This window comes from Engystomops pustulosus, chromosome 6 (genome assembly GCF_040894005.1).
Source record: "Engystomops pustulosus chromosome 6, aEngPut4.maternal, whole genome shotgun sequence".
Lineage (NCBI taxonomy): Eukaryota > Metazoa > Chordata > Amphibia > Anura > Leptodactylidae > Engystomops > Engystomops pustulosus.
In genome coordinates, this window is record NC_092416.1 from 51,954,869 (window position 1) to 52,023,241 (window position 68,373).

General features: G+C 44.3%; 1 protein-coding gene across 1 annotated transcript; it reads left to right on the forward strand.

Moving 5' to 3' along the window:
• Positions 1 to 24,149: 24,149 nt before the first annotated feature.
• LOC140135069 (L-amino-acid oxidase-like) lies at positions 24,150 to 46,510 on the forward strand. Its single transcript, XM_072156087.1, has 7 exons — positions 24,150 to 24,225; positions 28,479 to 28,699; positions 29,176 to 29,285; positions 30,480 to 30,681; positions 31,292 to 31,357; positions 36,848 to 36,975; positions 44,691 to 46,510. The coding sequence occupies exons 1-7, from the start codon at positions 24,213 to 24,215 to the stop codon at positions 45,472 to 45,474; spliced, it is 1,524 nt and encodes a 507-aa protein (XP_072012188.1). The 5' UTR covers positions 24,150 to 24,212; the 3' UTR covers positions 45,475 to 46,510.
• Positions 46,511 to 68,373: the final 21,863 nt, after the last annotated feature.

Below are 68,373 nucleotides of genomic sequence, written 5' to 3' on the forward strand. Positions count from 1 at the left end.
CCTTGGTGTCACTGTCTTGAACTGCATCACAGCACCCCGCTACCACGGTCTCTACTGGGCCAAATCCCCACATATGGTGCTTCGGATTGCGGGCAGTTCAAAAAAGACACACACCTGAAAGGCTCGCTACATCCTGCAACATTGCATGGCCTGGGTGAAAGCAGCAGGCAAATTGCAGGATAAAGCCAAGATGGAGGACTTTATTAAAGCCATGCTCCAGCGGCAGGAGGAGAGGTCCCGCCAGCAGCAAGCCATGCTCCAGCAGCAGGAGGAGAGGTCCCGCCAGCAGCAGGAAGAGTCCCAGGCTAATCGGCAGCTGCAGCAAGCCATGCTCCAGCAGCAGGAGGAGAGGTCCCGCCAGCAGCAGGAAGAGTCCCAGGCTAATCGGCAGCTGCAGCAAGCCATGTTCCGGCAGCAGGAGGAGAGGTCCCGCCAGCAGTAGGAAGAGTCCCGAGCCATGTTCCAGCTGATGATGGAAAAGTTTTCTGGCATTATGGCAGCACCGCAAGCAACAGCTACTGAGGGGTCCCATACTGGTTTGCAAGGGTATCCGGTTGTCCAGCATTCCGCACGGGCTGCAGTGCAGAAGGCCTTGCAAAAGATGACGGCGAAGGGCAACGTGGAGGCGTATCTCACTGTGTTCGAGCGAGTAGCAGAGCGAGAGGAGTTACCAGCTGAGCAGTGGGCAGATGTCCTGGCACCGTTCCTGACAGGCGAATCGCAGAAGGCCTACTTCGACCTGAGTGAAACAGAAGCCCGTGAGTACCCCCAGCTAAAGGCGGAGATTCTGGCTCGTCTTGGGGTCACCATACAAGTTCGTTCCAGCCGGGTCCACCAGTGGACTTACTCAGAAAAACTACCCCCACGCTCCCAAATGCATGACCTGATCCATCTTGTCCGGAAGTGGCTACAACCAGAGGACTGCACCCCAGCACAGATGGTCGAGAGAGTGGTTCTTGACAAGTTCACCCGTTCTCTGCCCTCTCGGCTCCAGCGATGGGTTGGACAGGCCGGTCCCACAAATGCTGAAGAACTCGTGTCCCTAGTAGAGAGATATCGGGCTACAGAGGATCTTCTACTTATCTCTCCCACACGAAGCAGTGCCAGTGACAAGGCCATTAAACCGTCTGGTAAGACTGCTACTGCAGAAAAGGGGAAACAGGTTAGGTTGGGAGGGGGTTCATTGGGGGGCTCGGATACACAGAAACCCAACGAGGCCCGTGACAGAGGTCACAGTCGTATCCTGTGCTGGCGATGCCATGAAATGGGCCATATTGCTGCCAACTGTCCCCTGTCAGTGGAGCCAATGGACTGCAACCAGAGTGTCACTGTTTGCCCGGCCGGTTCTGGCAGCCGAGTCGGTCATGGATGCAGAACCCCAAGTGTGTATGGTCACAATCGGGGGTCACACGGTGGAAGCCTTGCTAGACTCCGGGAGTCTGGTCACCCTGGTGCGGGGAACTTTGGTTGATCCTGGACTATACAGTGGGCGGAAAGTGGGAGTGTTGTGTATACATGGGGACACTCGCGAATATCCCACTGCTGTCATCAACCTACATACCCCTTGTGGTTCTATTACCCATGAAGTGGGGGTGGTGGGGACCCTGTTTCATGAGGCTATTATCGGCAGAGACTTACCGGTGTTTTGGGACCTATGGAGACGAAGACCCACCTCAGGTGCTGTTGCAGATAATGGACATCAGGTGTGTCCGGCCTTGGCCCCTGAACCCTTTGAGGCCAATGTACCCACACCAGCAGTAGGGGTGACCCCATGTGATGAATTCTCTCCCCTAGAGGTCCTAGCTGGTGAGGTTGAGGGCCACCAGGAGGTGGCCGACATGCCGGACCTTGAGATTTCCCGTGAAAATTTTGGGGCTGCACAGCTACAGGACCCTACCTTGTTTAAAGCATGGGAGAATGTTAAGGTGATAAATGGGGTACTCCAAATACCAGGGGCTGAAAAAATATACCCCCGAATGGTGATTGTTGGGGAACTGTTGTACAGGGTTGACCAGGTACGGGGAGAGGAGGTTGAGCAACTTGTAGTACCCCAAACTCACCGTAGGCTGGTGCTAGATTTGGCACATAAACATGTGCTGGGAGGGCACTTAGGTGCTGAGAAGACCCGAGAGAGGATCCTGCAGAGATTTTTCTGGCCCGGGGTGTGGGAGGAGGTAAACCGGTATTGTAGATCCTGCCCTGAGTGCCAACTTACTGCCCCAGTGTCCCACTTCAGGAGTCCTCTGGTACCGTTACCAATCATAGAGGTGCCGTTTGAAAGGGTTGCAATGGATTTGGTTGGCCCCATAGTCAAGTCCACAAGGGGGCACCAGTACATCCTGGTTATCCTAGACTACGCTACGCGGTATCCAGAGGCAATCCCGTTAAGGAACACCTCCTCCAAAAACATTGCTAGGGAACTGTTCCAGGTATTCTCCCGTACAGGCCTCCCCAAGGAAATCTTGACTGACCAGGGAACCCCATTCATGTCTAGAGTAATGAAGGAGATGTGTAAATTACTCCAGGTTAAACAGCTCCGCACCTCTGTATATCATCCTCAGACAGATGGCCTGGTCGAGAGGTTTAACAAGACCTTGAAGGGGATGCTAAAGAGGGTGGTCAGCAAAGATGGGAAGGACTGGGATTGTTTGTTGCCTTATTTGATGTTTGCCATACGTGAAGTTCCCCAGTCCTCCACGGGTTTCTCACCGTTTGAGCTGTTATATGGCCGTTCCCCACGTGGGCTTTTGGATGTAGCTAAGGAGACCTGGGAACAGGAGAGGACCCCCCACCGTAGTGTGATTGAACACGTCTCCCTTATGCAGGACCGCATAGCGGCGGTAATGCCCCTTGTAAAGGAGCACACGACAAGGGCACAAGAGGCCCAGTCTAGGGTCTACAATAGATCAGCCAGACTCAGGACCTTTAACCCAGGCGACAGAGTGCTAGTTCTGGTGCCCACCGTTGAGAGTAAGTTCATGGCAAAATGGCAAGCACCATATGAGGTCATGGAGAAAGTGGGGGAAGTAAACTACAAGGTATCTCAGCCGGGGAGGAGGAAACCCGAACAGATATACCACGTGAACCTCCTAAAGCCATGGAGGGAAAGAGAGTCCCTGATGGCCGTGGGAGTAGAAAAAGCGTCTGTCCCCAAGAAGGTGACACCGGAGGTAGGTGTACCCGATGCCAAGGTGCCTGAAGTACGGATCTCGGAGTCCCTCTCCAGGGCCCAGATTCAGGAAGCGAAGGAGTTTGTGCTCCGAAACGTTGATGTGTTCTCTAAGTTACCGGGACGTACTTCAGTCATCAAGCATGACATCATAACCGAACCCCACATCCGGGTACACCAAAAACCCTACCGGGTCCCTGAAGCGCGCCGGCTTGCCATATCCGAAGAAATCAGGCAGATGTTAGACCTGGGGGTTATCGAGGAGTCTAAAAGTGACTGGTCGAGTCGTATTGTGTTGATTCCCAAACCTGATGGTTCCCTATGGTTCTGCAATGACTTTAGGAAGTTGAACGAGGTGTCCAAATTTGATTCTTATCCTATGCCCAGAGTTGACGAGTTGATAGAACGACTTGGACAGGCTAGGTTCTTCTCCACCCTTGACCTGACGAAAGGGTATTGGCAGGTACCCCTTACTGACAGGGCCAAAGAGAAGACCGCTTTTGTTACTCCTGATGGGCTTTTTCAGTATGTGGTACTCCCCTTTGGGCTACATGGGGCTCCCGCCACTTTCCAGAGGTTAATGGATCTCGTGCTAAAACCTCACCGGAGATATGCCTCGGCCTACCTGGATGACATCATAGTCTATAGTAACGATTGGGAGAGTCATCTAGCCAAGGTACAAGCAGTGGTAGACTCTCTGAGGGCAGCAGGGTTGACAGCGAACCCCCAAAAATGTGCACTTGGTCTGGAAGAGGCCCGTTACCTGGGGTACCGTATTGGGCGAGGTGTCATCAAACCCCAAGTAAATAAAGTGGAGGCGATACAGCAGTGGCCACGACCTATGAGCAAGAAGCAAGTGAGGGCTTTCCTAGGCATAGTGGGCTATTATCGCCGATTTATTCCCGATTTTGCAACAATAGCGGCACCCCTGACTGACCTGACCAAGGGTAGCAGGTCGGGAATGGTAAAGTGGAGTGAAGAGGCTGAGGGGGCGTTTCAGCGACTTAAGACGGTTTTGTGCGAGGGACCGGTACTGATCACCCCTAACTTCAACAAAACCTTTATTGTACAGACTGACGCTTCTGACGTGGGCTTAGGGGCCGTCCTGTCCCAAGTAGTGGAGGGTGAGGAACATCCCGTGACCTTCCTGAGCCGCAAGCTCACACCCCCTGAGAAGAACTATAGTATAGTTGAGAGGGAGTGCTTGGCGATAAAATGGGCTCTGGAATCCCTGAGGTATTACTTAGTAGGGCGACAGTTGACACTGGTGACCGATCACTCTCCCCTCACCTGGATGAGTCAGGCCAAAGAGAGGAACGCCAGGGTCACAAGGTGGTTCCTAATGTTGCAGAATTTCAAATTCACGGTAGAACATCGAGCAGGAAAGCTGCATGGGAATGCCGATGCCCTGTCTCGTACCCACTGTCTGATGGCCAAAAGTGTTCGCCCCCACAGGGTCAAACAGAGGGGGAGGGTATGTGAGACACTGAAGGGGTTAACTGTGGATGGGCGGTATGTTTCCCCTAGGTCAGTGATGGCGAACCTTTTAGAGACCGAGTGCCCAAACTACAACCGAGACCCACTTATTTATTGCAAAGTGCCAACACAGAAATTTAAATCGTAAATTATATTCCCTGTTCTGCCACAGCTTTCATTCATACCAGCACCCTGATGACACCAATAAAGCAGAAAATAGAAGAAATTTGGGTGATCATTGTAGCTTCCTTACAAAGTCCCATAAGAAGAATTGTCAGGGCTGGAGCAGGAGCTACAATGATAATCCACATCTGTCCACACCTTCCCACTCCTCCAGTAGTCCCAGGTAGTCCTGTCACTTTAAAATAGCTCTGTGCATGGCAAGTCTGGGACTGCAGGAAGATACCTGGAGTCATCTCTGGTGATGGCCTGAGTGCCCACAGAAAGGGCTCTGAGTGCCACCTCTGGCACCAGTGCCATAGGTTAGCCACCACTGCCCTAGGTTTTCCTATTATGCAAGGCCTGAGTGCTGAGGTTGTGTTGTCCAGCACCTTGGACACAGGTGATGGGAGCAGCCTAATCAGTCTGCATAAAGTGGCTGAGCAGATTGAGAGGGTGGTCTCTCTCTGAAAGGAGGCTGGAGAGCACACAGCCCTGACCTCTGTGCCTGGAGCAGCCAAGTGATTTTGTATAGCGGTGAGTTAGTGGAATACCTGTATAGTTAGCACCCTGACGGGTAGGATTTTTGTTTGTTTAATGCCTGAATGTGAAGGCCGTTTATTTTGTTTCTGCTGCAATAAACGCAGGCGAGACCTGTTTTGGACTGTACCTTGGTGTCACTGTCTTGAACTGCATCACAGCACCCCGCTACCACGGTCTCTACTGGGCCAAATCCCCACACCACATATAGGTTGAGATTTTTTATACGGCATGTGGATGGGGTATAAGTCACTTTAACCATCCTGTGACCATAGATTGTTGCAGGTTATCGATTCTTTCATTAAGGCCTCTTTCACATTATTAGTGCCACGGACTGATCACTGTGCTGGGGACTGAACTCTGTGCATTATATTGATATGTGATGCATAGAGTTATTATTTCCCAGATATGTAGCAGAGCCAACAGCACGCAGTCTGTGATTCCCGGAGTGGAGATGGTAGTGTGAGACACACCTTAGGGTGCATTCGCACGTGGCGTTAAAGTGTGTGTTTTGAAACGCAATACAACTGCTGATTAGAAGATATTTTCCTAATCACAATGCTGTTAACGTGTTTTAACAGCTGTTAACAGCAAGGTAACTGGGCAAATATCCTCAAGCTGCTGTACTGTGTTTCAAAACGTGCGCTTTGGGCCCCTTCCACACTTGCGTTGCAGATCACGTCTGATCAGTGAAAAACTGACATTTTTCATCAGTTTTCAGTCAGAGTTTGTTCAGTGTCTCAGTTTTTCAGACGTCTTTTTTTTGGTGTTTACAATACATTTTCAATGCATTTTTCATATGCAGATAACGTGCATGAAAAAGACTCTGGACTGAGGTCTATCCTTTCTATGGCAATTGATGCTTGAAAAATGCATTGCACTTGCCTTGGACTTGCATGTTTCTCAGAGTGCAATGCGTTTTCGAAGCATCTCCATAGACTTGTATGGTGCGTTTTTCATGCGGATGACTTGCAAAAGTAGAGCATGCTGAGATTAAAATGTGCATTTAGAAAACATGCGTTTGTGCGTGAAATAAAATGCAAGTCTGAAAAACCCATGGATTACAACCCATTGAGTGCAATGAAAGTTCTGCCCGTCAAAAGCACGCGCAGAACATGCACATGAAAAACACAAGTGTGAAAGGGGCCTCATTGCCATGTCTGAATGCACCATAAATCTATAGATTACCAGTATGTGGTGTCATGTGGCAGGCACATTTTCGATCTTCACCTTAGGCAGCAGAAAGATGCATTCCTAGATGATCTGAGATCCATGTAACATATTGAATTGCACAATGAATACATTAGCATATATTACACAATAGGTCATTAGCAGGTAATTGGTGTGGCTCCAATACACAAATAGTTAGAGCCTGAAGCAGAAAGCTGAATTTGTAGTGTACTGTCTGGTTGACAAAACAGCGATCACAGTTCTCACTCATTTCTGTGAGAGCAGTGTTGGTGGTGGGGCTGTCTGGCAGATAGACAGATGTATGTTCCTCCCGTACTGTTCTTCCACCATGCCAAAACCGCTACATGCCACTGATTGGAGGAGTTCATGGGTAGGCTCTCTACTTTAGATGTGAAAAGTCAGTTATGTCCCATGGCACACGTTAAAACGCTACCTACTTGAATGAACAAATTACAATATCCTTATATTAATATAATATGTAAATGTAATTTTTTTGCATCTAAAAGCAATGTAATTTAGATTTTTCATCTTTGTAACCTTCTAGCCTAGAATTTAAAATCCATATTTACCCAACTATGAATAAAATACTACCTGTACTTTACTTATTTATCTAATGTTCTCATTTATAGACCAATACAGCCCTTTAACACTGCATAAATCCAGACATTAGTTACACCACCAGAACCAAGCTACTGTATATACATAAATACAACACCAAAACCAAGTTCTGCATATCAGCCTAACCAAGAAAAAATAATTACAAAAATTCTCAGTGCGGCTTCCCATCATAGGAAAAATAACAAATCACATACCAGGGGAGATGCAGCAGCAATGTGAGCCCATGGGTAATACCAGCACTTACTGTAAATCTGGTGGCACACAGAGGATGTGTTTGAAATAAGAAGATGAAAGAGAAATCCTCCTAAGACCTGGACCGCCATCTTCTGGCCATGACTCGTTTCTGTAGATTTTGCATCTCCTCCAACTTAATACTCTTCTTTGGTTCCACTGGAGATTACTTATAATGACCCCAAATATAGCCAATATATTGGGTCTATATACTAGATTGTATACAGTTTATACCGTTGAACACAAACAATTCTATATTATACAACAACCATTATTTTTATTTTTATGTAAGAAGGCAGCTAGACCCTTCTTGAAGCTCTCTGCTGTCCCTGCTGCTACAGCGCCTGAGGCAGGCTATTCCACAGATTGACAGTTCTCATAATAAAAAAGCTCTGTCACCTCTGGTGATTAAACGGAGAAAGTTCCCCCTCATCTTTTAATTTATTTTAACCTTACACAACAACTTTCCACCATATTTCTTGTATGGACCATTCATTTATATACAGGCGGTCCCCTACTTAAGGACACCCGACTTACAGACAACCCATAGTTACAGACGGACCCCTCTGCCCCATGTGACCTCTGGTGAAGCTCTCTGGATGCTTTACTATAGTCCCAGACTGCAATGATCAGCTGTAAGATGTCTGTAATGAAGCTTTATTGATAATTCTTGGTCCAATTACACCAAAAATTTTGAAACTCCAATTGTCACTGGGGCAAAAGAAAAAAAATTGTCTAAAACTTCCATTATAAAATATACAGTTTCGACTTACATACAAATTCAACTTAAGAACAAACCTCCAGACCCTATCTTGTATGTAACCCGGGGACTGCCTGTATATAAATTAATCATGTCCCCTCTTAGTCGTCTCTTTATGAGACTAAATAAATCGAGTTGTTTTAATCTTTCCTTATAACTGAGACCCTCCATACCAATTATCAATTTTTTGTGGCTCTTTGTAGTATCTTCTCTATCTCCAGGGCATCCTTTTATGGACTGGTGCCCAGAACTGAATGGCATATTTCATTGTGCTGTTATTGAATCAATCATCTTCTAGTACACCCAGGTCCTTCTCAACAATGGACTCTCCCAGATTTACTCCCTCATGGACATATGTTGCATGTGGATTATTAGCCACCAGGTGCATAACCTTACATTTATCCACATTGAACCTCATTTGCCAAGTGGATGACCAAACACTCAGTTTGTCCAAGTCCCCCTGCAGCCTATGAACATCCTCCATAGACTGTATTATCCCCATGACAGACGTGGAAGAGACCCATGACCAGGAGAACAGTACTGTGATATTCTCACATTCCACATTCTCAGAACTCAGGGAAGAACAGTGCATTATAAACCACTTATATTCATTATAAATATTATGATGTTCTACAGTATAAAAATAAATATTTAAATTATCATGTTATCCTAGTTTGGAACCAGATTGATTATACCTAACATACAATTATATAACCCTGTACTACTCCCTACTACTGTTAAATTTAGAATCATAGCTGTTTTATTTAACAATAAATTACAGTAAGTGATACTTACCAATATATGTTTGGTTATATAATTATGTAATGTAATAATGACATCCCCCTGTACAGATAATGGCAAATTTATAAGACAATTTGCCTTTAAACGACATCTCACATCAGTTTACTGATGGTAAATGTGTCCTAATAAGAAGTTCTTTTAAGATAACTCCATAATTGAGAGTTACAAAAGTTATGCAAGTTTTCCCGGGGCGTTAAGGCTACGTCATCTGAGCACCTCATATGTTCATATATGCACTCCCACCCATGGAACTTGCGCTCGGGTGACATAGCCTGAGCTCCCCAGGGTAATTTGCATAACTTTTATAACTATATGTTTCCACAATCCTCAGGAACTTCTTATTAGGACATACCCTGTTTCCCCGAAAATAAAACAGTGTCTTATATTAATTTTTGCTCCTAAAGAGGCACTAGGTCTTATTTTCAGGGGAGGTCTTATTTTTCCATGAACAAGAATTTACATTAACAAAAAATCTACTTCTCTACCATCCTTATGACTCTCCAAACTCTGAATTTAATGCTGTAATTCTTGTGACTCCATTTCTATTAGAATCATTGGCCCCAATCTCTCATGTATAGTAAAAGTACTTTCAATAAATGACTCTTCTTATCCTGGTAGCTGCTGGTATCACATTTGCAGCACAACACCCGGGGATTTACTTCCATGAATTTTTCCCCATGTCACAACCTTCTGCAGCATCTAAATGACCTACTAATACTAATGTATGACATGGGGGAGCTGCTGCAATGACTGCCGCTAGGTCTTATTTTCAGGGGAGGCCTTATATTTCTAAGCCCGAACAAAATTGTACTAGGTCTTATTTTCGGGGGATGTCTTATTTTAGGGGAAACAGGGTATCTACCATCAGTAAACAGTATTCTGTAGGCATCTATATAAAAACATTTGAAAATGATGGCACCAATGTATTGTCCGCACATACACACACACACACACATATATATATATATATATATGTTTATGATTATTTATTTAATTAACCCCTGCTATGCTCATGTATATTAAAAGAGATGGCTTTTTTAAAGTAACTTATCATACACTGATGTACACAGCAGCCATATATATTTATAATTCAAAAGGTTATGTTTTGTCTATATATTTTTCTATATTACCTTTTGAAATGCAGCCTCCCCCAAGACTCCAGTAGGACCTGCTGTCAGGGTGCCAGGTAAACTACACCTGTGAATATCCACGTTACAGGGTCTATGTGATTTTTAGCATGTTACAGGTTCCAATATCCTATGCTATGCAGTTTTTTAAAATGACTTTATCAGCAGAACAATTAAACTTTTAGCACCTTTTCCACCGGGATCTGTCAACATCGGCACACCAGGGTTCCTCTCCAAGACGACTTTTGTTATATGCGTTTAACCTTTACAACTCAAAAACTCGGCGAATGGTCCACTTTGAAGTGTTGTAACTTGGACCTGATGAAGGGAACAGTTCGGTACCGAAATGCATTATCCACCTTTTACTTTAATAAAAGACATAATTGAACAGCGTGTCTGTTGTACCTGTAATTTGCATCCTACCAATTCTTCACAAGCTAAAAATGACATTCCTGGTGACGCTTTAAAGAGGACCTGTCATCCAATTTATCGGCACTAGGAGCTGCTTACTAAAGTAAAGCAGCTCCTAGTGCTCAATCAAACGCCCCAGTGTTAGAGTGATAGCGTTACCGGAAACCTCCGGTAACAAACACTGTGGCGGGGTAGGATGTAATTGTCGGACAGCTCGCAAAGCTGTCCGACGTATTCATGAGGGGGCGGGGTTGGGACGTGGCTAGGGGCGGTGACTGCCGCCTAGTGTGCGGCAGTCACTGCCGGCCTATGGAGCTAGCGGGGCGGTCCGGGGAAGAGGCAGCGCCTCGGACCGCCCCCTCATGAATACATCGGACAGCTTTGCAAGCTGTCCGATGATTACACTGTACCCCGCCGCAGTGTTTGATAGCGTTCCCGGAGGTTTCCGGTAACGCTATCACTATAACACTGCAGCGTTTGATCAAGCACTAGGATACTAGGTTACTTTAGTAAGCAGCTCCTAGTGCCGAAAATTTAGGTGACAGGTCCTCTTTAAGTTTTGAAATGCAGACAAAACTATTTACCATCCAAATGTCATGTGTATCCAGGCTAAGTATATAGAAAGGTAATAATAGCGCTCCAGACGTAGAATTGTGCAAAAACAAAAGTAGATTTCCATGTTCAAAGCAACATTTCGGCTCAAGGTGTGAGCCTTCCTAAACAAAGTGCAGGTGTGGAGTGTCACATGACACAAACCACACCCCTTCCCAAACTGGCGTGTCCCAGATTAGTAATATACTGTACCCCATATACAGCCCCCTCCCAGCTTAGTGATATACTGTATCCCATATACAGCCCCCCAGCTTAGTAATATACTGTATCCCATATACAGCCCTCCCAGCTTAGTAATATACTGTATCCCATGTACAGCCCCCCAGCTTAGTAATATACTGTATCCCATATAGAGCCCCCCCAGCTTTGTAATATACTGTATCCCATATACAGCCCCCAGCTTAGTAATATACTGTATCCCATATACAGCCCCCCAGCTTAGTAATATACTGTATCCCATATACAGCCCCCCAGCTTAGTAATATACTGTATCCCATATACATCCTCCCCAGCTTAGTAATATACTGTATCCCATATACTGCCCCCCAGCTTAGTAATATACTGTATCCCATATACAGCCCCCCCAGCTTAGTAATATACAGTATCCCATATACAGCCCCCCAGCTTAGTAATATACTGTATCCCATATACAGCCCCCAGCTTAGTAATATACTGTATCCCATATACAGCCCCCAGCTTAGTAATATACTGTTCCCCATATACATCCTCCCCAGCTTAGTAATATACTGTATCCCATATACAGCCTCCCAGCATAGTAATATACTTTATCCCATATACAGCTCCCCAGCTTAGTAATATACTGTATCCCATATACAGCCTCCCAGCTTAGTAATATACTGTATCCCATATACAGCCTCCCAGCTTAGTAATATACTGTATCCCATATACAGCCTCCCAGCTTAGTAATATACTGTATCCCATATACAGCCCTCCCAGCTTAGTAATATACTGTATCCCATATACAGCCTCCCAGCTTAGTAATATACTGTACCCCATATACAGCCCCCCAGCTTAGTAATATACTGTATCCATATACAGCCCCCCAGCTTCGTAATATACTGTATCCCATATACAGCCCCCTCCCAGCTTAGTAATATACTGTATCCATATACAGCCCCCAAGCTTAGTAATATACTGTATCCCAAATACATCCTCCCAGCTTAGTAATATACTGTATCCCATATACAGCCTCCCAGCTTAGTAATATACTGTATCCCATATACAGCCCCCAGCTTAGTAATATACTGTATCCCATATACAGCCCCCAGCTTAGTAATATACTGTTCCCCATATACATCCTCCCCAGCTTAGTAATATACTGTATCCCATATACATCCCCCCAGCTTAGTAATATACTGTATCCCATATACATCCCCCAGCTTAGTAATATACTGTATCCCATATACACCCCCCAGCTTAGTAATATACAGTATCCCATATACAGCCCCCCAGCTTAGTAATATACTGTATCCCATATACAGCCTCCCAGCTTAGTAATATACTGTATCCATATACATCCTCCCCAGCTTAGTAATAAACTGTATCCCATATACATCCTCCCAGCTTAGTAATATACTGTATCCCATATACAGCCCCCCAGCTTAGTAATATACTGTACCCCATATACAGCCTCCCAGCTTAGTAATATACTGTACCCCATATACAGCCCCCCAGCTTAGTAATATACTGTATCCCATATACAGCCCTCCCAGCTTAGTAATATACTGTATCCCATATACAGCCTCCCCACTAGTAAGTATTTGGTACATGTGCACTTGGGCCCTTGCTCCGGATCTTTTATAACACTAGCATTTCCCTTATCTGGGGGTCTCCGGTAGTATAGTCAGCTCCATTATCTACTTTGGATGATCTCCATTATTATTTTTGTCTGGTTGGTGCACTGTATTTGTAGTCTGCTCTGGGGTACGCAGTATTTGGTTTGTGGGGTGGCATTTGTGCTGTACTGTGGTTGTTGGACCTTTAAGGGATCTATTTAGTAGTGTGGCCTCTTGAAATTGAGCAGTATGACAATACAGAGACCGATAAAGATTGTGCACCCGTGACTAAGAGGTCACGGTCACAACTACTCATTAGCGATTGTGCTTTTGTAGATCACTTTTTCACATCACCTTAACTCAACTTTTTATCTCTCCATAGATCCAATCTTTGTAGAATTTTGCAACACAACACACTAGATATCAGAGGTATCTGTATCAAGGTAATTTTAAAGTATGATGAGAAAAGAACACTAAAAATACCTCTCACTGTATCACGTGTACAATGCACAATATGTTCTGTGCTCATGCTTTTACATCTGATCTAACACTTCTATTTTTATCTGAGTTTAAAGAGAATGTACAAGGCAGAGAGCTCTGGGCAGGTCTGACAAGATATTCAAGTCTGTGCACAAAACTCATCCAAAAGAAATACACTCAAAGGGGGTATTTATCAGGGCTTCTGTGCCACGCCAGTGGGCAGAGGCGTAACTCGGATACTCGGATGAGCCCCATAGCGAACTATATAATGGGCTCCCTAGCCCACAAAGAGGTGGAGCTGAGCTTTATCTTATCTGGGTAAACAACAAATTTGTTAAATTAGAAATAATTAGAAAATACTACATGGGGTGAAGAAAAAAACTGATAGCTTTTACCCCTTTGTGTCTTTTTTCATTCGTATTTTTGCTCCCCACCTTCAAAAGTCTATAACTTTAAAAATTTTACTTGTACAGACCTATGTGAGGGCTTTTATATTATGATAGATCGACATTTTAGGATACGGTGATACCTAACATGTTTGTGATTTTTACTGTTTATTTTTCTATCAGTTCTAGGGAAAGAGGAGTGATTTGAAATTAAAATTTTTTAAACTTTTTTTTTAGAATTTTACAATTTTTTAGACCCTCTACTTTAACCCTAGATGGTCTGATGTTTCTTACCCTATACTGCAATACTACTGTATTGCAGTATATGGCATTTTTTACAAATGAGTCATTACAATGTGCCACTGTTAAATACATGTGAATAACGTGTATTGCACAAGGTGTAAAAAAAAATTTCCATCTACAGAAAATACCGTAAGTGGCCCCTTCCACACTTGCGTTACAGATCACGTCTGATCAGTGAAAAACTGACATTTTTCATCAGTTTTCAGTCAGAGTTTGTTCAGTGTCTCAGTTTTTCAGACGTATTTTTTTGGGTGTTTACAATACATTTTCAATGCATTTTTCATATGCAGATAACGCGCATGAAAAAGACTCTGGACTGAGCTCTATCTTTTCTATGGCAATTGATGCTTGAAAAACGCATTGCACTTGCCTTGGACTTGCATGTTTCTCAGAGTGCAATGCGTTTTCGAAGCATCTCCATAGACCTGTAGGGTGCGTTTTTCATGCAGATGACTTGGAAAAGTAGAGCATGCTACTGGCCATGGAAACAAAAAGTATAATTATGTTCTAAACGGTCAATTACTTAGTAAAACTGCAGCTGAAAAGGACTTGGGGGTATTGGTGGATGGTAAACTTAATTTTAGTGACCAGAGCCAGGCAGCTGCTGCTAAAGCAAATAAAATTATGGGATGTATCAAGAGAGGAATAGATTCTCATGATAAAGACATAGTTTTACCCTTATACAAATCCCTGGTCAGACCACACATGGAATATTGTGTACAGTTTTGGGCACCAGTGTATAAAAAGGACATAGTAGTGCTGGAACGGGTGCAGAGGAGAGCAACCAGGATTATTAGGGGAATGGGGGAACTAGAATACACTGACAGATTAAAAAATTTGGGATTATTCAGTTTAGAAAAAAGACGACTGAGGGGAGACCTCATTACAATGTACAAATACCTGAACGGACAGTACAAGGATCTCTCCAAAGATCTTTTTATACCTAGGCCTGTGACCAGGACAAGGGGGCATCCTCTGCGCCTAGAGGAGAGGCGATTTTACCATCACCATAGACAAAGGTTCTTTACTGTAAGAGCAGTGAGACTATGGAACTCTCTGCCGCAGGAGGTTGTTATGGCGGACTCTATGTACATGTTCAAGAGAGGCCTGGATGCCTTTCTGGAGAGAACAAATATCACGGGTTATGGGGATAAAACATTTATTTAATTCTTAAAGGTTGGACTTGATGGACTTGCGTCTCCTTCCAGCCTTATATACTATGATACTATGATACTATGCTGAGATTAAAATGTGTATTTAAAAAACGTGTGTTTGTGCGTTAAAAAAAAATGCAAGTCTGAAAAACCCATGGATTACAACCCATTGAGTGCAATGCAAGTTCTGCACGTCAAAAGCACGCGCAGAACATGCACATGAAAAACACAAGTGTGAAAGGGGCCTCAATGCCATGTCTGAATGCACCATAAATCTATAGATTACCAGTATGTGGTGTCATGTGGCAGGCACATTTTCGATCTTCACCTTAGGCAGCAGAAAGATGCATTCCTAGATGATCTGAGATCCATGTAACATATTGGGGCAGATTTACTTACCCGGTCCGTTCGCGATCCAGCGGCGAGTTCTCTGCACTGGATTCGGGTCCGGCCGGGATTCATCAAAGCAGTTCCTCCGCCGTCCACCAGGTGGCGCTGCTGCGCTGAAGTCCGCTGGAATGCCTCGAAATACACTGGCCTATCCAGGATGAAGGTGAGTGAAATTTTCGCGACACAATTTTTTTTTTAAATGCGGCGGTTTTTCCGAATACGTCGGGTTTTCGTTCGGCCACGCCCCACGATTTCCGTCGCGTGTATACCGGCGCCGATGCGCCAAATTCCGATCGCGTGCGCCAAATACCCGGGGCAATTCAGGTACAATCGGCGCAAATCGGAAATATTCGGGTAACACGTCGGAAAAACGCGAATCGGGCCCTTAGTAAATGACCCCCACTGAATTGCACAATGAATACATTAGCATATATTACACAATAGGTCATTAGCAGGTAATTGGTGTGGCTCCAATACACAAATAGTTAGAGCCTGAAGCAGAAAGCTGAATTTGTAGTGTACTGTCTGGTTGACAAAACAGCGATCACAGTTCTCACTCATTTCTGTGAGAGCAGTGCTGGTGGTGGGGCTGTCTGGCAGATAGACAGATGTATGTTCCTCCCGTACTGTTCTTCCACCATGCCAAAACCGCTACATGCCACTGATTGGAGGAGTTCATGGGTAGGCTCTCTACTTTAGATGTGAAAAGTCAGTTATGTCCCATGGCACACGTTAAAACGTTACCTACTTGAATGAACAAATTACAATATCCTTATATTAATATAATATGTAAATTTAATTTTTTTGCATCTAAAAGCAATGTAATTTAGATTTTTCATCTTTGTAACCTTCTAGCCTAGAATTTAAAATCCATATTTACCCAACTATGAATAAAATACTACCTGTACTTTACTTATTTATCTAAATGTTCTCATTTATAGACCAATACAGCCCTTTAACACTGCATAAATCCAGACATTAGTTACACCACCAGAACCAAGCTACTGTATATACATAAATACAACACCAAAACCAAGTTCTGCACATCAGCCTAACCAAGAAGAAATAATTACAAAAATTCTCAGTGCGGCTTCCCATCATAGGAAAAATAACAAATCACATACCAGGGGAGATGCAGCAGCAATGTGAGCCCATGGGTAATACCAGCACTTACTGTAAATCTGGTGGCACACAGAGGATGTGTTTGAAATAAGAAGATGAAAGAGAAATCCTCCTAAGACCTGGACCGCCATCTTCTGGCCATGACTCGTTTCTGTAGATTTTGCAGCACAAACATTTTATCTCCTCCAACTTAATACTCTTCTTTGGTCCCACTGGAGATTACTTATAATGACCCCAAATATAGCCAATATATTGGGTCTATATACTAGATTGTGTACAGTTTATACCGTTGAACACAAACAATTCTATATTATACAACAACCATTATTTTTATTTTTATGTATGAAGGCATCTAGACCCTTCTTGAAGCTCTCTGCTGTCCCTGCTGCTACAGCACCTGAGGCAGGCTATTCCACAGATTGACAGTTCTCATAATAAAAAAGCTCTGTCACCTCTGGTGATTAAACGGAGAAATTGCCCCCTTGTCTTTTAATTTATTTTAACCTTACACAACAACTTTCCACCATATTTCTTGTATGGACCATTCATTTATATATATAAATTAATCATGTCCCCTCTTAGTCGTCTCTTTATGAGACTGAATAAATCGAGTTGTTTTAATCTTTCCTTATAACTGAGACCCTCCATTCCAATTATCAATTTTTTGTGGCTCTTTGTAGTACCCTCTCCATCTCCAGGGCATCCTTTTATGGACTGGTGCCCAGAACTGAATGGCATATTTCATTGTGCTGTTATTGAATCAATCATCTTCTAGTACACCCAGGTCCTTCTCAACAATGGACTCTCCCAGATTTACTCCCCCATGGACATATGTTGCATGTGGATTATTAGCACCCAGGTGTATAACCTTACATTTATCCACATTAAACCTCATTTGCCAAGTGGATGACCAAACATTCAGTTTGTCCAAGTCCCCCTGCAGCCTATGAACATCCTCCTTAGACTGTATTATCCCCATGACAGAAGTGGAAGAGACCCATGACCAGGAGAACAGTGCTGTGACATTCTCACATTCCACATTCTCAGAACTCAGGGAAGAACAGTGCATTATAAACCACTTATATTGATTATGAATATTATGATGTTCTACGGTATAAAAAGAAATATTTAAATTATCATGTTATCCTAGTTTGGAACCAGATTGATTATATACCTAACATACAATTATATAACCCTGTACTACTCCCTACTACTGTTAAATTTAGAATCATAGCTGTTTTATTTAACAATAAATTACAGAAAGTGATACTTACCAATATATGTTTGGTTATATAATTATGTAATGTAATAATGACATCCCCCAGTACAGATAATGGCAAATTTATAAGACAATTTGCCTTTAAACGACATCTCACATCAGTTTACTGATGGTAAATGTGTCCTAATAAGAAGTTCTTTTAAGATAACTCCATAATTGAGAGTTACAAAAGTTATGCAAGTTTCCCCGGGGCGTTAAGGCTACGTCATCTGAGCACCTCATATGTTCATATATGCACTCCCACCCATGGAACTCCACAATCCTCAGGAACTTCTTATTAGGACATATCTACCATCAGTAAACAGTATTCTGTAGGCATCTATATAAAAACCTTTGAAAATGATGGCACCAATGTATTGTCCGCACATACACACACACACACACACACATATATATATATATATATATGTTTATGATTATTTATTTAATTAACCCCTGCTATGCTCATGTATATTAAAAGAGATGGCTTTTTTAAAGTAACTTATCATACACTGATGTACACAGCAGCCATATATATTTATAATTCAAAAGGTTATGTTTTGTCTATATATTTTTCTATATTACCTTTTGAAATGCAGCCTCCCCCAGGACTCCAGTAGGACCTGCTGTCAGGGTGCCAGGTAAACTACACCTGTGAATATCCACGTTACAGGGTCTATGTGATTTTTAGCATGTTACAGGTTCCAATATCCTATGCTATGCAGTTTTTTAAAATGCCTTTATCAGCAGAACAATTAAACTTTTAGCACCTTTTCCACCGGGATCTGTCAACATTGGCACACCAGGGTTCCTCTCCAAGACGACTTTTGTTATATGCGTTTAACCTTTACAACTCAAAAACTCGGCGAATGGTCCACTTTGAAGTGTTGTAACTTGGACCTGATGAAGGGAACAGTTCGGTACCGAAATGCATTATCCACCTTTTACTTTAATAAAAGACATAATTGAACAGCGTGTCTGTTGTACCTGTAATTTGCATCCTACCAATTCTTCACAAGCTAAAAATGACATTCCTGGTGACGCTTTAAAGAGGACCTGTCATCCAATTTATCGGCACTAGGAGCTGCACAGCTTAGTAATATATTGTATCCCATATACAGCCCCCCAGCTTAGTAATATACTGTATCCCATATACTGCCCCCCAGCTTAGTAATATACTGTATCCCATATACAGCCCCCCCAGCTTAGTAATATATTGTATCCCATATACAGCCCCCCAGCTTAGTAATATACTGTATCCCATATACAAACCCCCAGCTTAGTAATATACTGTATCCCATATACAGCCCCCAGCTTAGGTGAACTCTGTCCTGGGGTGATTACCTGAGTGCCCACAGAAATGTGCCATAGGTTCACCACCACTGGTATATATAGTCCCCCCCCCAGTATAAAACAATCATGGCCACATATAGTATATACAGTACCCTCTCTCCCCCCAGTATAAAACAATCATGGCCACATATAGTATATACAGTACCCCCCCCCCCAGTATAAAACAACCATGGCCACATATAGTATATACAGTACCCCCCCAGTATTAAACAACACCTCCTTACTCCCCCTTATTAGCCACATAGAATTAATGAAATTACATGAAAAATAATAAAAATCATACTCACCTGTAGCTGCTCCGTACAGTGACACAGGCGGCGTGATGTCATGACGCCTGTGTCACTGCTTAAAATGGAGCAACGGCAGCAGCTGGAAAGGCGCTGCGTCGCTCCGCATATAAATCGCGCCTGTGTCTTAAAGAGAAAGGCTCGATTTATTTAGCTGGTGGGCAATTCGGGCGTTAACGGCCGCCCAAATTGCCCACTTTAGAGTGGCAAATTTCGCCACTCTTTAAAGGGATCCGTATTCTGCCGCCTGAGGCGAGATTTTCATCTCCCCACATGGCAGATGCGGCCCTGTATATATATATATATATATATATATATATATATATATATATATATATATATACCCCTGTTATGCTACCGCTTGTACTACCAAGAAATTCACTGACACTGAAAATGATGGCACCAATGTATTGTCCGTGTAAATATATTAATGATTATTTATTTAATTAACCCCTTCTATGCTCATGTTTAATAAGAGAGATGGCTTTTTAGAATAACTTATCATACACTGAAGTACACAGCAGCCATGTATATATTTATAATTCAAAGGTTATTTTTTGTCATCTACTTTCCTAGACAAACTTAACTTTTGATTTAGATATCGCTAATGCTATTGTCCTATTTGTGACACATGTAGACATCCAGGAGCCTAGTAACCATTCTGTAACCCAATGCCTAATGTTTGAGATAATTACATTAGACTGTTCACATTTCCAGCTTTAGTTTCACAGCAGCTTATATATTCAGATACATACACACTTTGGGGCACATTTACTTACCCGGTCCAGTCGCGATCCAGCGGTGGGTTCTCCAACGCTGATTCGGATCTGGATTCACTAAGGTCCGTGTGCCGATATCCACTAGGTATCGCTGCTGCGCCGAGGTCCGCTGGAGTTCACCTATTTCTTAGTGTTCGTAAGGGCGTGTCAAGCGACCCTTTTTTTAAAAAAAATATGGCGTTTTTTCTGAATCCCCGATTTCTGTCGTATGCAACCCAGGGGGTGTCATTGCCTAGGGGGTAAGGGGCCATGCTTGTTGCCTAGGGGACGAGGGGCCATGCTTGTTTCCTAGGGGGCAGGGGGCCATGCTCGTTGCCTAGCGGGTAAGGGGCCATGCTGGTTGCCTAGGCGGCTGGGGGCCATGCTGGTTGCCTAGGCGGCTGGGGGCCATGCTCGTTGCCTAGGGGGCTGGGGGACATGCTTGTTGCCAGGGGATGTGGGGGACATGCTCATTGCTCATTGGTGCTATATGAGGGAACATAGCAGAAGTAAATACTTACCTGTTCCGCTCAAATAATGCACTGACTATCTATGCAGAGCGCAACTCTGCATATATAGTCATTGCAGAGCTGCAGCTTCCCAGTTGGTTGGCCTTTGCGCAGACCGTACTGCACATGCGCAGAACAACAGATTCTTAGACAACTCTGAGCCAGGCCCCGTTCTGCCTATGTACACACCTCAATAAAGATTTCTTACCACGAGACCAGTGAGTGCCGCTGTATTCTGCTTACTTGATTTATCAACTCTGAGCTTGCGCTGAAGACAGGTGGGTGGGAGGATCGATAGAGGCTACTGGTACGTGGAGTAGCCTTAGCTCCCGCTACATGCCGTGGCTTCTCTAAGCTCCAGTAGCCTCTAAATACATTTTTTGGAATTTTTCAAACTGGGGAACAAAAGTTTGTAATAAAACAAGGTTTGGGCAACACTCAATTTTAGGAATCTGCCACCGGTTTACTATATATTTGTAAATTACCTAACATTGTGTTACTTACACTTACATACACATTGCAATATACATGAGAGAAAGTAGCCGACCCGGGTAAAGTTACAACCGGTAAAACTTTTGGTATACAATAATATAGAACTCTATGGGGCATATTTATCATAGGCCGATGCTTGTGCACCAGTGTATGATAGGCCTGTTGCTGCATAGTTGCAGTAGGATACATCAAGAGGCTTTGGAAATAAACACAGCCGTAACTTTTATGTCACCGGCGGCAGTGAGTTCGTCGGGGACTGTAATACCCCGTGCCAGCCCACTCCCCTCTGCTCTGCCGGACGCGTTCCCCCCTCACGCCCTTCAAGCCCCACTGGCGTGAAGGTGGCGGAGAGGGCAAAATTGTCGCAAGTGCTAGCAATAAGCTAGCATTTGCAATTTTTTGAGGGCCACGTCAGTGGTCCTGATAAATACTCCCCTATGTGTGTATATATCTATATATATAAGCTGCTGTGAAACTAAAGCTGGAAATGCGCACAGTCTAATGTAATTATCTCAAACAATAGGCATTGGGTTACAGAATGGTTACTAGGCTCCTGGATGTCTACATGTGTCACAAATAGGACAATAGCATTAGCGATATCTAAATCAAAAGTTAAGTTTGTCTAGGAAAGTAGATGACAAAAAATAACCTTTGAATTATAAATATATATACACTCACCGGCCACTTTATTAGGTACACCATGCTAGTAACGGGTTGGACCCCCTTTTGCCTTCAGAACTGCCTCAATTCTTCGTGGCATAGATACAACAAGGTGCTGGAAGCATTCCTCAGAGATTTTGGTCCATATTGACATGATGGCATCACACAGTTGCCGCAGATTTGTCGGCTGCACATCCATGATGCGAATCTCCCGTTCCACCACATCCCAAAGATGCTCTATTGGATTGAGATCTGGTGACTGGGGTTAATTAAATAAATATAAACATATAATTTATATTTATGTATGTGCGGACAATCCATTGGTGCCATACTTTCCAGAGGTTTTTATATAGATGCCTACAGAATACATGGGTGTCAGTGAATTCCTTGGTAGTACAAGCGGGTAAATATATTTACTAATAAACACACACAGATGGCAATAGACTACATTGGTGACAGCGAATTGTAGTACAGGTGTTAGCATAGCAGGGGGTTAATATAGATACATAGAAATATACAAAGATATATATGTAGATGCCAATAGGATACATTGGTGGCAGTGGAATCGTTGGCAGTATAAGTTGGTGAGCATAGCTAGGGTTAATTGTATATATATAAATGTAAGAGATATATTTCTCTACAGATGCCATTTTGGACCAAGCGGATGCTATTTTAGTCTGTGAACTTCCTTTTGTGTGAATTGTTTAGAAATAACTGTGTCTTTGCTATTGTTTACTTTATCTTTTCTGCAGCCTTTCAGCTTGAAGGCCACACTGTGACTTATACAAAACTAACACAAGGACAATTAATATAAACATTCTGTTTATAAGAGAACAAGGCCTCTGGAAGAAATGGTGCATAGTTCATTTGGAAGAATGTCTTAAAGAGGATGTCCTGGTATATTCATTATGGCCAATAGCATTGCAGTATTTTATCACCTTTTCACGCCCCTATGTGGATGATTTTATGGGTTTTATATATGCAGTTGCGCATTAATAAAGTTTTCTAAGTGACAGTAGTAGTACTGTGCTGTGTCCATATATACAGGATAGGAGTAGTAGTCCATATATACAGGATAGGAGTAGTAGTACTGTGCTTTGTCCATATATACAGGATCGGAGTATTAGTACTGTGCTGTGCCCATATAACTACCGTAGAATAGGAGTAGTAGTACTGTGCTGTACCACATATACTGGAGAGGAGTAGTCTTGCTGTAATGTACCATATATACAGGATAGGATTAGTAGTACTGTAATGTACCATATATACAAGATAGGAGTAGTAGTACTGTGCTGTACCTATATATACTGAATAGGAGTATTTATTAGGACTTTTATATAAAATACAGTATTTGATAAGATGAGCAGTAAATATAAGAATAATAATTAAGGAGAGCATTATATAAAACATAATTAATAAGTAGGAGCACTGTAAGACTATATAGATGAAATGATTAATTGGAAATGATATATTATGAACTTATAGGGAATGATGTCCAATTTAATTTAATAGGTGTATCATATTATTTACTCAGGGGTGTGTATTGAAATATACTGAGGAGTCGCAAGGTAATATTTGATTTATGGAGAGGGCACAGTATGGTCTTTGTTATGGGGGTATATTTGATATTTGTGGGGGGCACAGTGTGGTCAGTTGTGTTGTGAGTGGTAAATATTATTTAGGAGCACAGTGTGGCACCCCAGTCCGACCCTGACCACATCCCAGTAGCCTCTTTAGAAAATTTGCATATCAAGGGCAATAAAGATTCTAAAAGATTGTGGGGACATGAGGATTAGCTATTACAAGGGCTATTCTCACATACAATAGAGGCACCTACCACCCAATCTACCTTAATAAGTAGATCCGTGGTGGTAGGTTTCCTTTAAGAAGTGATTGGACAAATATTTCTGGCTTGACAAGAATCATCTCTTCATCAGGATAATCCTACGGTCTCAGTTTAAACTAAGATGTAAACTAAGAATTTGTACCTGAGGCAATCTGTGTGATGCAACCCTTGATAAAATTGTGTGTCACATCATAACTAGATGCATAGTACCTGGAACTAATTATTCAAAACAGCCGAGGTCCCTCCCACCTCCCTGAATGATGACTATATAAGAATCATTACCCAATGGACACTCAGATTGGAACACTACAGTAGAGGAAGAGATGGACATGTTTGGTATGTGGTATCTTTTCCTTTGTTACTTCTCTTTTGTATATTGCTAAATATCTTATAGGAGGGCTGTTAGGAAGCAATAAATAATAGGCACTTGACCAATGACAAGAAAGTTTGGGGTTGAAAAATTGGTAGTCGTGTTACTTCTTATGGACGCCTCAGTGAAAATATAGAGGGATCATAAAGGGATTTTACTTCTCCAAGCGTTTAACAATTGGAGTTAGACAGCAGAAAGAGTCTAAAAGAGGAGGCTGAAAATGTGTGCAATATGTAATATAAGGTGCACATGTATTACATTCACTTCAATGGGGTGTCCAGGGCAGCCAAGACTTAAAATGTTGTGGCTCGTGTGTTAACACTTCATATTACTAGTAGTTGCTTGGAAATTATAATCATACTATCCCAGTTCTGTGTTAAGAGTTTTTGCATCAGTGTTTTGCAATCACTCTGAAGAAGAAGTCCTATAGGGTAAAGGATGGAAGAAGACCAGAAACTGGATGTCCTTGGGCAGGTTTAAAGGGACTCCATCCCCAGTTTTTACACCAATTAACTGCTCCCTAGGGTAGGATATGAAATGTCCATAACAGAATTTACTCTTTAATGTGAAATCTCATTAGTTTACTTATAAAAACGACATCCAATGTCCTATGCAAAATAGCTGAGAAGAGCCACTTTTTGTCTGAGATAAGTTACTCTTAGAGGCTGCAGGGAGAGTGTCAATGCAGATTCCTCTATATATTCCTCTATAGAACTATATAACTATCTGATATTGGATGAAGATCTCATTGTTTAAATCACAACCTACTCTGAGCTACAAAACTGGAGAAATAGGTAGTTAAATACTGCACATAGAAGGGAATAGCATCATTATCTAAAGCTCAAATTTCACTGAGTTTCATGTTTTTTTAAACTTTTTGTAGCTCACCAAACCACAATTTTAATAGGTTATGTTTTAAAAGGTTATCATCTTTTAAATGAGCCCAAGACAGGGTTGCCTGAAGTGATACTTTGGCTACAGTCTCCAAAAGTGAATTATCTCAGGCAAATGGTCACTCTTCTCAGCTCATTTGCACATGACTTAAAGAAAATCGACCATTTGATTTCATGCGTTATGAACCAAACATACCTTGAGAACCAGTGGCATAACTAGAGTCCTCTGGGCCCCGGGGCAAAATCCCTAGCAGGGCCCCCTCCCACCCAACGGTTACCACCATTATTTCAACAAAAATATCAACAAATACCGTTATTGTAATAATAAGCAATTTACAGTGCCTAATATTTGCAGTGACCAATGTTAGAGGTATTGAAATGCAAAGGACAATATCACCAAATAATACTTCTACACCATCACAACAGAAAAATATCACCACCAAATATATCTGTAGTATATCCAAAGACCAATATACTACAGTGACATTATAGTAGCTTAGCAGAGAGAAAACAACCACAGACTTGATTATAGGTCACACTAACATTTCAGCAGGGTAATAATACTCCGCTTCATTTTATTAGCCTGAGACTTTTTTCAGGAGTAAAATTCACTTTACAAGCACTTTACAGCAGGCATACATCGGCGCCGTACTACAGGGAAAGATAGGACATGTACTTTCTTTCTCCCGGGAACGGAACGGTGCGGCACGTGTACTGCACCATACTGCTCCGTGTGCCCATTGCCGTCTATGGGGGAAGTATACACGCCATATATAGGCGGTATATATATGGCCCCCATACGTTTGTGTGAATGTAGCCTTAAAGGGTTATTCTCGTCTGGGCACTCACATTCAGTTTCATTAATTTGCCATATGTAAACATTTCTTCAATTAGATGTTATTAAAAAAATTGTTCCTGTGTGAAGATAATTTCTCTTAAATGTAGTGATTTGGTCCCTTAGAAACGAGATAGCTTCCTCGGATACGGCCACCTCTGCTGCAGTGATTGCACAAAGAAACAAAAGGTTATTGTATATAAAATGTCCGGGAGTTACTACATATCGCACAGCCGTCCTGTGGTAATGATTGCTGAATCCTGGTGGTCCTGCAGGGCTCAATAGCACACGTCTGGCCACCGCTGCCAGAGTGTGACGTGGTCGTATCCGAGGAAGCCATCTCGTTTCTAAGGGACAACATGGCTACATTTATGAGAAATTATCTTCACACAGAAACATTTTTTTTATTAACATCCAATTGAAGAAATGTTTACATATGACAAATGAATTAAATTAAATGTGAATGCCCAGATGGGAATACCCCTTTAATGTGTTCTCTGGACTCACCACTGATGCCTTGATGGAGTCTTTCTCCTTCTCAGTCGCATCTTCCAGACGACGACTTCTGTCCACCACTCTCTGTAGCGAATGCAAAACAGACATATTTGGTATCATCATAGTTTATCCATCAAACCCTTTATGCCCTTTTCAGAATAATAATGCCTCTGCCTTCTTGTTATTTTATAACATTACCCTGCTCTCCCTATTTGTTTTTGTTTCCCTCCCCTTAAGTTCCCTCTTTTAGAGTTTCTGTCCCTTCCTTTTTACTTCCATATTATCCCATGTTTAATGCCCCATTTTTTTTGTAAGCCCACCTTTGCTCTTCTAACTTGTAAATGCCCCGTCATAACTATTTTTTTCTCTTCTGCCCTCATTCTTTATTAATGCATCCTCCTTTTGCCTCCATTTATAATACCCCATTTTGCCCCATTCATAATTCCCCCTCTATATTGCCCACAATTCATAATGCCCCTATATATTGCCCCCTCTATATTTCCCCCATTCATAATGCTCCTTCTATATTTTTTTTATATGTTAATGGGGGAGTTTTATCATAACAGGAATACTGGAAAGCATATCTTTCAACCTACTTAAAGTTTCTGGTAGTTAAGTGGGGATAAATCTGGTAACAAAGCCCCTTGAAGCTGGCCAAATATTTTTTCGATAGCTTTAAAGTGAACCTGTCACCTGATTTTGAAAATACCTTTGTCAGCATTCCAAATCATTTCAGTACTTTGTAAAACTTATTTTCAGATTTCCTGGCTGCCTGCCAGCAGTGTGTAGTGAGTCTAGGTAGTGTGTGGTTATGTGTGTGTGTGTGTGTGTGTGTGTGGGGGGGGGTGCATAGCCTGTTCATGCCTTGCTATCAGTCTCTTCATTCGAAAACCTGTGAAAACTGTTGATCTTGTAGCATTACTCAATCCCCAAAAAGGAGGAGATAAAAAGGGAGAGGAAAGCAAAGACTCAAGTCCAGCAATAAGCACTAGTTTTCTCATGAACATATTTAAGACATATTGGGGATGATTTATCATTTGTTTTCCTAGGCTTTTATGGAGTAAAAAAGTCTCAAAGTAGTCACATTGAGGTTTTTTTTACTGCTAAAACATCACAAGGCTATTTCCAACTGTTTATTAATCTGGTGTGACCATAGAACTACTGCTATTGCAACACTATGCAAGGCCAGATTCATGACTTTTGCAAAAAGTCTCATAAAAAAGTCTCATAGTTACTCCAGTGCTGCTGCTGTCTGTCCTGGGACTTGTCCTGCTCCGACACGCATGGCTCACATCTGGAACTAAACTGGGTGGGAAAAAAAAGCTATTGTCAAAATCCCCTGGCAGCAGCTTATCTCCTAGAACCATAGTAGCGATAAACTGACATCCATGTTGCAAGGTCTTCATAGACATTAAATGAAAGGCCAGTCCTGTCAACATCATTGGGTATTACCAATCCTCTAAACAGCAGATATTATATAATATGGTTTATAATAAGTTTTTTTGTCTTTTTGTAAATATATTAGAAAAAAAATAAAAAAAAATAAAACAAAGTAGCCAAATGGATCTTGCTGATTAATGTGGAACTTCTGATGTATAAACTCGTTTACATGGTGAGAGGTACACCGGATAGTTTCTCTTTGATCTGGGATGTGTGGGTAACAGCCCAGACTGCTTCGAGAGAAGAGGAGGGATAGCTCCGTATGCGTGAGGTGTGAATGAGTGGGTGAATGTGTGTTCTCTGTCCTAGGGAGGATATGGCCCTTGCTGGGGCAACTATCTCTCTGTTGTTGCCTCACTGGCTGATGCAATTATCCTATGTTGATATTTTCATGCCTTGTACTTCCCTGAGGCGGATGTTTGCCTTTGTGCACCGTTGTATTCTTGGAAAATAAATTCTTAAAAAAAAAACATATGAACCAAACAAGTGACTACCCACATCATATGATACCATATGTGATAACCTGCATTATTGTGATGATATCCTTTTACCACAGTATTTCTTCCCCTGATACTTTGGATATCGGCTGCTAGCGCAAAGACTGAATTGAGCACTTTAGAAGAATGCCTTATGGACCCGGAATATGATGAGTTATTGAATATTGTCAAAAATGGATTACCCTCATCCAAGACACATAAACACAATCACATTGTGATTGTTGGTGCTGGAATTTCTGGACTCTCCGCAGCTAAAACATTGCGAGATGCTGGATATACGGTAAGATGGTTATTAATAAACTCTTCTGATAATTATAATTATTCCTTTATGTATATAGTGCACACAGATTACACAGAGATACACAGAACTTTCCAAATCAGTCCCTGTCCCCTTGGGGTTCACAATCTAATCAACCTACCAGTATGTTTTGGAGTGTGAGAGGAAACCGGAAGACCCACACAAACACGGAGAGAACATACAAACTCTTTGCAGATGTTGACCCTGGGACTTGAACCGAGGTCCCCATAAACTGAATATTTAGGATTACATTTCTTACACTCCTCACTGACAGGTTATATTACCTAAATGATATTGTACCACTAAAAGTCATACTATGCGAAAAGTGCAGGAGCTAATAAAAGCTACTTTGGGACCAAGTCATGGCCCTCTGCTGTATACACTGGTCCCTTTTATATAATATGTAATTGCTTTACAAAGCCAAAACGGTGCCAATATCATATGCATCATGCTTTTAGGTAACTGTGCTGGAAGCTGACAACCGTCCTGGAGGTCGTATCAGGACACATAGAGATCCAGAGGGCTGGTATGGAGAACTTGGACCCATGCGTATACCAGTGAAACACAGGTAACAGAGTTGAAGAATTATTTGGAGATCAGTTATTAATAGTAATCCGAAAACTGGCCTCTGCATGTTAAGTGTAAAGTGTCCCCTATGTGCTTTCCTGCATAGGACACATCTAAAACACTCATAGTCCTTAATGAATCATCTCAAGTCTATTGCAGCCCATTGCCATAAAATTACAGGAAGGTACAGAGCCGTCTACTTGGTAGACCATCTTATTAGAAAGTGTTTTCTTCCTATGATCTGTGGGGAACCTGGCAGTAGATGTTCAGCTTTCCTGCAGCGCCTGCACTGAGTTAACTAAGCATTACACAGTGCCCATTCAAGACAGCGGCCCAGATTTATTAAACCAGTTTTCTGTCGGACTTTGAACATTCTTTTCAGTGCAAACTGCTTGCACAGGTATTTAAGAAGTGTCTGCAACACATATGTGTCGCATGCATTCTGGTGCACAGTCAAACCGTGCGCCACATTTATCATGCAGAATCCAAAAGAAGTTTGTTGAACGCCCTATGTTAAAGGTGCACCAAAAAAAGGAGTGCACTCTGTAAGAGCAGTGGAGGGGGCTCCAGATTCAGGAAGAACGGGCGCCGCAAATCCTAAATCGGGCGCCCCCTGCACCACACACCTAGCACAGTTTACACTGTTTTTGATAAATGTGGGGCAGTATGTTGCCTGTGTAATTCAGGGAAGAATAGGTCCTCCAGAGTGACACACTGGGGCATATTTACTAAGGGACCGGATCTCGTTGTTCATGAATGTGTCGCACACTGCATGTGCCCAAAGTGCATGAACTGTGTGCACCAGAATTTTTCCATCGCACTGGCCGGAATAAATATGACGGCTGATGCGAAAACGCACTGCAATGCCCCTTTCTGTGCACGATATTGTGTTGCAGCGTGTACAGTGCAGCTGTGACACAATACTAACACAATTTCTTCATACATACAAGTGCAAGCGGTTTGCACAAGTAATTATGTGCAGTGTATGCCAGAATTCTGGTGCATAGTTTATCTGGGTCACTTTGTAATTGCTCTGACCAAGGAGCCATTTCCTAATAGGGTTTAAAGAATCTTTTTCTGAACTCCACAATTACAAATGGTCAGATTGGACAATGTTTGTTAGAAATCGCCCATATACAGTAGTCCCAAGCTGTATGGGCTCAACATGATGATGTTCTGTTCTTCCCCCTTTCAGGATTATACGTGAATACATCAGCCAGTTCGGTTTGAAGCTCAACCCTTTTATTTCATCAGATGATGACAATATTTTTTTTTACAACAATATCAGACAAGTGCAAAAGGATGTCGCGAAGAATCCAAATCTGTTTGGATTTAAGCTAACACCAGAAGAAGAAGGGAAATCTATAGATGAACTGTATTACCAGCTGTTAAACAAGGTATATACATCTTTTCTAATTGCGTTGCCCAATATGACCACATGTTCCCATTCATGGATCCATTTAGAGGTGCAATCAAGAGGTTTTCCAGACTAAAAACATTGAACACACATCCATAGTATAGATCTTTGATATTTAATTGGTGGGGCATAACTACCAACAACCCTAGAGATCAGCGATTCTTAGCAACTGATGAAATGGAACAGGACACAGACAGCTCCATTCTTTTTCTTCTATTCATTGATTATTAATAGCAGATCCATGGGAGTGCTGGATGTTAGACCTCCATCATTCTGTTATTGATAACCTAGTGGAGAGAACCTTCTCCGAGATGTGGACTTTGCCAACTTAGTCAAACCCCAGACTTCATCCTGTGGGTATTTAGCAGTATGGTGGTGTCAAACAGCTGTTATAAAGGCGGATATCTTACTTTTGCTATGGGTTCTCCTGCCCTATATGTCCACCATCATGGTTCAAGACCTACCTGCCCCTTTAATGCTCTTCTTAGTGATGTGCAGATCAATCAAGCCCCATATCCTCCATTGTATGCCACCAGCTGTAATAAGGGACACATCAGAAATGTTTCAGAAATAAAACTTGTTCTTTTCAGGTTGTTGCAAGAGCAAATGGAAATTGTTCTGCATTGCTGGATGAATTTGATCAAGCTTCCAAACAGGTATGACAGTACAAGTCACATATCACATGTATATACACACTCCATCATCTACCCAGTCTATGAATGTGCAGACACATGAAATGAGGTAAATTCAGGGCTGCTGAGGTAAAACCTATACCGCAAAAGACCAAAATTGTCATGGTAACACAAGTGACCTCTTATTCTGTAATATTTTGGATAATGGTATTACTTTTTTGTTATACACACCCCTCTAGACTACCCAACTTGGGCTCGATTCACATCACGTTTTTTGTGTAAGCTAAGCACATACATCAGGAAAGCACCCGATGTATACGCTAATACGCTAATCGTATACATTCACAAATAGCGGCAGACGGAGGCACAGTTGTGGCTCTGGTCACTAAACATTTGCCAAAAAAATAGGATGGAAAGACGTAGAAAGCTACATCTTTCCATCATGCAGCCTCCCCCTGAGCTACAAACCCGCTCAGCGAAGGCAATGGATGGCCATGAGGAGCGGATGCAGTGTATTGCATCTCTACCCACAGCCCCATCAAGCGCATACGCCGCTCATCAGGACCGGGACTGCATGCATAATAGAAGACCTTAAATCTCCCAACCACGCACAAAATGGGACACCTTAGTGTTCAATAACCTCCTGCTCCTTTCAATGCCCGCCCCGTCTCTAGCCCCTTCCCAAATAGCCCTAGGTATAATCTCAGACCAAACCAGCACAAACCTGGAGAAGAAGGAAGATAACCACTCCAGGTTTGCGCTGGTTTGGTCCGAGATTAACTCCCCCAACCTAACCGAACACAAGTCATTACCAGCAAGGTGCAAAACAAGAATCGAGGGCCAAACGGAGTATTGACTGATGTCCACCAACTCCGGCAACGCCTTCCGCCATCAGCATGTGAGAAAAATTCAACCCCCCGACTCTAATTGCTAAAAAGTTATTAACCACCAACAACGGACATGCCAACCCCCCCACCTGACGCAATGATACCCAACAACCCCGCCCAAAGATATCCGTCTTTGAACGACGAATACGAAAACGCAAGCCCCCGACACCAAACATCATCATACAACAATCCAAGTCTGGTCGCACTTGAAGGCACCAACTCAGAAATCCGCAAAGTGCCAAAAAACAAAAGCCGCATTGAACAAAGTGGCCTCAAAGACATCCCGACACACTGTATCCAATATAGCTAATAAGCACGTAAGGACCGAATAAGAAGCAGGGCGGCGGGTTTCCCGACGGACTGAATCCTTCTTCCAGCCCTTAATGGCCTGTTTTATGAAAAAACACTGGGTCACATCCAACCACCCATGAAGAAAAAAGCTACACTTGCCAAATGATGCTGCGCACATAAACCCAACACACCCCGTTCCCTTAAGCCTTCCAAGTAACTGAAAGTAATGTCTAAGCGAGCATGTGCGTCTGCTGAAAGGCCCACGACCCCCGCCAATTCGGACCATTCCGCCCAAGCTTTACCATGTGCTGCCCAAGTAGACAGAGCAACTGATGACTGAATTAAAGGCAGAAGTTGGCCTCCAGGGTTGACCACAGGGAACCTGGGCACGGGATCCCCTCAACCAATTAAAACGTGAAAGGGCGTCAGCAATACTATTTTCAATCCCTGGCACATGACGAGCCTTAAAAACAATATTACACTGCAAGCATCGTAATACAAAATGTTGCAACAAACACAACACTGGAAGGGAGGAAGAAGAGAGGCTGTTCACTGCTTGCACCATATTGTCAGGCCAAAAAACAACGCCATTTCGCCATTTCTTTTCACCACAATCTGTTTTTTCAGCTGACAAGGGGACCCCAAATTTCTGAGCCAGATATTGGAAGGATGCAAGCAAATAGGCCGAATGACCCGAGCCACGGGGCCCCACAAAAAGAAAGTCATCCAAATTATGCATAACCAGTGAGGAGGATGTTTCGTGCTTGAGGACCCACTCCAGAAAAGTGCCAAAGACCTCAAAGTAATAGCAGGAAATGGAGCAGCCCATAGGCAAGCACATGTCATAAAAAAATTTGTCATCCAGCTGGCAACCCAATAGGTGAAAACAATCAGAATGTACGGGCAAGAGCCTAAAAGCAGACTCTATATCTGACTTAGCCATAAGGGCTTCCGGACCCGCTGCGCAAACCAAGGAGATAGCCTTATCAAAGGAAACATACGACAAGGACACCAACTTTTGGTCTATACCACCGTTGACTGGATAAGCCTGAACTTATCCTTTTTGGGAACTACCCCCAAGGGAGAAACTCGCAAGTTAACAAAGGGAGGCGAACTATAAAGGCTTGACATCCTCCCTATCTCAACTTCCTTAGTGACCTTGCTGCGAGCCACTTCAGGCAGATCCATAACTAATATAAAATTTTTAGCAAAAACCGGGGAGTCACTGGGGATGAACGGTATAAAAAAAACAAAGGAAAAACCCATTCTAACTAGTGCGGCCTCCGCCTTCTTGGGATACAGGGCGAGCCATGGCAGCATCCATTGCACGCGAACCGGCGTCCTCTGGCTTACCACTACTGTGAGAGTGGGGGGACGGCCCCTCCACAGTTGGAACATTCGTGCCTGAATTTGCACGACCCATAGAAGCGACAATGTCCTTCATTAAACATCCAGCATGTTCCCGACCTGCGAGCCGCCCCCGGCCCAAGGGAACCTGCAGCGGCTGGGGACGATGAAGAGGAGGAGGTCATCATTATACGTAGCCACACATCCATGGCCTTAGTATCCAAACCAACATCCGACCTTTGTGACAGCCACTGAAAATAATATCTAAATAGACAAAAAGCTGTGGGGCTTTTTCAGGCACAGCCCAACATCGAAAATGCCTGAATCCAATTGTTGAAAGTCTTTGCCACCTTAGGCTTTCTTTCCACACCACGCTCAAAACAGCGTTCCCTATCTACCGTCACCGAATCCACTGACACCAAGGACCAGATATCCACATAATCATTGCGAAAAACCTTTTCTTTTTTGTCATCTGAAAGATGATAGCTGAGAGGAGACCCGCCACAAAAGTAGGTATCCCTAAAGGCCGGTACGGATGGGGTGAAGGTGGATGTGGAAGCTTCTGCTGTGGCTTTTGCTATCGAGGGTTACGACTGTGCAGCCGGAGGCCCTCCAGACATTGACCCCAACAAGGACCTGAAGGACGTTAACAATGCAGAATCAGACCCAAAACCACCCCACGCCTGCAAGCAGGCCGACTCACCAGTTGCTGACGAAGGCCGTGGAGCTGAGGTCGACCTCTCAGAAGCTGTAACTGCCATCACTGTTGAAGGACCAGGAACCGTTTCCCTGCGGGAGCGATGAGATCCTGCCAAGCCCCGGCGGGACCTGCTTCCTCCATGTCGCCTTTTTGGAGACGGAGTACCCGACGATCCTGAAGAAGCATGACGTGATGAACGTGAAGATCCAGATCGTGAGGAGGACCTACGGCCTCGGGAGCGGCGCCCTTTTTTCTGCCCTGATTGGGAATGATCAAATCCAACAGATGGGGGAGCTAAGGATATGGGCACCAAATCCAAATGCCACTGCAAAATCCTGTGCCCCAAAATGTAAGTATCAAAAAATACAAATTGGTACAAGCAATTATAAATATTAAATAAATTTTATTAGTTATGCAAAAAATTATTAATAACAGCAAATTTACATAGCATGGTAGTTGTACAATGGGAATACATGATTAAAAACAGTGCATAGCCACATATAGAACAAGCAAAGTGCCATAGGGAATAAAATGAATCCGTATGGAGTAGGAGACCTAGTAACTAGAGGTAGAAGACAGCTATATACAAGCCTTAGCTTGCTAACATGGACGGCTCTAAAACAATACTAGAAAGTCATTACCATACCAGGATACCGGGTGTGCACTGTGTGGCCCCAACACGTGTTTCGCCCACTGGCTTTCTCAAGGGGAGAAATTAATTTAATAAATTGATTTAATATTTATAATTGCTTGTGAGCATAGTACCAATTTGTATTTTTTGATACTTACTGATTGGGAACGAGAAGCCACCCGGCACCTGGACGAGGTGGAGTGACGACTGTAGCTAGAACTGGCCTTAGACCTCACTGAGGAGGCCCGCCGCTGACCCTGCGCCAGCATGTTCCCTGGGCCCAAGTCCCCAGCCATCAGTTTAGCGACCAGAGGGGCAGACACCACCAAGGTGTTCGGGTCAAGGGGCGTGAGATCCGGTCCTAAGATGTCTTCTTCAGAGGCAGCAGCATCATCAAAGTTGGCAGACCCAATGATGGAGGTAGGCTGGGGGTTAATATCAAAGGCAGGAGGATGCCTAGGTTGTACATTACGGGCTGAGGCCAGGGGCTGGGTGGGAAGTTGTAAACAAGCTGCCCCCAGGCCTGGTGCCATAGCTAGGGCTGGGAGTGAGCGGGATGTGGGTCTGTGGGGGGGACTGCCACTAGCTGCTGTGCGTGTGGCAATGCAGCTCACGCTGGCAGTGCGGGAAGGAGGTTTAACCCCTCCCATCCCGGCTCCAGCACTAACTAAAGGCCTCCGGCCCCGGCCAGAGGATGATTTGGCCGGCACCGGAGTGGGGGCAATGAAATCGGGGGACTCCGTTCTCCTCACCACCACTTCCGGTCGCGGTGTCGGAGACAGGGTGGCTGCGGACAATGGGGTTGTCACGGCCGCCTGCGCTGAAGGGGACAAGCGCTGTGGCGGCCGCAACAGCCTACCTGAACGGCGCACATCAGGAGCCGGAGGATCTGACGACAACGATGTTCCAGCCTGTGACTCTGCAAGCAGGGAGGACAGCCAGGCGGAGCCTTCGGCATGGAGGCGCTGGCGGACGGCGTCATCTGAAGCCATGGTAATGCTGAGGTCTTTGCTGGAGAGGATTCTGCACGGAGAAGGATTCCAGAAAGAGGGTGAGTGACATCACCAGCCCTCTTTTAAGCCCTAGGTCCTGCCCCCCAGGTGTAGCTACTAGTTGCCCTGCCCCCAGTCACGTAGCCCGCGAACACCAATGCCGACAGGCTTCTTAAAGGGGAAGTGACATTCACCCCTGGCTGACCTCACACTGCCTGCAGTCCCTAGCCCAACGGCTATATACCTACGGGCTGACAATGATGTCACTGTCCATATTATGACAGTGACATCACTAGGGAAACATCCAGTTCATGGGCAGCAGCCAATCGAAGGCTGCAGGCAACGTACACTCATCCGCCTGCATTCAGGGGGGTCCTCAGGCGACGTATACCACATGGCCTTATGATGTATGGCACAAAACGTGATGTGAACCCAGCCAAAAGGAGTTTTGTAGGGCAACATTAGCTGCACCAGAACACTGGCTCTACATAAGCTTCTTGAAGTGGCTATATGGCAGTGTTTGTATGTATCCTAGAGACATTACATTTCTGGCAATTATCATGGGGTTATTTTTGGGTACTTCCCCATACGGGATGAAAGATTTCAGGCAATGTTATTCTGGATGGTACAGAAGTAACTTATTTGTTTTATGCTTCATTTACACAGTCTTTCCTGGTGGATGAAGGGCATCTAAGTGCAGAAGCTATACGAATGGTGGGGCACTCACTGAATGCTAATGGAATCTTCTTTACATCTTTCCTGGAATCAGGATTGACTCTCCTTACTAACACTGGGTAATGTTAATAAGTTTGTTCATCAATGTTAGTATACTCATGATTGTATTCCTCCAACCATGACCATATTGTTACCACTGTCATGTTTGCCCATGCAAGATTTAATAAGTACTAGCTGTAGGTAGGCGTCACCCGGGATAGTAAATAACTGCTCTTAGCTGTAACAAAATGGAATGGGTTAACAAAAATATTTTATATCTATCTATAGACGGTCTCTAACTGTCTCTGTCACTGACCGTCTCGGTCACTGACAATGTCTGCCTCTGGCAGTCCCTTTCAGTTACTGCCTGTCTCTGGCAGTCCCTTTCCATGACTGTCTGTCTCTGGCAGTCCCTTTCAGTGACTGTCTGTCACAGGAAGTCCCTTTCAGTGACTGTTTCTGGCAGTCCCTTTCAGTGACTGTTTCTGTCTAGGACACTCTCATTCCAGTGACTGTCTCTGTCACGGGCACTCTCATTCCAGTGACTGTCTCTGTCTCAGGCACTTTCATTCCAGTGACTCTCGGTCTCGAGCTCTCTCATTCCAGTGACTCTCTGTGTCTCTGACACTCTCATTCCAGTGACTGTTTGTGTCTCTGACACTCTCATTCCAGTGACTGTCAGTGTCTCTGACACTCTCATTCCAGTGACTGTTTGTGTCTCTGACACTCTCATTCCAGTTACTGTCTGTGTCTCTGACACTCTCATTACAGTGACTGTCTGTGTCTCTGATACTCTCATTCCAGTGACTGGGGCCCATTTACTTACCTGGTTGTCAGAGTTCCCTGAAAGTGCATTGCCCAACCAGAATGCACTCTGCCGCGATTCACTAAGAGTTTACCCTCTTCTTCCCGGTGCATGTAAGTGCCTGATGTTGGGACAAAATTTACAAGTTAAATCCCGCACTCAGTCCGAATCAGTCGGATTGTCCGATGGCTCGCCCCCCGATTTGTGCCGCATGAAAGCCGGCACAGCTGCGCCACAATCCGATTGCGTACGACACAATCCCCAGTTAAATATCTGTCCCAGAGGCACAAATCCCGAAAAACGTCGGGAAAACCGGCGAAAGTGTGATCCGCGGACCCTTATTAAATAAGCCCCACTGTCTCTGTCTCGGACTGTCACTTTGTCTATGTGTCAGAAGTGTCTGAGAGCAGAACGGCTCTAGTTGCCTATGGCAACCAATCAGAGCTCAAGTTTCATTTTTCCACAGCTCTTTATAAAATTACAGCTGATCTTTGATTGGTTTCCATGGGCAACTGGAACAGTTTTACCACAGATATATCAGATAAGTCTCCCCCTATCTCTGTCTCTCTCCATATTACCTCACACATAAGCGTCTTATACTCATTGCTTATAGTAACCAATCACAGCTCAGAACTCATATGAATGACCTGTGGCAGAGCAGCAACCAATCACAGCTCAGCTTCCAACTGCCACAGCAGCAGACAATGGCTCCGGTATATGGTGGGTAATAAGTGGATTTTGGAAAGCGTGGGGTGAAAATTTCGACTCAAAACCTGGTCTAAGACATTCCCTGAGTCACAGGCAACAACGGTGTAAAATTTGGTGATTTTAAACGCAACGGTACAGATTCCTTTAGCGGACATACACACATACACTCAGCTTTATAGAGTGCAATAAGTACAACACCTGTGCATCATGTGTAACTACCTATGAATTAATGTACCCAGGTAGGGAAATGGCTTTTCATAAAGTTCTTCTCAGTATCCAAATCTCCAGACCAGGGTGGAGAGCAACATCAATGAGAACCACTCACTACACGCATAACATAACTAAGTGGCTAACCAGACCTGTATTACACAGACATCAGAGGTACCTCTTGCCACCCCCTTACTCTACACCAACACAGTATAGTTCCAGCTTAGTGCCCTCCCTTCTCTCCTTCATATTGTGGTCCCCCCAACAGGTTCCCTCTATACTGTGCCCTGCCAGTAACTCCACTCCATAGTGTGTCCACCCAGAAGCTCAACTTCTTACTGTGCCCCCCAACAGTTCCCGTTAATATTGTGCACCCCAGCTGCTCCCTTTCCCACTGTGCCCCCCAGCAGCTCCCTATCATACTTCATACTATGCCCTTCAAGTGGCTCTCCTTCGCACTGTGCCCCCCAGCAGCTCCCCTTCATATTCCATTCTGTGCCCCATCCACCCTCCAGCAACTCAACCCTTTTTATTGTGCCACCTCCAGCAGCTTTCCCTTCTTCCTATGCCCCCTTCAGCAGTTCCCCTTCTTACAGTACCCCCTCCAGCAGCTCTCGCTTCTGCCTGTGCCCCTTTCACAAGTTCCCCTTCTTACTGTGCCCCCTCCAGAAGTTCCTCCTTCATACTTACTGCTGGAAGACATTGTTCCACAGCCCAGCTGTGTCTCTGGACACTCGGAGAGGACTTTCTATACAGGAATAATGTGGTATATAGTCCATAACAACATAGTGGGTGCTCGATCCCCAGAAGAAACTTCATCCAAATTGTACGCAGCTGAAAAAAGTAGGAAGAGCACTGACCCCAAATTCTGTTGTATATTCTCTTCTGAATCCTGCTGAAAATTCTGCTGAATCTTATCAACTATTGACAAGAAGGAAAGTAAAACACTTAGTTACAAGAATACACTTAAGTCAAGATGGTCATTCAACCCCTCTTGACTGTCTTCATGACTGTCTTCACTTAAGTGTATTCTTGTAACTAAGTGTTTTACTTTCCTTTTCGGCAATAGCTGATAAGCTTCAGCAGAATTCAGAAGAGAATATATAACAGAATTTTGGGTTAGTGCTCTTCCTACTTCTTTCAGCTGCGTACTACTACACCTATACTAATGTAGATCAGAGCACATCACTACTACACCTATCCTACACTAGAGTATAGAACATCACTACTACACCTATCCCACACTAGACTATAGCAAAGCACTATTACACCTATGCTACACTAGGTAATAGCACAACACTTCTACACCTATCCTACACTCGGCTATAGCACAGCACTACTACACATATCTTAAACTGGATTATAACACAACAATACTACACCTATCCAGTATATAAGGATAAAGCATACAACTATGCCTATTTTGTATATATCTACAGCAAAGTATTAATATTCTTGTCCTGTATATATGGGTACAGCACAGTACTACTACCCCTATCCTGTATATATGTACATCACTCAATTCTACTATTACCATGTTGTATATACAGACACAGCAAAGTACTCTTACTCATATTCTGTATATGTGGGCTCAGTACTCCTACTCCTATCCTGTATATATGGATACAGCATAGCACTACTACTTTTATCCAGTATACCACAGCTACTACTCCTATCTTGTGTATAAATATATGGGCACAGCACTGCACTACTACTTCTCTCCTGTATATTCATGTAGACAAATTTTGGTACCCCTCTTTTAGTGAAAGAAAAACCCAGAATTAAAAAACAGGCCTGGATAGAAATCATGGTTCCCTTAAAGGTCATCTACCACCAGGATCAAGGATTGTAAACCAAGCACACTTCCATGCTGGTGTGTGCTCCCTTTGGCAGGATCTGCTCTTCTTTAATCTTCCTATCCTCTTAAGGCAATCACTGTAATCAAACAATTTCTGTAACTGTCAATGATACTTCTGCAATAGAGATGAGCAAGCACTAAAATGCTCGAGTGCTCGTTACTGGGGTCAAACTTTTCCCGATGCTCATATCGAATAACGAACCCCATTGAAGACTCGAGCAATTTTCACTGAAAGAACACATTGAAAGAACACTGAAGAAGAACACATTGCAGATGTTTGCAGATGTTTTCACTGAAAGAACACATTGAAAGAACACAGTGAAGAACACATTGCAGATGTTCCGTACATCTGCTAACTTATCGGAAGACGCGCGCGCCCAACGGTGTTCTTCACAATAGTATATGAAGAACAATATGTGTGAAGAACACATTGCAGATGTTTCCGATAAGCTAGCAGATGTTCGGAACATCTGCAATGTGTTCTTCACTGTTCTTTCTGTGCTCGGGCTGGGCTGTGATGTGATCAGGGTCGGACTGTTGGTCCTGCTCCAGCCCACTCCGCTCCAGCCTCGACTTCAGCCCCTGCTCCTCTCCTCCATGCCCGCTCCAGCCCCCGCTCCGCTTCTCCATGCCCGCTCCGTGATGCCCACTCCGCTCCTCCATGCTGCTCTAGCCCCGCTCCGCTCCTCCATGCCCGTTTCAGCCCACTCTCCGCTCCTCCATGCCTGCTCCGTGATGCCCGCTCCTTGTCCTTCATGCCCGCTCCAGCCCCGCTCCGCTCCTCCATGTCCGCTCAAGCCCCCGCTCTGCTCCTCCATGCCCGCTCCGCTCCTCCATGCCCGCTCGGTGATGCCCGTTCCTCCATGCCCGCACCAGCCCCGCTCCTCCATGCCTGCTTCAGCCCCCGCTCCGCTCCTCCATGCCGGCTCCGTGATGACCGCTCCGTTCCTCCATGCCCGCTCCAGCCCCGCTCTGCTCCTCCATGCCCGCTCCAGCCCCCGCTCTGCTCCACTTCAGCCTCCGCTCCTGCATGCCTGATCCAGCCTCCGCTCCGTGATGCCCGCTCCGTTTCGCTCCAGCCCCCGGTACACTCCTCCACCGTTCGGCGCTCGTGTCTTCGGATTAGTTAGCACATGTTCGGAACATCTGCAATGTGTTCTTCACTTTGTTCTTTCACTGTGTTCTTCACTTAAATGATCCTGTGTTCACTGTGTTCACTGTTTTAATTGTATTCTACGCTGTTCTTCACAGTCTTTTCTTAATTAAATGCTCGATCTCGAGCAGGGCAAATACTCGTCCGAGCAACGAGCAGTTCCGAGTACCTAATACTCGAACGAGCATCAAGCTCGAACGAGTATACTCGCTCATCTCTATTCTGCAGGCATTTTGACCAAACAGGTATTTTTGCCCACTCCTCATGGGCAAACTGCTCCAGTTGTATGGGGTTTAAAGGGTGCCTTTTCCAGAAGACATGTTTCAGCTCCTTTCAAAGTCGCTCAATAGGATTTAGCTCAGGGCTCATAGGAGGCCACTTCAGAATAGTCCAATGCTTTCCTCTTAGCCATTCTTGGGTGTTTTTAGCTGTGTGTTTTGGGTCACTATCCTGTTGCAAGACATATGACCTGTGATTGAGACTAAGCTTTCTGGCACTGGGCAGAACATTTCTCTCTAGAATCTCTTGATAGCCTTGAGATTTCATTGTAGCCTGCACAGATTCAAGACACCCTGTGCCAGATGTAGCAAAGAAGCCCCTGAACATAACAGGGTCTCCTCCATATTTCACATTAGGTACAGTTTTCTTTTCAAGATATGTTTAATTCTTCCATCTGTGAACATAGAGATAATGTGCCTGCCTAAAAGTTACATTTTAATTTGACCTGTCCATAGGACATTCTCCCAGAAGCTTTTTGGCTTGTCAAAATATAGTTTTGCAAATTCCAGTGTTGATTTTTAAGATTTGTTTTCAGCAATAGTGACTTCCTTGGTCATCTCTCATCAAGTGTTCTTTGGCTTAAACAACGGATGGTGTGATCTGACACTGATGTTCCTTCACCTTTAATCTCCTTAGAAGTTTCTTGGCTCTTTGTTACCATTTATCTCTTTGCCATCAGTTTTCATCCTGCTGCCACATGCAGGGAGGTTGGCTACAGTCCCAAAGGTTTTACATTTCTGAATAATATGTGAAACTGTAGCCACTGGAATGTCAAGCTGCTTGGAGCTTGTAGATTTTACCTTTAATATGCTTGTCTATAATTTTTTTAAGCTCCTGAGAAACACCATGCCACCAAACAGCACAAAATTGTAGACACCTCTGATGCTAATTAGGGGACACACCTTGACGTACCATGTTCCTTTTCTCACATTTTTTTCAGGGAACCATCATTTCTGTCCAGGCCCGTTTAAGGAGTTTTATTTGTTTAAAAATTTAGTTGATGTATTGGTTGAAAAGCAATGTCTGCGTTCATTTGTTTATTTTCATAGAAATGTAATATATAATAATTTATTTAATTAATCTTTAATTTATATTTTGTTCTAAACTTAAAGGGAACCTGTCACAGCACAAGTACTGTAGGTACACAGCATGTACTATGAAGCGGGAGTAGTACACCCTAGCTTCACAGCACAAGTGCTGTAGGTACGCAGCGTGTACTATAAATTGGAGTGTTGCAGCATCACTGAAGCATTAAAAGAGTAGGTGCTGAGAGCCTCAGATGTGAGTGCTATGTGCATTTCGTTCTCACATCTAGCTATGTATATTCACTGTGGTATCTGTGGGCAGTTTGGTGTCCCAAATCCACCTGGCAGGTTCTCTTTAACAAATCTAAGATTGAGCTGGAACAATCAGGGTCACTAGTCAGACTGAGGGTGCGTTCACAAGTTGTTGAGATGTGGGGTCTTCTGGCCGTTAAAAAAAATAAATCTTTACTCAGGCTTCAGGTCCAAAGAAAAGGCTTGCATTTATTTGCACAAAAATAAAATGTACAGAACAAAAATGCAGATAATTCAGGGGACAGATTGCAGCTACCTTGGAACAAGCAGCTCCCCTGTGGTCAGATCAGACACTCTGACCTAGAGACAATCCATGTACACACAGGTGTCATTAAATACCCAACTATTTCCCTTGAATTTTAAAGGGATACACCCCTGGGTTGCACCTTTAACAACAAACATCACACAAAGATATATTTCTTACTTAATATACAAAATGCCACAATACAATATAATACACAATATAAAAATAAAGGGGAGTTTACAATATACACAAAGTAACCAAAGTTAGAAATGCAAACATAAACCACATGGCTTCAGCTCAGCATCACCTGGCAGTAATCAGGTGCAGCTATATAACCCCAGCTCACCCTCTGCTCAGGTTTTGCACACACAGGTAAGATCAGGTAATGCTGAGTGGTGACTGCTGAACTGGTTTGTCTGGTGAAACAATAGTGGACAGAGACAAAGGTTTGCTGGCCAGCAGGAGGAGAAAAAGAAGAAAAGTTACAAACACACAGAGAAGACAAACAGTTCACCATTCACCCCTCAACACACGTTGCAGTTAAAACTGCATCGCAATCAGCTTTGAGGTGGTTTTAGGTGCAGTTTTGTCAATTGAACAGGTGAAAGACATGAACTGAACGAGTGAATGACATTTGTGGAGCAGGTTTCCCCTTCAAAATCGAATTCACCCATTCAGTTCATGTCTTTCACCTGTTCAATTGACAAAACTGCACCTAAAACCACCTCAAAGCTGATTGCGATGCAGTTTTAACTGCAACGTGTGACCGCACCCTGAAGAGACAGGAAATGTGTATGTGTACAGAGTTGTCTACTGTAAGTCACTACATTGTTATTTCCTATGATTATTAATATGGATCTACTACTATGTGGACACTGTATATTAGAATATTGTTACACCTGGGTTGGGGGATGACTTGGATGGGTTTTGCCTCCTCGCCCAATGCTGAACCCCTAGCTTTATTATTGTGCACTAAATGTTTCTTTTTTCTATCGTGTTGGAGCAGCAAGGTGACCAAGAACTGGTTTCCCCACCTCCGCCTTGTTCTGTCTGCGCTTATGTTGTTGCTGGGTTACTTGTGGGTTACTCTTCAAAAGTTGCTTAAAAAATATTTAAAGTACTAAAATAGATAGATATTTGAAGTATACGTAGTTGAATCCTTAGAACAAACATTTTAAGTATCTTCTACTTATTTTCTCACCAGTTTTGATGAAATCACTGGAGGCTTCGACCAGTTGCCCTTAGCATTTGCCAGACGTCTACCAAATTCCATCAGTCTAAACTCCACTGTAGTCAAAATTATACAGAGCCACAAATCAGTGGTTGTCCAGTACAGGAAGAACAACTCATCCTCTCTCACCAACATATCTGCTGACTATGTCATCATCACCTCCACCGCCAAGGCTACCAGGCGTATAAACTTCAGTCCTCCACTGAGTAATGAGAAGTACAATGCTCTGAGTTTTATTCACTATACAAGTGTCACTAAGATTCTTCTGAGCTGTAATGAGAGATTCTGGGAGAAGGATGGAATAGTTGGTGGAAGAAGTGCTACTGATCGACCTTCTCGTAACATCTACTACCCAAGTCATAACTTCACCAATGGCAGAGGTGTGCTCCTGGCATCATACACTTTAGAAGATGATTCCTTGTTCTTTCTATCACTCAGCGATGAAGAATGTGTTAATATTGTCCTAGAAGATTTGTCCATCATCCATAAAAGACCAAAGGAGGAGTTGAAAAACCTCTGTCCAAAGTATGTAGTGAAGAAGTGGAGTCTGGATCCCTATTCAATGGGAGCATTTGCCTTTTTCACACCGTATCAGTTTGGAGATATGTTTAAAGATTTATCCAGACCAGAAGGAAGACTATACTTTGCTGGGGAGCACACAAGTAGTCCTCATGGCTGGATGGACCCAGCTGCAAAGAGTGGTGTGAGAGCAGCAAGTGAGATCCACCGAGACTGCAATAAGTTTCTCCATAAATAATTTATTTGGGTTGATTGTAAACAAAGTTTAGGTAAGGCTACAGGATTTTTAAAATTACTAATTAGGGGAGATGAAGGTGGGAGGAATCTACCATCAGATCTATTTCTAATGGTAGATTTCTCATGGTAGGTTTCCTTTAAAGAGGACCTGTCACCCATAAATCAGGCACTAGGAGCTGCCTATTAAAGTAAGCAGCTCCTAGTGCTTGAACAAACGCCACAGTGTTAGAAGGACTGTGGCGGAGTACAATGTAATCATCATACCGCTTGCAAAGCTGTCCGACGTATTCATGAGGCGGCGGTCCGAGGTGCTGCCTCTTCTACGGGCCGACCGGCTCGCTCCATAGGCCGGCAGTGACTGCCGGGCGTCATGCGGCAGTCACCGCCCCTAACCACGCCCCAACCCCGGCCCCTCATGAATACATAGGACCTCTTGGCAAGCAGTCCGACGTTTACATTGTACTTCGCCGCAGTAGCACTAGCTGTCACTTATTTGAACACCCCCGGTCCCCTACAGAGGCCACACAATTACGAAGCTCCGATTTGAGGTGTAAGCCTGTGGTCAGGAGCTTGATAGTATTACTACTATAGTTGTGCAAACATGTAAATCACATTTGCTTTAACAGTCCAATGGGTGAACAGCTTAAACGTTACATAACGTTACTTGCAGCATGGCTGCCTTGGGTAGCAGATAAACAATGTCCATTTTCCTAGAAAGAAAAGGCATATCATGCAAACAGAATGTCCATTTCTGGAAAAGAAAGGCATTAAGTGCAAAGATAATAAACTTTTTCCTTTGAGTATCCGGCTAAAAGTCTCTCAGAGTGCTCCTGCAAGTCCATTCTCTGGCCGCAGTCCTTGATGCGGTAAAAAGTGTAGCAAGAAATATGGAGGGAGAGACTGATGTACTGGTTCTCCCTGGGGCAACCCCTAATTGTCTGAGATATATCCCTGGGTAATGGATGGGGAGCCAGTGGTGGTAACAGTCGTGTCCAGGGATCAGACGAAGGCAAAATAAATTATTTTGTGCAAAACAACTTACGGTTCTTTATTGAAAAACAGCAGGCAACGGGCCTAAACAGTCTCACAGCAGATTTGGATTACTGGAGTGGTCTTGGAGAGGGTCCTCAGAAATGGTTCACCAGCCTGGTAGTAGATGCAGGCTGGGATGGAGCTATGTCCAAGTTGTGCAAACTGCAACTCTGAGTCTCCTGACTCTGGCCCTGGGATTAAGTTAAGTGTCAGCACTTAAGGTGTACTGAACACTGTCTCTCTCTTCACTCAGATCATGTGATGAGAGCATGTGCTGAGACTTTGTGGTCTGGACCTGAACTAAGACCATGAGGTCTGGACCTTGTGCTCCTCCCTGCCCAGGGGTTTTATTCTCCTGGTCAGGTAGTAGCACCTCTCCAATCACACTCCAGTGTACATGGCAGAAACATCATTCGTCAATCACTTACAACCACTTAACCATTGCCTGTCCAGATCTACAGCTGCTATTATGTAATATCCAGGTTTTAGAACCTTCATAGAGAGTTTGTGACGCCCCCTAACAGCTCCTGACCTGGAGAGGGTGTTCTTCAAAACTACTCCCCTGCCTATGTATTGGCAGGAGTTTTACACAAGCCTTACTCCTTTACTCCTACGCAAACTGAACCTTATGAAGGTCAAATGCCTCACTGAAATGTCACATTTGGAAGTTTGTATAATAAAAATCAAAATTTGCAACACAGTGGGGCACATTTACTAAGGGTCCGCACAGCGCATTTTCGTCAGGTTTCCCCGACTATTTCCAATTTGCGTCGCATTTAAGTGAGGTTTTTGGAGCACACGAATCCACGGTAGAAATACACTGCCCCCTTCTGTCACCAATAGGGGGTCTCTACAATACACTTTCTCCCTCAGCCACTATATAGGGGGTCTCCACAATACATTGCTCGTCTCAGCCACCAGTTAGGGATGTCACCACAATACAATGCCCCCTCACTCCCCATATAGGGAGTTTCCATTACTCACAGTCTAGGTGCTTCTTCTTGGGGCCCATGATCTCAGGGGTCTTGGCCTTGCACACAGTTTAGGACAAAGTGTACGCAGTGACACTGTGCTGAGCTGCCGTGATGCAGTTGTTGATGCTCTGTCTGGACATGGAAGTGTCTTGATTATGCACATATCAGGAAGATGAGGATCGGGGCGTGGGATCCGATGTGAGCACAACGTATCGCAGCCAGTCTCCAGAGCTAGTCTGTGCGAGTGTGTGAGGCTCCTCTCTTCATGAGCAGTGATGGGGATGGGCACAAAGGGACACCTCATGCTAAGTGGCTGTGCTGTGCATTAACAGCTATTGCACAGCTCCACACTGTTGCTCTCTTTAGCCTGTGGCTCCCTCCTCCTGCTGGCCATGTCCTAGTCAGGACATGCCGTGGTCACTCATGGTTTATTTAATGCAACATGTTGTGACATGGTTATTTGGCTGCTTTTCTTACTGACCTACATGATGCCGCCCCCCGTGTTCATCAGGGGGCGCGCTGCCCGAGGTGAGATTCTCAACTCCCCCCATGGTAGGTTTGCCCCTGCTTTCCCCTGCTGTTTTCTAAACCAAATGTCTCCATCACTGTGCTGCACATGCACCACACTGTTGAACTAAAAATATAGACCCTCCTCCCTTTGGGAAGATAATGGGTGTAGAGACAGAGACACATGTGAAATTTGTTTCTTAGTGTTCCATCTCATTCTCACTGAGCAAATTCTAATCATGTTTATTTATAATGAAATCTACTGCAAACTTCGGAAGGTCAAGGGTTGCATCATCTGACATCTGAAAGCTTTAATTATCTCCCCTTGGAGTCTGCTGAGCTTGGGCCACACTGGACTTGTACTGTTCAGCATCTTCAGCTGTTGCTTTAAGGAACCTTAAACTAAACAAAACAAAAGCTTAAAAGACAGCAAAAATACATATGCTTACTATCAATACAAATCTAAAATCCCTAAAATGGATACATCCCCAAGGCCACTACCAGTTGACTAGGACAGGCTGACTACTAGAAATTCTCATCCTCTTCCCTTGACTTTTTTAAACTTGCTCAACATCATGTTATCCCTACAAGGAGGGTGAAAAGCCTGACCTCTATCCAGTGTATTTAAAACATATTAGTTATTACGTTTTGAGTGAAGTATCCCTATCACTCTTAGTGGTTCAACTATCCTCTGTCTGTCAGGATCAGGGGTAGTGGACCCACTGGACCACCGCGGATGATGACGTAAGCCGACAATTGGGACCGGAGTCTAAGTGGTACCCGGTTTTCACCAGAGCCTGCCGCAAAGCAGGTTGCAGTATGATACCACCAGTTTATTCCAAAGGCATGAATTTGTCTCCGGTGGAAGCCAAGGCGTAGTACAGAATCGGCAAAACTGTAGTCAGGCATAGGCAGGAGGTTGAGACAGGCAGGACAGGATCAGAGTCAAAGACATAGCAGAAGATCAGGACGGGCAGCACAGGAGTGAGGTCAGGAACGGAATCGAGGTCACAACGGGAAATCAGGATAATCGCACAGGGCATCAGACAAGCTTTCTCTAAGGCTATGGGGCACATAGATAATTCTTTATTTATATAGCGCCTACAGATTATGCAGCACTGCACAAAGCATGACAAATCGGTCCCTGTCCCCAATGGGGCTCACAATCTAAACAACCTACCAGTAGGTTTTGGAATGTGGGAGGAAACTGGCATACCCGGAAGAAACCCATGCAAACACGGAGAGAACATACAAACTCTTTCCAGATGTTGACCTGGATGGGACTTGAACAGAGGACTCCAGCGCTGCAAGGCAGAAGTGCTACCCACTCAGCCACCGTGCCGCAAGCAGGAAACACAGAAAGGGGCTGGCAATTTATAAGAATTGGCAGTCGGCCAGCGCCAATCATCGGAGCACTGGCCCTAAATCTCCGGAAGCCGGTGCGCACGCAGCCTCGTCCCTCCATTCACAACTGAACCAATTTGGAAACACAGGGGCTCATTTACTTACCCAGTCCTGTCGCGATCCAGCGGCGCATTCTCCGACGAGGATTCAGGTTTTCGTGCGCCTGATGTCCACCAGGTGTCGCTGCTGCGCCGAGGTCCGCCGTAGTTCACCATCCTATTCCTGGTGAATGTGAGTGATTGATTTTGCAACACAATTAGTTTTTTTTAAATTCCATGTTTTTTCCAAATCTGTCGGGTTTTCCGGCGGCCATGTCCCCCGATTTCTGTCATGTGAATGCCGGCAATTGCAAATCTGATCGTGTGCGCCAAAATCCCGGCGGAATTCGGCGCAAAAAGGAAAAAGTGCGACGAAAGTGCGGCCGCGGAGCCATTAGTAAATGAGCCCCATTGTTCTATGCAGGCAACATTTTCTTCCTGCTCCCATCATTTAAGGCTTCTCACAGCTCCTCAGTAGCTTTTCTATCTTGCAGCTCTTCTACCACGACTATAGAAACTTTATCATCCACAGCAGGGCCGGCGCCAGCACTGCACATACCTGGGGGGCCCACATAAGGCTGTACATAAGGAACCCAAGGGGGTGAGGAGGGCTTTATATAATATACATCAAATGTCCTTGTTATGCATTCCTTATTATCAGTTGGTACTTCTGGAAAGGGTCCTTCCCCATTACATGTATAAAGAATATCCAGGCACACAAAGTTTAAGTTGAAGTTAAAGAACAAAGTTTTATTGCGGTAATCGAAAGTATAATGTTTTGGCTAAAATAAACCTTTGTCAAATACTGTAAAATGTCAAGACAAAATAGAACCAAGTTATAAATGAGTCTTAGTGATCTGACATAAACAGCTGTCATGACACACAAGTTGTCCAAGTACAATATGTGATCACCAACTATCTTATACAGGACCGTATATAGTATATAGTGTACATCATGTGTATTATCGTATCTCTGAATCAAATAACAATATCTCAGAATTAAACAATATCTCAGAGTTTAATAATAACATCATGTGCAAAATCATATACCAGGTTATATCTATAGCCGGTTTATATTATTGCAGAAATGTCTGTGATATCTGTCGATTTCTATTAAGGTACAAATCATAGTAAAAGAACAATTGCTAAGATCACAAGTTGCATCAGACCAGAAAGCAGCTCACTTATATAGCCAATGGCTGGGGCTTACCATCTACCGCTGTAAGAAGGCAGTAAGAAAGAAGTCTTGTGAACGGCGCTCTGCCGGCTGAAGGTGCAGCGAGTAAAAGAAGGGAATACTCCGCTCCTGGAGGAGGGCGCAGTGCAGAAGGACCTATCCTAATTTAGGGGTGTGTATATGAAGCGCCAAGACACTCGCCATGTTGTCTGTCAATCACAAGTGCTGACATGTGTGAGTGGGAGGCGTGTTTGTAAGAATTCAAGAAGAGAGAGAGAAGAAAAGATTAGAGGGTTGTGTGACCCAATAACTGAGAATGATACCAGTCAGGGTAGCGGTATGTGGCCCCAGTAGCCTCATCATTTCTGTAATAGAAAAAAATACATCATGAACATGATAAATTACAAAATGTACAAGTGAACATAAAAAATGATATAAACACACAAATTCTGGTTATAATGGGATATGCATAATCACAGGAGCCTCGTAGTTCGTATTCCCTATTCATACCCTGAGGTTCCAGGTTTCTTAGGGTGTGAATCCAAAATGCTTCTCGTCTTTTGAGAAGTTTAATGTGGGATTTTTTCCAAGACCTCATATTTGAGTTGAGCTCAGTTTTGGCTTGTGATTTCAAGTGGCTAGTGAACTTAAGTGAGTTGAAAAAAGCGGAGTTTTGTGTGTGTTAAGAGTGAATCTGTTGTTTGGGTGATTGTGGACTGAGTATATAGGTAATAGCACTTTTCTTAGTGTCACAATTTAAATAGATTTTTTTTTCCTTTCTTTGCCTGGTCTGCTAATTGGGAGGAGGGATTAGTGTTCACACCTGATAAGTTAAGGTCTAGCAACTCACTTTTGAGCTCGCTCAGTTTTGGCTTGTGATTTCAAGTGGCTAGTGAACTTAAGTGAGTTGAAAAAAGCGGAGTTTTGTGTGTGTTAAGAGTGAATCTGTTGTTTGGGTGATTGTGGACTGAGTATATAGGTAATAGCACTTTTCTTAGTGTCACAATTTAAATAGATTTTTTTTTTTTCCTTTCTTTGCCTGGTCTGCTAATTGGGAGGAGGGATTAGTGTTCACACCTGATAAGTTAAGGTCTAGCAACTCACTTTTGAGTTCGCTCAGTTTTGGCTTGTGATTTCAAGTGGCTAGTGAACTTAAGTGAGTTGAAAAAAGCGGAGTTTTGTGTGTGTTAAGAGTGAATCTGTTGTTTGGGTGATTGTGGACTGAGTATATAGGTAATAGCACTTTTCTTAGTGTCACAATTTAAATAGATTATTTTTTTTTCCTTTCTTTGCCTGGTCTGCTAATTGGGAGGAGGGATTAGTGTTCACACCTGATAAGTTAAGGTCTAGCAACTCACTTTTGAGCTCGCTCAGTTTTGGCTTGTGATTTCAAGTGGCTAGTGAACTTAAGTGAGTTGAAAAAAGCGGAGTTTTGTGTGTGTTAAGAGTGAATCTGTTGTTTGGGTGATTGTGGACTGAGTATATAGGTAATAGCACTTTTCTTAGTGTCACAATTTAAATAGATTTTTTTTTTTCCTTTCTTTGCCTGGTCTGCTAATTGGGAGGAGGGATTAGTGTTCACACCTGATAAGTTAAGGTCTAGCAACTCACTTTTGAGCTCGCTCAGTTTTGGCTTGTGATTTCAAGTGGCTAGTGAACTTAAGTGAGTTGAAAAAAGCGGAGTTTTGTGTGTGTTAAGAGTGAATCTGTTGTTTGGGTGATTGTGGACTGAGTATATAGGTAATAGCACTTTTCTTAGTGTCACAATTTAAATAGATTTTTTTTTTTCCTTTCTTTGCCTGGTCTGCTAATTGGGAGGAGGGATTAGTGTTCACACCTGATAAGTTAAGGTCTAGCAACTCACTTTTGAGCTCGCTCAGTTTTGGCTTGTGATTTCAAGTGGCTAGTGAACTTAAGTGAGTTGAAAAAAGCAGAGTTTTGTGTGTGTTAAGAGTGAATCTGTTGTTTGGGTGATTGTGGACTGAGTATATAGGTAATAGCACTTTTCTTAGTGTCACAATTTAAATAGATTTTTTTTTTTTCCTTTCTTTGCCTGGTCTGCTAATTGGGAGGAGGGATTAGTGTTCACACCTGATAAGTTAAGGTCTAGCAACTCACTTTTGAGCTCGCTCAGTTTTGGCTTGTGATTTCAAGTGGCTAGTGAACTTAAGTGAGTTGAAAAAAGCGGAGTTTTGTGTGTGTTAAGAGTGAATCTGTTGTTTGGGTGATTGTGGACTGAGTATATAGGTAATAGCACTTTTCTTAGTGTCACAATTTAAATAGATTTTTTTTTCCTTTCTTTGCCTGGTCTGCTAATTGGGAGGAGGGATTAGTGTTCACACCTGATAAGTTAAGGTCTAGCAACTCACTTTTGAGCTCGCTCAGTTTTGGCTTGTGATTTCAAGTGGCTAGTGAACTTAAGTGAGTTGAAAAAAGCGGAGTTTTGTGTGTGTTAAGAGTGAATCTGTTGTTTGGGTGATTGTGGACTGAGTATATAGGTAATAGCACTTTTCTTAGTGTCACAATTTAAATAGATTTTTTTTTTCCTTTCTTTGCCTGGTCTGCTAATTGGGAGGAGGGATTAGTGTTCACACCTGATAAGTTAAGGTCTAGCAACTCACTTTTGAGCTCGCTCAGTTTTGGCTTGTGATTTCAAGTGGCTAGTGAACTTAAGTGAGTTGAAAAAAGCGGAGTTTTGTGTGTGTTAAGAGTGAATCTGTTGTTTGGGTGATTGTGGACTGAGTATATAGGTAATAGCACTTTTCTTAGTGTCACAATTTAAATAGATTTTTTTTTTTCCTTTCTTTGCCTGGTCTGCTAATTGGGAGGAGGGATTAGTGTTCACACCTGATAAGTTAAGGTCTAGCAACTCACTTTTGAGTTCGCTCAGTTTTGGCTTGTGATTTCAAGTGGCTAGTGAACTTAAGTGAGTTGAAAAAAGCGGAGTTTTGTGTGTGTTAAGAGTGAATCTGTTGTTTGGGTGATTGTGGACTGAGTATATAGGTAATAGCACTTTTCTTAGTGTCACAATTTAAATAGATTATTTTTTTTTCCTTTCTTTGCCTGGTCTGCTAATTGGGAGGAGGGATTAGTGTTCACACCTGATAAGTTAAGGTCTAGCAACTCACTTTTGAGCTCGCTCAGTTTTGGCTTGTGATTTCAAGTGGCTAGTGAACTTAAGTGAGTTGAAAAAAGCGGAGTTTTGTGTGTGTTAAGAGTGAATCTGTTGTTTGGGTGATTGTGGACTGAGTATATAGGTAATAGCACTTTTCTTAGTGTCACAATTTAAATAGATTTTTTTTTTTTCCTTTCTTTGCCTGGTCTGCTAAGTGGGAGGAGGGATTAGTGTTCACACCTGATAAGTTAAGGTCTAGCTACTCACTTTTGAGCTCGCTCAGTTTTGGCTTGTGATTTCAAGTGGCTAGTGAACTTAAGTGAGTTGAAAAAAGCGGAGTTTTGTGTGTGTTAAGAGTGAATCTGTTGTTTGGGTGATTGTGGACTGAGTATATAGGTAATAGCACTTTTCTTAGTGTCACAATTTAAATAGATTATTTTTTTTTCCTTTCTTTGCCTGGTCTGCTAATTGGGAGGAGGGATTAGTGTTCACACCTGATAAGTTAAGGTCTAGCAACTCACTTTTGAGCTCGCTCAGTTTTGGCTTGTGATTTCAAGTGGCTAGTGAACTTAAGTGAGTTGAAAAAAGCGGAGTTTTGTGTGTGTTAAGAGTGAATCTGTTGTTTCGGTGATTGTGGACTGAGTATATAGGTAATAGCACTTTTCTTAGTGTCACAATTTAAATAGATTTTTTTTTTTTCCTTTCTTTGCCTGGTCTGCTAATTGGGAGGAGGGATTAGTGTTCACACCTGATAAGTTAAGGTCTAGCAACTCACTTTTGAGCTCGCTCAGTTTTGGCTTGTGATTTCAAGTGGCTAGTGAACTTAAGTGAGTTGAAAAAAGCGGAGTTTTGTGTGTGTTAAGAGTGAATCTGTTGTTTGGGTGATTGTGGACTGAGTATATAGGTAATAGCACTTTTCTTAGTGTCACAATTTAAATAGATTTTTTTTTTTCCTTTCTTTGCCTGGTCTGCTAATTGGGAGGAGGGATTAGTGTTCACACCTGATAAGTTAAGGTCTAGCAACTCACTTTTGAGCTCGCTCAGTTTTGGCTTGTGATTTCAAGTGGCTAGTGAACTTAAGTGAGTTGAAAAAAGCGGAGTTTGAAAAAGAGAAGTCCACAGAACTGTAAGTAACCTACATTTTATATCTCTTGATTTATATACTTATCACTGTTTTGTTACTAGGATATGGCTAGCAAGATTGGTGGTATGCTCCAGTGCACACTCTGCCGCATGTATACACTGCTGGAGCAAGAGTTCGAGGGTGAATACCGCTGTGACAGATGTGCCCATATTTTTCTACTGGAAGCTCGTGTTAGAGATCTGGAGGAAGATATTGCACGGCTGCGAGCAATTGACAATCTTGAGAGGAGTATGCTGCTCACTGAGCAAGCAATAAGCGGGGTAGAAGTGGAGGGTGGAGAGGAAAGCCAGCAGGGCCAGGTGGGTAGCTGGGTTACTGTAACTAGAGGGGGTAGGAAGGGGTCAAAAAAAAGGAAGGCCAACTCTGACTCTGAACATCCAAGCAAAATTGCAAAATTGTGCAATGATGTAAGGACGTCAGTGTCAGAAATGGCAGCCCTAGCGGATCCTGCTCTCCCTCACAGCCGGGGGAGCAGACCAGCTAGTAGTAGGGTGGATGGGAGTGCAGGTAAGCCAAGGCAGCTAGTGGTTGTAGGGGACTCTATAATCAGGAAGACGGATAGAATAATTTGTCGCCAAGACCGCCTCAACCGAATGGTTTGCTGTCTCCCTGGTGCCAGGGTTCGGCATGTGGTGGAAAGGGTGGATAAATTACTGGGAGGGGCTGGGGATGACCCAGCTGTCGTGGTCCATGTTGGTACCAATGACAGAATAGATGGTAGGTGGAGGAGCCTGAAGAATAATTTTAAAGAACTAGGTTCAAAGCTTAAGGAAAGGACCTCCAAGGTAGTATTCTCCGGAATCCTACCTGTGCCATGCGCTACACAGAGCAGACAGCGGGAGCTCAGGGAGTTAAATGCATGGCTCAGATCCTGGTGTAGAGCAGAGGGATTTGGGTTCCTAGAGCTCTGGGCTGACTTTTCACTGGGGTACAAGCTGTTTTCTGCAGATAACTTGCACCTAAGTGGAAGGGGGGCTGCTGTGCTGGGGGAGAAGATCCTAGCAGGGGTGGCGGAGTATTTAAACTAGGCTCGGGGGAGGAGGAAAAGGAAGACACTGAAGGGGTAGACAGGTCAGAGAGGGGGCAGGTTATGTTGGTGGGTGGTGAGGTGGGCGGTGTATGGGGGCCTAAGGCAGTGGATAAGGAGATCCACAAGTTGCAGAACAGTGGTGAGGATATATGTGCCAGTAAAATTACTTTAAATCAGATAAATAACTGTGGAAAATTAAATTGTATGTTCACAAATGCCAGAAGTATCACAGGCAAAATGGGCGAGCTCGAGGCTCTGATATTAGAGGAACAGTTAGATGTTGTTGGTGTAGCAGAGACATGGCTCGATGCATCGCATGATTGGGTTGTTAATATTCAAGGTTTTACACTCTTTCGGAAAGACAGGGCAAATAGGAGGGGAGGTGGTGTATGTCTGTATGTCAGAAGAGACTTAAAAGCGATTGTGAATGAGTCAGTGGTCTCAGAGTGTGAGGAGGCTGAAACTTTGTGGGTTGAAATTCAAAGCCAAGAGAGCTTTGAGAAAATTATTTTTGGTGTAATTTATAGACCCCCTAACATCTCTGAGGAAATAGAGGGTCACCTATATAAACAGATGGAGCGGGCTGCACAGGAGGGGACCGTAGTGATAATGGGAGACTTTAACTTTCCAAATATAAATTGGGGTCAGGGCTCGTCTTCATCTATGAAGGGGAGACATTTTATCAACTTTCTGCAGGATAATTTTATGTTGCAGCTTGTAGAAGATCCCACAAGAGGTGACGCATTGTTGGACCTTGTGATTTCTAACAATGAGGAGATTGTCCAAAATGTCAGTATCAGGGAACCCCTTGGGAACAGCGATCATAATATAATTATTTTCCTCTTAAACTTTAAAAAGCAGAAACAGGTGGGAAAATCTAAAACTTTGAATTTTAAGAGGGCTAATTTCCAAAAATTCAGGGCTGCAATACAGGATATAGACTGGGATCAGATACTGTCACATGGTGATACTAATGTTAAATGGGAGAAATTCAAATCTATCCTGGGTTTTTATACTTCTAAATTTATTCCAATAGGTAACAAGTATAGACGGGCTAGATTACACCCCGCGTGGCTTACAGCTACAGTTAAAAGGGCAATTAATGAGAAAAAGAGGGCATTTAAAAAATATAAATCTGACGGGTCACCTGAGGCTTTCAATACTTACAAAAAACTTACCAAAATCTGTAAAAAAGAAATCAAATCAGCCAAAATACAAAATAAAAGACAGGTAGCTAAAGATAGCAAAACAAATCCCAAGAAATTTTTTAGGTATATCAATGCAAAAAAAAATGGGTCACAACAGGTTGGACCCCTTTATTCTGAAAATGGGGCATCGGTGACTGGAGACCAGGAGAAGGCGGAGATACTTAATAGGTTTTTTAGCTCCGTTTATACAATAGAAGAGAGAACTTCTGACTTGGGTGGTGCCAGTGCGTGTCATGGATCCTGTGATATACTAGGCTGGCTAAATGTAGACATTATCCAATCTAAGCTCAATAAAATCAATGTGTACAAAGCTCCTGGACCAGATGGGTTACACCCCAGAGTTCTTAAAGAACTCAGTTCTGTTATTGCTGTACCGCTGGCTAAAATCTTCAGGGATTCTGTAATGTCTGGTGTGGTGCCAAGTGACTGGCGCAAGGCAAATGTGGTGCCAATATATAAAAAGGGCTCTAGAACTTCGCCTGGCAATTACAGGCCTTTAAGCTTAACTTCCATTGTGGGGAAAGTATCGGAAGGGTTAGTAAAAGACTACATACTGGAGTATGTGACATCAAATAGTATAATAAGTGACAGCCAGCATGGGTTTACTAAGAATAGAAGTTGTCAAACTAACCTTATCTGCTTTTATGAAGAGGTGAGCAGATGCCTGGATGGAGGAGCAGCTGTGGATATTGTGTTCTTGGACTTTGCAAAGGCATTTGACACTGTCCCTCATAGACGGCTGATGGGTAAAATTAGGGCTATTGGTTTGGCAGAAATCATTTGCAATTGGATTGAAAACTGGCTGAAGGATCGTATCCAGAGAGTTGTGGTCAATGATTCCTACTCGGAATGGTCACCAGTTATGAGTGGTGTACCCCAGGGTTCTGTGCTTGGCCCACTACTATTTAATATATTTATTAATGATATAGAGGTAGGAATTAATAGCACTGTGTCTATTTTTGCAGATGACACCAAACTGTGTAGTGTAATACAGTCTATGGAGGATGTTCATAGGCTGCAGGGTGACTTGGACAAACTGAATGTTTGGTCATTCACTTGGCAAATGAGGTTTAATGTGGATAAATGTAAGGTTATGCACCTGGGGGCCAATAATCCAAAGGCAAAATATGTCCTTGGGGGAGTAAATCTGGGAAAGTCCCTTGTTGAGAAGGACCTGGGGGTACTAGTAGATCATAAATTGAATAACAGCATGCAATGTCAATCAGCTGCCTCTAAAGCCAGTAGGATCTTGTCATGTATCAAAAGTGGTATGGACTCTCGTGATAGGGATGTAATATTACCACTATACAAGGCACTGGTTCGGCCACACCTGGAACTGTCCAGTTCTGGGCACCGGTCCATAAAAAGGATGCCCTGGAGCTGGAGAGGGTTCAACGTAGAGCCACAAAAATGATAAGGGGTATGGAGGGTCTCAGTTATGAGGAAAGATTAAAAAAACTAGATTTATTTAGTCTGGAAAAGAGACGACTACGAGGGGACATTATTAATTTATTTAAATATATGAATGGTCCATACAAAAAATATGGTGGTAAGTTGTTTCAGATTAGATCAAATCAAAAGACGAGGGGGCACTGTCTCCGTTTGGAGAAATCAAGGTTTAATCACCGGAGGCGACAGGGCTTTTTAACTATGAGAACGGTCAATCTGTGGAATAGCCTGCCTCAGGCGCTGGTCACAGCAGGGACAGCGGATAGCTTCAAGAAGGGTCTAGATGCCTTTTTACACCTAAATAACATTGATGGTTATGTTATATAGAATTGTTTCCCCTAAATCCCTTCCTCATCCAATCCCTTCCCTTCCTTGGTTGAACTTGATGGACAAGTGTCTTTTTTCAACCGTAGAAACTATGAAGTGGTCTGGTATCGGGATTAACAGGTTGTTGGTACGAATCGAAGATTTTGTGTTGGCAACCGATTGGGTGGTCTCTCCCACGTCTAACAGTCTATAGGGACATATTATGGCGTAAACAACAAATGTTGAGTCGTAGATAAAGAAGTCACGTATTGGGTATGGATGGCCTACCTTTGGAAACATGGGAACACTGTGCACATCTCAGGCATGGGAAGGTTCCCTTGCAGTGAGTATGAAGGAATGTCTGTTTTATGACCCTTGTGTCTAAGCCTAGATCCGCTCTGATCAGCATATCTCTCAGATTCCTGGGTCGTTTGGTGCAAGTTAATACTGGATTATGAAACTCCTCAATATTTGGATAAGTTTATGTAAAATAACCCGGTGGGCCTGAACTCCTGGCACTTTGGCAGGGGCCTATGTTCATCCTCATAGGAGTACTATCACTGACTCTATGAGTGTGACGCAGCTGGACGCTTTCCGGCTCGTGTCACACTCTGACCCTAAATGCGTGGTGTGTCATTACGTCATCGTGCGGCTGTCTCGTGAAGTCATCTTGTGGCAGCGCATCCCTTTCCGCCCAGCAGTTCCAGCGGCAGCAGCAACAGTACAAGGTAACTCAGGTTAGTATATTATTATTTTTATTTTTGCTTTCAGAAATTGAGAGGCTGTGCCCTTTGTATATGGGAGGCTGTTCAGTATGAATAATGAGGGGGGCAGAGTGTACAATGAGGGGGGCCAGTGTGTATAATGGGGGGGCCAGTGTGTACAATGAGGAGGGGGCCAGTGTGTATAATGGGGGGGCCAGTGTGTATAATGGGGGGGCCAGTGTGTTCAATGAGAGGGGGCAGTGTGTACAATGAGGAGGGGGCAGTGTGTACAATGAGGAGGGGGCAGTGTGTACAATGAGGAGGGGGCCAGTGTGTACGATGAGGGGGGGGCCAGTGTGTACAACAAGGGGGGGCATTGTGTACAATGAGGGGGAACAGTGTGTACAATGAGGGGGGGAACAGTGTGTACAATGAGGGGGGCCAGTGTGTACAACGAGGGGAGGGGCCAGCGTGTGTACAATGAGGGGAGGGGCCAGTGTCTACAATGAAGGGGAACAGTGTGTATAATGAGGGGGGGGTCAGTGTGTACAATGACGGGGGTCAGTGTGTACAATGACGGGGGTCAGTGTGTACAATGACGGGGGTCAGTGTGTACAATGACGGGGGCCAGTGTGTACAATGAGGGGGGCAGTGTGTACAATGAGGAGGGGCAGTGTGTACAATGAGGAGGGGCAGTGTGTACAATGAGGAGGGGCAGTGTGTACAATGAGGAGGGGCAGTGTGTACAATGAGGGGAGGGGCCAGTGTGTACAATGAGGGGAGGGGCCAGTGTGTACAATGAGGGGAGGGGCCAGTGTGTGCACAATGAGGGGTTGCAGTGTACACAATGTGGGGGGGGGGGACAGTGTGTACAATGAGGGGGGCCAGTGTGTACAACGAGGGGAGGGGCCAGCGTGTGTACAATGAGGGGAGGGGCCAGTGTCTACAATGAAGGGGAACAGTGTGTATAATGAGGGGGGGGGTCAGTGTGTACAATGACGGGGGTCAGTGTGTACAATGACGGGGGCCAGTGTGTACAATGAGGGGGGCAGTGTGTACAATGAGGGGGGCAGTGTGTACAATGAGGAGGGGCAGTGTGTACAATGAGGAGGGGCAGTGTGTACAATGAGGAGGGGCAGTGTGTACAATGAGGAGGGGCAGTGTGTACAATGAGGGGGGCAGTGTGTACAATGAGGAGGGGCAGTGTGTACAATGAGGGGAGGGGCAGTGTGTACAATGAGGGGAGGGGCCAGTGTGTACAATGAGGGGAGGGGCCAGTGTGTACAATGAGGGGAGGGTCCAGTGTGTGTACAATGAGGGGGTGCAGTGTACACAATGTGGGGGGGGGGCAGTGTGTACAATGAGGGGGGACAGTGTGTACAATGAGGGGGGCAGTTTGTATAATGAGGGGGGGGCAGTGTGTAAATTAGAGGGGGTAGTGTGTGCAATGGGGGGGCAATGTGTACAATGGGGGGGCAGTGTGTACAATGAGGAGGGGCAGTGTGTACAATGAGGAGGGGCAGTGTGTACAATGAGGAGGGGCAGTGTGTACAATGAGGAGGGGCAGTGTGTACAATGAGGGGGGCAGTGTGTACAATGAGGGGGGCAGTGTGTACAATGAGGGGCAGTATGTACAATGAGGAGGGGCAGTGTGTACAATGAGGGGCAGTATGTACAATGAGGAGGGGCCAGTGTGTACAACGAGGGGAGGGGCCAGTGTGTGTACAATGAGGGGAGGGGCCAGTGTCTACAATGAAGGGGAACAGTGTGTATAATGAGGGGGGGTCAGTGTGTACAATGACGGGGGTCAGTGTGTACAATGAGGGGGGCAGTGTGTACAATGAGGAGGGGCAGTGTGTACAATGAGGAGGGGCAGTGTGTACAATGAGGAGGGGCAGTGTGTACAATGAGGGGGGCAGTGTGTACAATGAGGAGGGGCAGTGTGTACAACGAGGGGAGGGGCCAGCGTGTGTACAATGAGGGGAGGGGCCAGTGTCTACAATGAAGGGGAACAGTGTGTATAATGAGGGGGGGGTCAGTGTGTACAATGACGGGGGTCAGTGTGTACAATGACGGGGGCCAGTGTGTACAATGAGGGGGGCAGTGTGTACAATGAGGGGGGCAGTGTGTACAATGAGGAGGGGCAGTATGTACAATGAGGAGGGGCAGTGTGTACAATGAGGAGGGGCAGTGTGTACAATGAGGAGGGGCAGTGTGTACAATGAGGGGGGCAGTGTGTACAATGAGGAGGGGCAGTGTGTACAATGAGGGGAGGGGCAGTGTGTACAATGAGGGGAGGGGCCAGTGTGTACAATGAGGGGAGGGGCCAGTGTGTACAATGAGGGGAGGGTCCAGTGTGTGTACAATGAGGGGGTGCAGTGTACACAATGTGGGGGGGGGGCAGTGTGTACAATGAGGGGGGACAGTGTGTACAATGAGGGGGGCAGTTTGTATAATGAGGGGGGGGCAGTGTGTAAATTAGAGGGGGTAGTGTGTGCAATGGGGGGGCAATGTGTACAATGGGGGGGCAGTGTGTACAATGAGGAGGGGCAGTGTGTACAATGAGGAGGGGCAGTGTGTACAATGAGGAGGGGCAGTGTGTACAATGAGGGGGGCAGTGTGTACAATGAGGGGGGCAGTGTGTACAATGAGGGGCAGTATGTACAATGAGGAGGGGCAGTGTGTACAATGAGGGGCAGTATGTACAATGAGGAGGGGCCAGTGTGTACAACGAGGGGAGGGGCCAGTGTGTGTACAATGAGGGGAGGGGCCAGTGTCTACAATGAAGGGGAACAGTGTGTATAATGAGGGGGGGTCAGTGTGTACAATGACGGGGGGCAGTGTGTACAATGAGGGGGGCAGTGTGTACAATGAGGAGGGGCAGTGTGTACAATGAGGAGGGGCAGTGTGTACAATGAGGAGGGGCAGTGTGTACAATGAGGGGGGCAGTGTGTACAATGAGGAGGGGCAGTGTGTACAATGAGGAGGGGCCAGTGTGTACAATGAGGGGAGGGGCCAGTGTGTGTACAATGAGGGGGTGCAGTGTACACAATGTGGGGGGGGGCAGTGTGTACAATGAGGGGGGACAGTGTGTACAATGAGGGGGGCAGTTTGTATAATGAGGGGGGGGGCAGTGTGTGCAATGGGGGGGCAGTGTGTACAATGGGGGGGCAGTGTGTACAATTTGGGGGGCAGTGTGTACAATGAGGAGGGGCAGTGTGTACAATGAGGAGGGGCAGTGTGTACAATGAGGAGGGGCAGTGTGTACAATGAGGGGGGCAGTGTGTACAATGAGGGGGGCAGTGTGTACAATGAGGGGCAGTATGTACAATGAGGGGAGGGGCCAGTGTGTGTACAATGAGGGGGTGCAGTGTACACAATGGGGGGGGGCAGTGTGTACAATGAGGAGGGGCAGTGTGTACAATGAGGAGGGGCAGTGTGTACAATGAGGAGGGGCAGTGTGTACAATGAGGGGGGCAGTGTGTACAATGAGGGGGGCAGTGTGTACAATGAGGGGAGTAGTGTGTACAATGAGGGGGGCAGTGTGTACAATGAGGAGGGGCCAGTGTGTACAATGAGGGGAGGGGCCAGTGTGTGTACAATGAGGGGGTGCAGTGTACACAATGGGGGGGGGCAGTGTGTACAATGAGGGGGGGGCAGTGTGTAAATTAGAGGGGGTAGTGTGTGCAATGGGGGGGGCAATGTGTACAATGGGGGGGCAGTGTGTACAATGAGGGGGGCAGTGTGTACAATGAGGAGGGGCAGTGTGTACAATGAGGGGGGCAGTGTGTACAATGAGGAGGGGCAGTGTGTACAATGAGGAGGGGCAGTGTGTACAATGAGGGGGGCAGTGTGTACAATGAGGGGGGCAGTGTGTACAATGAGGAGGGGCCAGTGTGTACAATGAGGGGAGGGGCCAGTGTGTACAATGAGGGGAGGGGCCAGTGTGTACAATGAGGGGAGGGGCCAGTGTACACAATGAGGGGGGCCAGTGTGTACAATGAGGGGGGCCAGTGTGTACAATGAGGGGGGCAGTTTGTATAATGAGGGGGGGGGGCAGTGTGTAAATTAGGGGGGTAGTGTGTACAATGAGGGGGGGGGCAATGTGTACAATGGGGGGTCAGTTTGTACACTGAGGGTGTGGGCAGAGTGTACAATGAGGGTGGGGACGGTGTGGACAATGATGGGAGGCAATGGGGCTCATTTACTAAGGGTCCAGGTTTCCCGAATATTTCCGTTTTGCGCCAAATTGCCCGGGGATTTTGGCGCACGCGATCGGATTTTGGCACAGAAATGGCGACATAAATTGAGGGGCGTGGTCGTTGCACGATGTTAGTGAATAGCGCCGGACCCGAATCCTCGTTGGACAACGCATTGCGGGATCACGACGGGACCGGGTAAGTAAATCTGCCCCATTGTGTATAATTTGGGGGCCCAATCTACCATGAGGAATCAGAAGTAGATCTGATGGTAGATTCCTTGCACCTACAGCTGCCCTAAGCACTCCCCCCATGGTGCTTGCGCTCGGGTGCGCTCCCCAAGGTAAATTGCATAACTTTTATAACTCTATGGGGGTCATTTACTAAGGGCCCGATTTGCGTTTTCCCTGACGTGTTACCCGAATATTTCCGATTTGCGCCGATTTTCCCTGTATTGCCCCGGGTTTTTGGCGCACGCGATCGGATTGTGGCGCATCGGCGCCGGCATGCACGCGACGGAAATTGGGGGAGTGGCCGAACGATAACCCGACGGATTTTGAGAAACCGCCGCATTTTAAAAAAAAAAGTGTGGGCATGCGCTTACCTTCACCAGGTATAGGATCATGCCTTCCGGCGGGCCTCGGGGAACTTCAGTGCAGCAGCGACATCTGGTGGACGTCGGAGGAACTGCCTTAGTGAATCGCCGGAGGACCCGAATCCACCGCAGAGAACGCGCCGCTGGATCGCGAATGGACCGGGTAAGTAAACCTGCCCCTATATTTCCACAATCCTTAGGAACTTCTTATTAGGACATATCTACCATCAGTAAACTGATGTCCTTTAAAGGGAACTTGATATCAGAAGGCTATATTTTAGTGGGGACAGGTTTACATAGACCCTGGAACGTGGATCGCAGATATGGTTTTATCACACCTTAGTACTTTATAGTTCTTGTAATATTTACAGGTGAAGTTTACCTGGATCCCTGCCAGCAGGTCCTACTGAAATCCTGGGGGAGGCTGCATTTCAAAAGGTAATGTGTGCTTCCTACTTAGCATATATTCCTGTCTCTTCAATATTCAAGACTGCGCCTCCCAAATCCTCTCTCTGTATCCCTCCCCCTTGCACTATTATATCCCTGTCATAAGCAGTGAACAGCGCATCGACTTATAACTCACTGCGCATGTGCCGTCCCGTCCCTATGCAGTGGAATTAGGCAGAGCAGAAGTACGCAAACTGCATAGTTACACTGCGTAGGAACGGGATGCATGCGCAGTGAGCTGGCACAGCAAGCCGCCTCAACGCTCCCTGCGTATGACAGGGATAGAAGGGATAGATTGTGCAGTGAGCCGACGGATGTCATTAGGGGGAGGGACGCAGAGAGAGGATGTGGGAGCCACAGTCTTGAATACCGATGACCCGGGGAAATAAGCTAATAAGGAAGTGAATGTTACCTTTTGAAATGCAGCCTCCCCCAGGACTTCAGTAGGACATGCTGGCAGGGAGCCAGGTAAACTTCAAATGTGAATATTACAACAACAATAGACCACTAAATCAAGGAAAGGGAGGAGGAACTCCGGCTCAAAAGTAAACTTCAATCCAAAAGAGACTTTTATTGAAGATATACAGACAACATGATAAAACGGATTGGCATGGGTAGCGGGAAGGGTCCCTGGAATGCTTACGCGTTTCGGATAAACTCTGTATCCTTATTCATGGCTAGTGAAAGTCAGAATGACTAACTATATATATGGACATCAGAAGGGTCACACCCACACCGAGGGCCAATCAGCTCGAAGGTGAGGGAGTGATCCGGAAACATTAAAACTTGTTAACAAACTTGTTTACAAAACTTGTTTACAAACCATCACATACATTTTTAAGATAAGAACATAGTTATGCATCATATTGTAAAGAGAACAAGATACATGTTGATTACATGATGATAAATTCATTGCATTTTATATCTGACAGATTACATCCAAACGTTTGTTTAAACCATTGGGAACCCGAGTTTCCAGACAAAAAATCCAGTATGTTTCCCTGTTGAACATCTTCTTTTTCCGGTCACCTCCACGCGGCGAACTGGAGATCCTTTCTATGCCCAGGCACGAAAAGGAACTGCAGTCACCACCATGGACGGTGCGAAAATGTTTTGATGCCATGGAAACGTTAACTATATCTTTGTTTTTAGCGTCAGAGAGATGTCTCCTGATGCGTGTTTTTAGGGCACCGCTCGTACAACCTACGTATTGGACTCTGCAGGTTTCACAGTATATAATGTACACAACATATTTCGTATTACAGTTTATGTAACTATGAATATTGTACTTCTGCTGTGTACACATAGACTGAAAAAACCGTGCTGGAGTAGCATGATTGCAACAAGTGCATTTATTATGGCCACATTTGCAAAAACCTGTTGTGGAAAACCAGTGGTTCCTTTTGATGTCATTTTTTGAAGTAAATAGGCTAGGTGACAGAATATTTCCTAATGTAGGTGCCTTTTTGGAAACAAATCGAATACTGTTGCTGGAAAAACTGGGGACAGAATCATCTGTCTGTAATAGGGGTAAGTATTTTTTAATGATCTTTACAATTTGTGGATATTGGTCACTGTACAAGGTGGAGAAGGTAATGTGGGCATCAGATTTTTTTCTTTTTTTACTGGTCTGTAACAGATCAGTTCTGGGAATGTTATCAACTATGTTAGACGCCCTATGAAGCATCCATGATGGATAACCTCGTTGCTGTAAGTCTTTTTGTACTCGCTGACTAGTAGTCAAGAAATCGGAGGGATTTGTACAATTACGTTTAAACCTAATCAGTTCACCAACTGGGATGTTTTTGATGACATGTGGGGGGTGACATGAGGTGGCTTCCAGAATGGAGTTAGTGGAAGTGGGTTTTACATATGGAGTGATTTTAACCATATCACCACTCCAAAGCGAAATGTCCAGAAAATGCATAGTATGGGAGTTCAAGGACCAGGTAAATTTAAGGTTCATATTATTATTATTTATGAATCTGACAAAGTCCTCAGCTTGATCCTCCGCTCCCTCCCATACCAAGAGCAGGTCTTCTATATAACGACCATACCACTTGATATGGGAGAGAAACGGGTTATCGGCCGAAAACAGAAAATCCTCATCCCATGCAGCCATGTAGATATTGGCCATGGAGGGCGAACATTTGCCCCCCATGGCCGCACCACATCGCTGCAAAAAAAAGGTATTGTCAAAGGAAAAGTAATTCCTAGAAAGTAAGAACTCCATAGACATCAAGATGAATTCTCTTACTGCATCCTCATAGGAACTATACATTTCCAAAAAACGTGCAAGACATTTTAAAGCTGTATCGTGTATCAAAGAAGGGTATAAACCCACAACATCACAGGTCAGCCAGTGGTACGATCCACTCCAAGGGAATCCATCAAATAGTGACACGGTAGTAGTGGTATCACGGATGTACCCCGGAATGGATCTCACCAAGGGCTGCAAGTGATGATCAACCCACCGACTGAGATTTTCGGTAAGTGAGCCGATACCTGCCACTATCGGCCTTAGTGGGGGTGGGGATATTTCTTTATGAATTTTTGGGAAGGAGTGATATATGGGAATGACTGGATATTCCACAAATAAAGACTCGACCCTTCTGATGTCCATATATATAGTTAGTCATTCTGAACTTCACTAGCCATGCGGGTGTGACCCTTCTGATGTCCATATATATAGTTAGTCATTCTGACCTTCACTAGCCATGAATAAGGATACAGGGTTTATCCGAAACGCATGGGCATTCCAGGGACCCTTCCCGCTACCCATGCCAATCCGTTTTATCATGTCGTCTGTATATCTACAATAAAAAGGCTCTTCGATTTTACCTACCTGGATTGAAGTTTACTTTTGAGCCGGAGTTCCTGCTCCCTTTCCTTGATTAAGTGCCTCCTGTGAAGCGGGCGATATCCGAGCTTGAGTTCACTTCTCCACTAATCCACTGCGTCCCAGGTGAGCTGACAGAACTGTTTCTTTGAATAGACCACTAAAGGTATGATAAAACCATTTCTGCTATCCACGTTACAGGGTCTATGGGAACTTGTCCTGTAGAATTGTCCAGCTGCCACGTATGTGAAGAGGCCATAGTCTCTAGATATTGATAGATCTGCCACAAACAGACCTGATATATTGGAGGGATTTCTAACTGAGAAAGTATTAAAGAGATGCTCGAGCAAATTATGCAAAGAACTCAGAATGAATCTGGGTAATAAGCACACCTTTATTCAGCCGCCCCAAGATATTTATAAAGCTGTGATTATTCGATTACTTCACTATTCATAAAATATGTTTACAGAGCATCAGTTCATCTTTATTGAAACTGCCTAATCTGCCTAATACCATCTAAACTTGTAATGTTGATTCTGCATGTTGATATTTCTAGGTGTGGTAATCAGTAAAAATCAGAATATGTGAGAACTAAAAATTATATTTTTTTGATTTAAGCTTCATTAACCCTATGATATCTCTATCAATCCCCCTTTTGAGGATAGATTTGATTTTTCCCATTTCAGGTACTTCAGTAACCTAAAGTTGACTGTCTGTCTTTTGTTCCATTTC

Bases quoted from the DNA above. Each gene is read 5' to 3' on its own strand.
- LOC140135069 (XM_072156087.1), top strand. The intron at 28,700-29,175 runs GTAAGATGGTTA...TCATGCTTTTAG, and splicing joins TGCGAGATGCTGGATATACG to GTAACTGTGCTGGAAGCTGA. The intron at 29,286-30,479 runs GTAACAGAGTTG...TCCCCCTTTCAG, and splicing joins CGTATACCAGTGAAACACAG to GATTATACGTGAATACATCA.